The sequence below is a fragment of the Beta vulgaris genome, chromosome 4 (genome assembly GCF_026745355.1).
Source record: "Beta vulgaris subsp. vulgaris cultivar EL10 chromosome 4, EL10.2, whole genome shotgun sequence".
Classification (NCBI taxonomy): Eukaryota; Viridiplantae; Streptophyta; class Magnoliopsida; order Caryophyllales; family Amaranthaceae; genus Beta; species Beta vulgaris.
The window spans coordinates 26,276,198-26,348,286 of record NC_079205.1 but is presented as its reverse complement, the minus strand read 5'-3'; the positions used below and the strand labels follow the sequence as shown (position 1 = coordinate 26,348,286).

Here is a 72,089-nt window from a genome sequence, read left to right as displayed (position 1 = left end):
TGCCCTCCAATCAACCTAGCCATTCGGCCAACATAGAGTATTTTAGGAAAGATTTCTCCCTTGATTCTAGCCTAGAATCTAGCTAGAACTTAAGGAAACAAAAGCTTTAAGGAAAGATAGCAAATCTCCCTTAATTACATGGATCACACGCCTATTTCACACGCCTAACATTATTCTATGCTAAGGAACCTCTTTCCTAAAATACAACCATGATATTTAGACTAAGGAATCCGAAATTCTACTAGTATTTTCGGACTTATTGAAGATTTCACAACTCAACTACTTTAACTAACATTTTAACTAATAATGACACTAAGTTAAAATGCTAACTAATCTTCTTCTTCGAGCCAAGTAACACATGATACAAATGCATTGTTGTACTTCAAATTGAATCCCATGTGTTCCATAAGAAGTGAAATTGGCTCTACTTGACTTGATACCTTTGGAACCGCATCAGATCTTCTAGTTCTCGAGCTAACAACAAAGCCTATTCAATATAAAGATTCAATCTTTATGCCCTATTTCATATAAAGATCGAATCTTTCAACAATTCAATATAAAGATTCAATCTTTATGCCCTATTTCATATAAAGATTGATTCTTTCAACAAGTACAAGGAAATTTGGGTGTTTTGAGACTTGTTATTGATTTTACTATCCACGAACACATAATTTGCTTTATAATTCTTTTTTTAGTTGTTGAATGATATAGGGGTCCTATTATGTTTGTTAGTCTAATTTCCTCAAATTAGGTGTGTGTGTGTTTTAATTAACAATTTGAGTGCATTGCATTGAATTTACAAATTGAGGGTTGTGTGGATCCTAATAGAGGTTAATAAAAGATCCTCTAGTTCTCGAGCTAACAACAAAGCTTATTCAATATAAAGATTCAATCTTTATGCCCATTTCATATAAAGATCGAATCTTTCAACAAATACAAGGGAGATTCGGGTGTTTTGAGACTTGTTAATGATTTTACTATCCACAAACACATCATTTGCTTTATAATTTTTTTTTTTTGTTGAATGATATAGGGGTCCTATTATGTTTGTTAGTGTAATTCCCTCAAATCAGGTGTGTGTGTTTTAATTCAATAATTCGAGTGCATTGCATTGAATTTACAAATGGAGGGTTGTGTGGATCCTAATAGAGGTTAATAAAAGATCCTCTAGTTCTCGAGCTAACATCAAAGCCTATTCAATATAAATATTCAATCTTTATGCCCTATTTCATATAAAGATCGAATCTTTCAACAATTCAATATAAAGATTCAATCTTTATGCACTAATTCATATAAAGATCGAATCTTTCAACAAGTACAAGGGAATTTGGGTGTTTTGAGACTTGTTATTGATTTTACTATCCACGAACACATCACTTGCTTTATAATTCATTTTTTAGTTGTTGAATGATATAGGGTACCTATTATGTTTGTGAGTCTAATTTCCTCAAATTAGGTGTGTGTGTGTTTTAATTTAACAATTCGAGTGCATTGCATTGAATTTACAAATTGAGGGTTGTGTGGATCCTAATAGAGGTTAATAAAAGATCCTCTAGTTCTCGAGCTAACAACAAAGCCTATTCAATATAAAGGTTCAATCTTTATGCCCTATTTCATATAAAGATCGAATCTTTCAACAATTCAATATAAAGATTCAATCTTTATGCCCTATTTCATATAAAGATCGATTCTTTCAACAAGTACAAGGCAATTTGGGTGTTTTGAGACTTGTTATTGATTTTACTATCCACGAACACATCATTTGCTTTATAATTCTTTTTTTAGTTGTTGAATGATATAGGGGTCCTATTATGTTTGTGAGTCTAATTCCCTCAAATCAGGTGTGTGTGTGTTTTAATTTAACAATTCGAGTGCATTGCATTGAATTTACAAATTGAGGGTTGTGTGGATCCTAATTGAGGTTAATAAAATATCCTCTAGTTCTCGAGCTACCTACAAAGCCTATTCAATTTAAATATTCAATCTTTATGCCCTATTTCATATAAAGATCGAATCTTTCAACAAGTACAAGGGGATTCGGGTGTTTTGAGACTTGTGATTGATTTTTATCCACGAATACATCATTTGCTTTATAATTCTTTTTTTAGTTGTTGAATGATATAGGGCTCCTATTATGTTTGTGAGTCTAATTTCCTCAAATTAGGTGTGTGTGTGTTTTAATTTAAAAATTCGAGTGCATTGCATTGAATTTACAAATTAAGGGTTGTATGGATCCTAATAGAGATTAATAAAAGATCCTCTAGTTCTCGAGCTAACAACAAAGCCTATTCAATATAAAGATTCAATCTTTATGCCCTATTCCATATAAAGATCTAATGTTTCAACAATTCAATATAAAGATTCAATCTTTATGCCCTATTTCATATAAAGATCGATTCTTTCAACAAGTACAAGGGAATTTGGGTCTTTTGAGACTTGTTATTGAATTCACTATCCACGAACACATCATTTGCTTTATAATTCTTTTTTTAGTTGTTGAATGATATTGGGGTCTTATTATGTTTTGAGTCTAATTTCCTCAAATTAGGTGTGTGTGTGTTTTAATTATACAATTCGAGTGCATTGCATTGAATTTACAAATTGAGGGTTGTGTGGATCCTAATAGAGGTTAATAAAAGATCCTCTAGTTCTCGAGCTAACAACAAAGCCTATTCAATATAAAGATTCAATCTTTATGCCCTATTTCATATAAAGATCGAATTGTTCAACAATTCAATATAAAGATTCAATCTTTATGCCCTATTTCATATAAAGATCGATTCTTTTAACAAGTACAAGGGAATTTGGGTCTTTTGAGACTTGTTATTGAATTTACTATCCACGAACACATCATTTGCTTTATAATTCTTTTTTTAGTTGTTGAATGATATAGGGGTCTTATTATGTTTGTGAGTCTAATTTCCTCAAATTAGGTGTGTGTGTTTTAATTTAACAATTCGAGTGCATTGCATTGAATTTACAAATTGAGGGTTGTGTGGATCCTAATAGAGGTTAATAAAAGATCCTCTAGTTTTCGAGCTAACAACAAAGCCTATTCAATATAAACATTCAATCTTTATGCCCTATTTCATATAAAGATCTAATCTTTCAACAAGTACAAGGGAGATTCGGGTGTTTTGAGACTTGTTATTGATTTTACTATCCACAAACACATCATTTGCTTTATAGTTCTTGATAAGGATGCAAAGGCACTTGTTAATCATGAGCCTATTAACTTGGTCATGGATACTTTAGGGTTTCAAATCAAGAACAAGAATCAAGTTTTAGCTTGTGTGCTAACATGGAACCTTGAAAGTGGCGTGGAAAGAAGTGAAGAGGAGTCCTACTCTGATTAGGATTACTCCTAGCTTGCTACATAGAATCCTAGTAGAATTAGGATTGCTATGTTTATCTTTATGTTTTATGTTTAAGTAGTTAAAAAGATAGAGTTGTTCAAAAGATAAACATGTGACTTGTACATGTTATCTTTAGGAGTCTAATTAGGAGTCCAAAGTAAAGTAGGAGTAGGATAAGTTTATGTTTTCCTAGTTGAATTAGCCTAGGTTATACCCCATATAAGGGGGACGAATTCTTCAATAAACTTATAGATTTTTAGAGTTATTTTCTTTCTTCTTGATTGTGTGCTTAGTTGCTTACAATTGAAACCATTAATTATTCTTCAGGAGTGTTGAATACTTAGTGTTAAACAACTTAATTTCAGGAGTGATTTTAAGGGTGTTTAAGAGTCTTTAATCAAGGTTCAGGAGTGTTCTTGATTAAATTCATATCTTGGTTCGAGTGTTACTTATTGTTTTCGAAAATCTTGGAGTTAACATCTTGATTATTAGACTTCATAGTTCAATAATCATATCAAGTGGTATCAGAGCTAGAAGACGAATTTTGACGTGAAATTTGGTGGACACAAAGTATACATATATGAGAGATTTGTGTTAAAATTTCATTGAATTTGGACGAGAGACGAAGCCGCAACATCCCTCGACATCAGACGTAAATTTCTGGCAGTTTCGCAAGAATTTAAGGTGATCTTTGAACGACTAGAACTCCCAGAATACTTCGAGTTTTTTGATGCTTTTTGATCCTAAACTGGACTACATCCTGTCTAGTTTAGTGTGTTAAACTTTCACAAAGTTTCAAGGAGATTTGATAAAGTTTCGAGACTCTTTAAACCAAAGAAAATTGAAACTTGAATAAGAAATATAAAACTAGAATAGATAGTAAGAGAAAGAAGAACTTTGAACTAAGAGAGTATGGATTCTTCAAAGTTTTTGTGTGAAAAAGATGGCTTAAGGTATGGGGTATTTATAGGAGTAGAATAGGTAGTACTTAATTTCAAAAATTAAATAGTTTGTAACCTTCACCATAAATTAGGAGATTAAACCAAGATTTGTAACCTCCATCATAAATTTGGAAGTTATAGGGAAACAAAACTCCCTCCAATCACCATAAATCCCGTAGGAATATATGGCCCGTAAAAAAAAAATTTTTTTTTTTTTGGTTTTCTGGAATTTTTTTACTAGGATTTAATACCAAAAGCTTAACTTTCCAAAAAGTCATAATCACTGGAAAAAAAAAAATTTGGTTTTGGTGCCATATTCCCGCCAAAATAATTAAAAATCACTGAAAATACTAAAATATCCTTTGCTTTAAATATTTAATTTAGAAAATAAATATAAAATAAATATTTAATTATTTAAATAAATACTAAAAATATGGGGTATTACAGTCTACCCCCCTCAAAAGAAGTTTCGACCTCGAAACTTAAGACAAAAAGTCATAATCACTTTCCAAAAACATATTAAAATTCAAAATCGTAGTTTCTAACTCAAATGCTCAGACAAAAAGTCCTAATCACTTTCCAAAAACAAATCAAAATTCAAAATCGTAGTTTCTGACTTAAATGCTCATGTCTAAAATGCATATAATGACTCAAAAATATGCTCAAATGCAATAACTATAGTACAAGCGCGAAACTCTATCGCATTCTCCCCCCTTGAAAGGAGTTACGACCCCGTAACTCGACAACTAACCTCGGAAAACAACGTCGGATATTTCTTGCGCATATCCACTTCAGCTTCCTATGTTGCTTCCTCATTCTTATGGTTTGACCATAATACTTTGACTCATCTTACATCCTAAGTCCGAGTACTTCTAACTTTACTATCAAGGATTTTTACAGGTTTTTCCTCGTAAGTCAAACTATCATCTAATTCAATGGTCTTCGGTTGCAGCACATAAGACACATCTGGAATATACTTCCTTAACTGAGATATATGGAAACTATCATGGACTCAACTTAAATCATTTGGCAAATCCAACTTATATGCCACTTTTTTGATCTTCTTTAACAGCTCATATGGCCCGATACTTTGGGCTTAACTTCCCCTTCTTCACAAATCGCATCACCCCTTTATTCATTAGAGAAATTTCCAACAATACCTTCTCCCAACCTGAAAATCATCATCCCTTCGCTTCAAATCAGCATAACTCTTTTGCCGATCTTGAGCTACTTTGATCTTTTCTTGAATCACTTTCACCTGCTTCATCGTCTCTTCGAGGAACTCGGGTCCAAGAACCACAGTTTCACTAATATCATTCCAGCATACTAGACTTCTACACTTCTGACCATACAAAGCCTCAAACAGATCCATGCCAATACTTGCATGATGACTGTTGTTGTAGGAAAATTTTGTCAAATCCAAGAAATCCTCCCACGAACCATGATACTCCATAACACAAGATCGCAACATATCTTCTAAATTCTGAATTGTTCGCTCTGTTTGCCCATCTATAGTCGGATGAAAAACTTTACTCAATAACAAATTAGTTCCCAAAGCCTTCTACAAACTCTACCAAAATTTGGACAAGAACCGTGAATCACGATCGGAAATAATGTCCTTAGGCACACAATGATATTTCACCACCCACTTCACATATGCTTTAGCCAATTGATCCATCGACCAACTATTCTTCATAGGTATGAAAGTTGCTGATTTAGTTAAACGATCTACCACTACCCAAATTGTATCATTCCCCGCCTTAGTTCTTGGTAATGCAGACACAAAATCCATTGATATAGAATCCCATTTCCAACTCGGAATATCCAGAGGTTGAACCTTCCCTTGCGGCCTCTTGTGCTCAAACTTGACCTTTTGGCATGTGAGACACTTAGCCACGAACTCTGCTACCTTTCGCTTCATGTTTGGCCACCAGAACATTTGCTGCATGCCCTTATACAACTTATCACCACCTGGGTGTACTAAATAAGGTGAGCTATGAGCTTCTTCCATTAATTTCTGATTCAACTCTTCTTTATTACTTGGTATACACCACCTCCCTTTGAACCGAATACTTCCATCATCGGCTATTTGGAAATCCAACACTTATCCTGGATCTTCTCTCGAATTTTTCTAACTTTTCATCTTTTGATTGACCCTCCCTAATCTCATCATAGATTGAGGGTTGAACTGACCCAACAATTCTTCAACACATCTTTCTTCTAGTACCTCCAATGATATTTCTGAAACTCGACATATAACTGACTTGGAAACTCTATCGTATTAACTGAATGACTCGACTTTCGACTCAATGCGTCAACAACAACATTAGCTTTCCCTTCATGATACTGGATCTCCATATCATAATCTTTGATCAATTCCAACCACCCCCTCTGCCTCATGTTCAACTCCTTCTAAGTGTTAATATACTTTAGGCTCTTATGATCTGTGTACAACTTCGACGTTTCCCCATACAAGTAGTGTCACCATATCTTCAAAGCAAACACTATTCCAGTTAGTTCAAGATCATGAGTTGGATAATTCACCTCGTATGATTTTAATTGCCTAGAAGCATAAGCAACGATCTTCCGAATATGCATCAATACACACCCTAACCCAAATTTCGAAGCATCACTATAAACATCATATTGTTGGCTTTCATCAGGTCGAGCCAAAATAGGTGTTGTAGTCAACCTTTCCTTCAACACCAAAAAAAAACAACTTCCTCACACTCTAGATTCCTAACAAACTTACATTCTTTCTTCATCAGGCTAGTCATTGGTCTCGAGATCTTCGAGAAATATTTTACAAATCTTCGATAGTAACCAGCTAACCCAAAGAAACTCCTTATATCATACACCGTCTTTGGTGTTGGCCACTCGCGCACCACTTGAATCTTAGCAGGATCCACTGAAACTCCTTCCTTTGAGATGACATGTCCTAAAACTGTAACTTCATCCAACCAAAACTCACACTTAGAGAGCTTGGCGTACAACTTATACTCTCTTAGAGTTCTCAAATGCAGAGTGCTACTTTCCTTAGAATATATCAAAATATCATCTATAAACACAACCACATATTTATCCAAGTATGGCCTGAAAATCCTATGCATCAAATCCATGAACACTGCAGGTGCGTTGGTCAGACAAACGGCATCACTGTGAACTCATAATGACCATAACGCGTCCTAAACGCAGTCTTCGGAATATCACCCTCAGCAATCCTCAATTGGTGATAACCTAACATCAAATCTATCTTCGAGAAAATCCCCACTCCTTTCAACTAATTAAATAAATCATCTATTCTCTGAAGTGGATACTTATTCTTGATCATCACATTGTTCAACTCTTAGTAATCAATGCAAAACCTCGAACTACCATCTTTCTTTTTCACGAACAGTACAAGTGCACCTCAAGCAGACGAACTAGGTCTTATATACCCTTTTTCCAATAACTCCTCCAATTGAACATTTAACTCTTTCATCTCACCTGGCCTGGAGCCAATCTATACGGAGCCTTTGAAATAGGTCCGGTTCTTGGCATTAAGTCTACAGTGAACTCAAGATCCCTAACCGGTGCCACACCCGGTATCTCTTCAGGAAACACATCAGGAAACTCAGATACGATCGGGATCTCCCTATTCTCATCTTCCTTTTTCAATCCTCTAAACTCTGCATAAGAATAACGGACACCCCTTCTTCACATAAGATTGAATTCTCATTGCAGACACTATCTTCATTCCCTTATCCTTCCTAAGCTTCCTACAAGTCACTCTTTCTTTCTTAGGACCGACTAAGGACACCTTCTGGGCCTTACAATTAATCTAAGCCTTGAATCTTCCCAACCAATCCATTCCCAAAACTACATCAAGGTCTGGTAAGCCAAACTCAACTAAGTCGGATTTAAAGTTCACCCCAACTATCACTAAAGGTACTTGACTATGCAACCTAGTACAATTTAACATCTCTCCTGATGGCAATGCAATTTCTAATGAAATAGACATTGGACTGCTTAACTTGAGCTTTTCTACTAAAGTGTGAGATGCTCTTGAATCAAATAACACTTTGACAGACAAGGAATTTATGAAAAAGGTTACCTCAGAAACATTCTGAGCCTCATGGCGGTTCATGACGAAAACTTTACCTTTAGACTAATTCCTCATCCATGGTCAGCTTTGACTGCAGGTTCTCCACCAGCTTTTCTAAAGCACTCATACTCCCAGTGTCCCAATTTCTGACAATAATGGCATGCCACCAAGTTGCCTTGACAATCTTTTCCAGGGTATTTCTTATCACACCTTTTGCAGAAAAAAGGTTCTCTTAGTTTTCTTCCCATTACCTTGATTCCCATCAGGCTTCCGACTAGGGTACCTATTGTCTTTCTCAGTTTGGTTAAATCCACCATTAGGCTTAAGCTTCTTATTTCCACTTTGTTGGTTCCCATTGTTGTTATACTTCCTCTTTTTCTGAGAGGAGGTCCCTTTAAGCTCTCTTCTTTTAATCCCATATAAGTGAGTAGTTCTATCATAACTTTTATCAAGAATCTCAAAAGTTACACATCTTGTTGTATAATATGAGCACTATAAGAGGGGGGTGAATTATAGTGAGAGAATAAGCTATACTTTTTGCGGAATTAAAAGTAAACTTGGGAACAAACAATGGGAACACGAGAGATTTACGAGGAAAAACTTCCTAGGCCTAGTAGGAAGAAACAACCTCGACCACAAGGGATTTTAAACAACTTTCCACTATAATAGGCCAAAACAACTCTGATTACAACCTATTACTTTTCTCTCGATTCTCAACTTAAGTCACTCAACTCAAGTTCCCAACGACAGTTCCCAACAACTGACGTTTTCTCTCAAACTTCACTCGAAGTTCCTTTCTCTTTCTCTTTCTCTTGCTTCACTCAAAGCTTTCTCACACTTACAAGAGTTCACTCAAACCCTTTTTCTCAAAAATACACTTTGTAAAAAATGGAAGAGTAATAAACTCGATTAATGTAAGTATGAATTCTCTTAAGGAAAGGCACTGACACTTTAGATAACTTAAGACAAATTAACTAAGTCAGACACATTTTCTCAAATGAATTAGGCGCCTATTTATAGACATTAAGACAAGACATGTTTCCACTAATTAACCATTATCACATTTCTCCATGATGTTTAATTAATTAATTAAATTAAATTAATTATTCCATGTCATGTAAAGCATCCACTACTTCACTTCATAGAAGCAGTAACAATTACGTGGTTTTGCAAACTTGGAGAATAATTAATCATTTTAATTAATTAAATACTTGGAGGATAATTAACTAAGCCACTAAATCCACTAACTACAAAACTAAGCATGTAGCAGTAGTTTAGGCGTGAATCTAGTTTTAGGAAATAAATAAATAAAATCTTTAGCTATTTTTAGGAAAAATATCTTTTTCAAAATTTTTAAAAAACCGGAAAAACAATTTTAAAAATCCGAAACATTTAAAAACGGAAATATTAAATTTTTCGAAAACTAAATCTTTTAAAAAAATATAAAAGATAAAAATAATATAAAAGATAAGATTTGAAAATCAGTTAATTTAAAATCAGAAAATCTTTTAAAATCTTTTCCTAACAAACTTAAACTAAATTCCTAAAATATGGATCTTAGTAAATATCCCTAAAAACTCTAACAACTATATTGGGCACAATTACTTAGGCGCACAATATTAGTCACTTAGGAGTTCCTAAATTAGTTTTAAGTCTTGTTCCCTAACCTTGTTCCTATAGTGTCAAGGATGTTCCTTTCAAGGGAACAGAACCAAGTTCCTTTAAGAATTCACCACGAACTTAATAAAGCTTTTACTCAACCTTAACGAAGATTAATAAATACCCTAATGTATTCTAATCTTCATTCCATGCTTGATTCTTCATCTCTCGAACATCTTTACTTCGATCTTGATTAATTCTCCGCTTTAATCTTCAATCAAGTATTCTCTTAGCTCGAGCATGAATTACCTTGCAACAACATAAATAAAATATACTATGTCTTTTGTGGTTAGGTCATCTTCAAAACTCAAGGGTCAACAATTTCCCCCTTTTTGAAGATGGCAACAAAAGGCATATATAATAAAATAATACAATAAGTCATATAAAAATAATTTTAACAAAGTATGTAACCAAGTTAAATTAATATTATAGACTCGTTATTTTATTTTGTAAAGAGAAATATGAGAACATAATCATGACAAAAAAAATTTACTCTGATTGCCACTCTGATTGCCTTTATCTTCCCCCCTTCGGCATCTTCAAAAAACATAGTCCACGATTTCAAAAGATGAATATTATTCACTAAACACATCACACCACCAAACTTGTAAGAAATAATTGGTTAGTATAAGCAAATAAAGCATTCAACTCTCAAAAACCGCAATCCAAGAATATTAGCCATTCATTTAGACGCACACATGCAAAAAGATCAAACTTAGAATTAGCAAATAAAAGTTCCATTGTAGCATGATTAAAGGAGAAGGATAGAAAAGACAAATATTAAACAAAGTTCATGTTCCCACACAAAAACAAACTAAACTAGAAAAGTTTATGTGTTTAGGAGAGGGAGGTTGTCACTTCTTCCACCACATCATGAAGCTTTGCCATCACTTCTTGATGATTTTCGGCCAATGTATCATTTCCCTTGAGCACAATTCTTCCAACTTCAACAACTCGAGTTCATGCTTGAATGGAGGAAGAAAGTTCACCAAGCCGAGCCATTATTCTTGTTGTCCTCCAAGGCTTTGTCAACTTGTTGCATAACCCCTTTTACCAACCCATTTAAATCCTTAGCTTCCGTAGCAAACTCCATCATTGCTTCCGAATGCCCATAACCAAGGAAACAAAGAATCCAACTTCTAGCATGAGCTAGAGTATATGTAGAACCAATGGTAGGATTTTGAGAAGAGCGAGGAGTTGAGAAGGATTGGGTGCGCTGTTTGTTCCTTAGGTTTGGGAACAGCAGGTTGTTCCTCTAGAATGGGAAACACTTTTCCTTAGCTTTAGGAACAGAACAGGAGGGTTTTGAGGTAGAGGGAGGGATAGGATCATTTTGTGGTGCTAGGGTAGAAGGTGAGGCAGATTTTTGTGGAGATGGAGGAAAAGGAGGATTGGTTTCCATGGGAACAGGAGTCGGTTCCCTAGAAGGAGGTAGGTTAGATTCATAATCTTCCCTATCAATCACCTTACTTCATCTTCCTCAAAACTTTCTCGCATCAAGCAAAGGAAAATTAAGCACTTTCATTTTGAACCCTTTGACTAGCTCTAGTGCTTTTCAATCCGGTTTCACCACCTCATCAACCACCTTCTTCCCTTTCTTTTAGTTCTTCTTTTTCTTTTTCTTTTCTTCTTTTCATTTTTCTTTTCTTTTTCTTTTTCTTTTCATTTTCTTCTCTTCAACTTCTTTTTCTTCTTCTTCTTCCACTTCATCATCACATCATCATCCTCATCATCATCAAGTTAGCCTCCCTTAATAACTTCTCCATTCACAACACAAACATTCAAGTTATTCAAGGCACGCACATTCAACATATTTCCCGTGGAACCCAATGTTACTGAGTTCCCGAAATTTTCACATTAAACTTAAGTAGAATTTCGGTTACTAAGCTCCATATCCAACAACAAAATCCATTTTCAATCAATGACTCAATGTGTTGAATCATTAAAGAGGGAAAGTTTATGTGTTATGGAAGCTAAACAATGAATGTATAATTAATCCAACATGCTAACTTGAGCACGTTTGAAAGACGAGGCAATAAAGCTTTCTTAGGATGTGAAAAAAAATTTTGTGATAAGGGGAAAGAAGATTATGATCAAGAAATGTTTTTCCCTTTTGACCACCATATTAACAATCAATTGATCAAAAGAATGTCCGAAAATGGATAGGACCACGTTGTTTCTTGAAATAAACATCTGTTCCTCTCACGGGAACACCAAGCAATTTACCCAAATTTTAGCATTAAAATCAATTTGAGTTCCTTTACCAAAGTGGAACAATTTCCTTCTTCATCCATGGAAAAGTTTTCACAAAATTCATCCATCAATTTAGGAATAAACTATTTCCATAACATTTCACAAAAAGATTTTCCACCCTTGAAACTTAATCATATTAAGCAATTGACGAAAATTTACTCGTTTGCACCATGAAACATCAATAAAAAGTCCATGCACATACCTAGTTGCAGTGGAATTTTTTCGACAACCGAGTTGTTCCTCTCTCGGGAACATCTGATTCCCCCTCACTATGTTGCATGATCTTCCAACCTCCATTTCAACCGTTCTCTCATTGTTCTTCCTTTTCCTTAGAATTTTGATGAAGTTGGAGAAATATCCATGGGTGTGGTGATTCAATTTTAAGGAGGAAGGAGAGGGTTTTTCGGCTTTGTGGGAAGAGAGAGTGAGAAGTGTTTTTGGTTCATATTTGTGGAGTATTTTCGGTTTTATGAGAAGGAAAGAAAAATTTGTTTTGTTTAAGAAGGAAAAAATAAATAAAACCGTGTATTACACGTTTTTGAAAAAAATCTATCTAATTAAAAAAATATCTTCAACTAACTTGAGAGATATAAGGAAAAATCAGATTTTTAGGAAAAAAATCTGAACAAATATTTTTGGTTTTTCGAATTTTGAAAAAAAAATCTAAATTAATACGCTGGGAAACAGCGTTTGGGAAATGAATGGAACAATGAAATTTTGCTACTTTGGAACACCATTAATTCTTTTAATCCTTTGTTATCACTTAAGGCATAGAATTGTCTATGAACAATAAGGGGAATATTATTGGACATTGGTGAGCAGTTTTCAGACATTTTTACTTATACATATGAAATAATCATATAAGATTGTGATGTATTTAAGCAAAAAAAACATCGAAAATGCACATCCAGACATAATGCCAAAGAATTAACACAAAGGGGAATATTGTAGCAATCATTTCAACTTGTTAAGCCAAGTTCAAGTCTCAATTTCTCAAACCTATCTCTATTTAAGGGTTTGTCAAATGTCTGCAATTTGACGTTCAGTCTCACAGAATTCCATTTTAATAAGACCCTTTTCAACATTATCTTTCAGAAAGTGATGCCTAATATGGATGTGTTTGACTCTTGAATGATGACGGGATCTTTAGAAATACTAATAGCACTAGTATTATCACAATAGATGGGAACACATTCAAAGTAGATTCCATAGTCACGTAGTTGTTGTTTTATCCATAGCATTTGGGAACAACATGCTGCTGCTGCAACATATTCAGCCTCTGCTGTAGATAAAGCAACTGTGTTTTGCTTCTTGGTGCTCCAAGAAACTAAACTATGACTAAGGAACTGAACCATACCTGATGTACTCTTTCTATTGACCAGATCTCCTGCATAGTCAGCATCCGCAAATCCTTTAATTCAAAGGTATCACTCTCGAATAGAATAGGCTTAAATCATCTGTTCCCTTGAGGTATCTTAGGATTCTCTTCACAGCTGTGAGATGAGATTCCTTTGGATTGGCTTGAAACCTTGCACATAACCTACACTGAAAGCAATATCAGGACGACTTGCAGTTAGATATAGTAATGAGCCAATCATACCTCGATATTTGGTTTGATCCACACTTGTTCCTATAGAATCTTCATCCAATCTGGTTGAAGTTCCCATAGGTGTATGATTACTTTGGATGCTTCCAAACCATACTTTTTCAATAGTTCCTTTATGTACTTTTGTTGATGGATGTAGATTCCTTCTTCTGTTTGCTTGATTTGCAACCCCAAGAAGAAGTTGAGCTCACCCATCATACTCATTTCAAATTCTTTACTCATGAGATTAGCAAAGTCCTTGCACAAAGATTCATTAGTGGCACCAAATATAATATCATCAACATATATTTGAACAACTAATAAATGTTTTCCTTTTGATTTTAAAAACAAGGTTCGATCCAATTTTCCTCTTTTAAACTCATTTTCAAGAAGGAACTTAGAAAGTCTTTCATACCATGCTCTTGGAGCTTGCTTTAACCCATAAAGAGCTTTGTCAAGCTTAAAGACATGATTAGGAAATTCTTTATTTCAAAACCTGGAGGTTGTTCTACAAATACCTCCTCATTAAGATAACCATTTAGAAAAGCGCATTTTACATCCATTTGATACAATTTAAAACCCATGAAGGCAGCAAAAGCTATGAAGATTCTAATTGCTTCCAATCTTGCAACTGGAGCAAAAGTTTCTTCATAATCAATGCCTTCCTGTTGATTGTATCCTTTCACAACTAACCTGGCCTTGTTTCTTATATAGTTCCGAACTCATCTAATTTGTTTCAAACACCCACTTTAAACCAATAACCTTGTTATGTTTAGGCTTAGGTTCAAGGTGCCAAACTTTGTTTCTTTCAAATTGATGAAGTTCATCCTGCATTGCTACGATCCAATCAGCATCAGTGAGAGCTTCTTCATGATTCCTAGGTTCCAACATAGAAAGAAAAGCATGAAAAGCACAAAAGTTTTTCAATTGAGATCTCGTTTGAGTTCCCTTTTTATGTCACTGATTATTAGTTCCACAGGATGGGAACGATGAGTTTTCCAAGGCTTTGGTTGGAAATCCTGGATGGAAACTTGGTTTCCTTGATCATCTTCATTTCCTGTACTTGGGAACCAGGTTCAACAATAGTGGATTCATTCACTAGTGATCATCACTAGTTCTCTTCTTCCTCATTGGGAACAGGAACAGGATGTTGTTCCCTTGGCTTTGTTCCCATGACTTCGTCTTCCAAAGTCTCATCAATAAGACTTGATCTTTTTCAATCCTATTTCGAAGTCATCTTCAACCTGTGTGCTTGCATCAAATTTATCTGTTTCATCAAAAATAACATGCACACTTTCTTCTACACACATAGACCTTTTATTATACACTCTATAAGCCTTGCTACTAGAAGAATATCCTAAGAATACAGCTTCTTCACTTCTAGCATCAAATTTTCCAATATTTTGTTTCCCATTATTATGAACAAAACATTTACATCCAAATGTTCTGAAATATGTAATATTGGGCTTTTTACCAAAATACAGCTCATAGGGTTTTATTTAATAAAGGTCTTACCATGGCTCGATTTATAATATGACAAGCAGTATTCACAGCTTCTGCCCAAAATTTTAGGAAGCCACTAGCTATCAACATAGTCCTAGCCATTCTTCTAGTGTTCTATTCTTCCTTTCAACAACACCATTTTGTTGAGGTGTTCTAGGGGTGAGAAATTGTGATCTAATCCATTGTCTCTGCTAAAGTCATCGAACTTAAATTTTCAAACTCTTTCCATGGTCGGATCTAAGGTGTAGAATTTTGACCACTCAAATTTTGTACTTTCTTTGCAAAGACAAGGAACTCATCATAAGTCTCGTCCTTGCTAGAAAGAAAAATAACCCAAGTAAATCTAGAGAAGTCATCTACAATTACAACACATATTTCTTTCCACTCCTACTTTGTATCCTCATAGGTCCACATAAATCCATATGATTAACTCTAAAGGTCTTGTGGTACTACCACATTCTTGGACTTGAAAGAGGACCTAACATGCTTCCTTTTGCGCATGCATCACAACATGATCTAAATGAAACTTAGTAGAGGTAAACCTAAAACTAGTTCTTTAGAACGCAGTTTGTCAAGCAAGGAAAAGCTAGCATGACCTAGACGCTTGTGCCATAAGAATCATCATCATAATAACACTAAGGCATGTGAATTGTTTTTGGGAACAAGGTTGAGATCCACAACATATGTGTTCCCTTTCCTTGTTCCTTCCAAAATGATATCCTTTGTGCTATTGTTGACAATAAACATTTTTCACTATTAAACTTCACACAGTTCCCTCTATCACAGAATTGGGAAATATCTTAACAAGTTATGCTTTAATCCATCAACTAGAAAACATTTTCTATGGAATGTGACGATGACTTACCAACTTTGCCCATGGCAACTATGTTACCTTTCTTGTTGTCACCAAAAGTCACACTTCCACCATTATAGGCTGAGAGTGAGAGAAATCTTGATTTATCTCCAGTCATATGCTTAGAACAACCACTGTCTAGGTACCATGTGTTGTTCCCCCTCACTCCAACCTGCAAGAAAACTAATTGTTAGAGTTAGGAACCCAATCTTTCTTGGGTTCCTTTCCTTCAGGAACAATAGATTTCTTTTTCCAAATTACTTTACTTGTTTCCAAGTTCTCATTTTCGACCAAGTCTTTTAGGACAAGAGTTCCTAAAATGACCAGTGTTCCCACAAAACATACAAACTTTATCACTTGGTAAATCAACTCTCTTTTTAGGTTTTTCAAATTTCTTTTTGTGATTAAAACCAAGACCTTCAGTTCGTTTTGTTTGAGGGTTCTTAATCCAGTTTGGAATAGGTAGCATTTTCTTTTCATTTCTCATTGTGCAGTTCCCCTCAAGTTCCTTTTTTTATTTCCAAAAATGAAACATGATTTTTCAATTCGTTTATTTCAGATTTGAAACTTTGCAAGGGAACTGACTTAATGTCAAATGAACTTACTTCAGGAACAAACTCTTTTATTGTGATAACTCAAGCTTAACAAGTAGTTCTCATTTTTAAGATTTTCGAAATCCTCTTTTAATTTAAGATTTTTGTCAAACAATTCGAAAAATCTTTTCTCAATATCAATTCGAACACTTTTAAGCCAAGAGGTATGTTCCTTTGCTACACTTAAAGCATGTTGACATTGTTTTAGTTTAATGGTCTCATCTTTGCAATCATTTACAGCGTCAACAATAAACTCAAATAATTTTCTTTACTTAAAGAATTAAGACGAGTTTTGATGGTGTCTAGACTTGCCTCAAGAGATTCAATCTCTTCATCAGATTCGGAATTGTCAAGAGCCATAAGACAGAAGTTTGCAGTCTCCTCATTTGGTTGAGGTTCATCTTCTTCTTCGAGTCAGAGTCTCCCCATGCAGCAACCATAGCTTTCTTCATGTCAGATCGAGTATAGGATTTTTGTATTCTTGTTCCTATCTCTGTTCGTTCCCTTCCTTTGCCTTTTTCTTGTTCCCATTGGGGACAATCCTTGATGAAGTGCTCAGAACTGCCACACTTATGACAAACAAGTTTGTTAGAATATTTCTTATTCTTACCTTTGTAATCTCCATTCTTCATGTTCCTAAACATTCTTTTGAATTTTCGGACCATGAGAGCGATTCTTCTTCATCGTTTCTGACCTTCATTTCATCAGCTTTTAAGGCAATCGATTTTGCTTGGACATGTTCTCCATTCTCATTGTCCAATTGCAACTCATGAGTCATAGGGAACCAGCAAGTTGTTCCAAATTGAACTTAGTAAAGTCCTTAGTTTCCTGTAAGGCAGTTACCTTAGCCATCCAACGATCCCTAGGAAGGCTCCTTAGGACCTTTCGTACCTGTTCCTCAGATGTAATCACTTTACCAAGAGATGTTAGCTCATTAATATATTAGTAAAGCGTGTAAACATGTCTTGGATAGACTCTTTTGATTTCATTTGAAAAAGTTCATATTGGTTCATCAAAAGATCTATTTTTGATCTCTTAACTTCACTCGTACCTTCATGAGTGACTTCAAGAAGATCCCAAATTTGTTTTGCGGTTTTACATCCCATGACACGATTGTGTTCATGAGGCCAAGACCACAATGAAGCATTTTATAGCAAGAGCATTAATTTCCATCTTTTCGAAATCAGCTTTATCAAAATCAGATATAGATTTAGGAATTACCTCATTCTTGTCATTAGTGGTAGTGACTTCAAAATCACCTACCTTTATGACTCTCCATACCTGATAAAGATCTCCATTCTGTTCTTCCAGTAAGTGTAAAACTTACCATTGAACATTGGTGGCCTCTGCGTAGAGTACCCTTCTTCCAGTTTCTCTCTAGTATTCATATTTTTCAAGATCTTGAACTCAACAGGGTTTCCTGAATATTAGAGTTCCCGCTCTGATACCAATTGTTGTATAATATGAGCACTATAAGAGGGGGGTGAATTATAGTGAGAGAATAAGCATACTTTTTGCGGAATTAAAAGTAAACTTGGGAACAAACAATGGGAACACGAGAGATTTTACGAGGAAAAACTTCCTAGGCCTAGTAGGAAGAAACAACCTCGACCACAAGGGATTTTAAACAACTTTCCACTATAATAGGCCAAAACAACTCTGATTACAACCTATTACTTTTCTCTCGATTCTCAACTTAAGTCACTCAACTCAAGTTCCCAACGACAGTTCCCAACAACTGACGTTTTCTCTCAAACTTCACTCGAAGTTCCTTTCTCTTTCTCTTTCTCTTGCTTCACTCAAAGCTTTCTCACACTTACAAGAGTTCACTCAAACCCTTTTTCTCAAAAATACACTTTGTAAAACAATGGAAGAGTAATAAACTCGATTAATGTAAGTATGAATTCTCTTAAGGAAAAGGCACTGACACTTTAGATAACTTAAGACAAATTAACTAAGTCAGACACTTTTTGCTCAAATGAATTAGGCGCCTATTTATAGACATTAAGACAAGACATGTTTCCACTAATTAAACCATTATCACATGATCTCCATGATGTTTAATTAATTAATTAAATTAAATTAATTATTCCATGTCATGTAAAGCATCCACTAATCCACCACTTCACTTCATAAAAGAAACAGTAACACATTACGTGGTTTTTACAAAACTTGAAGAATAATTAAACTCATTTTAATTAAATAAATACTTGGAGGATAATTAACTAATCCACTAAATCCACTAACTACAAAAAATGTGTAGCAGTAGGTTAGACGTGCAATCTAGTTTTTAGGAAATAAATAAATTAAAATCTTTTAGCTAATTTTTAGGAAAAATATCTTTTTCAAAATATATTTTACAAAACCGGAAATAACAGTTTTAATCCGAAACATTTAAAAACCGGAAATATTAAATTTTCGAAAATCAAATCTTTTAAATAAAATATAAAAGATAAAAGATAAAGTATAAAAGGATAAGATTTGAAAATCAGTTAGATTAAAATCAGAAAATCTTTTAAAATCTTTTCCTAACAAACTTAAACTAAATTTCTAAAATAGTGGATCTTAGTCAAAATATCCCTAAAAACTCTAACAACTATATTGGGCACAAATTTCACTTAGGCGCACAATATTAGAGTCACTTAGGAGTTCCTAAATTAGTTTTAAGTCTTGTTCTCTAACCTTGTTCCTATAGTGCCAGGGTTGTTCCTTTTCAAGGGAACAGAACCAAGTTCCTTTGAGAATTCACCACGAACTTAATAAAGCTTTTACTCAACCTTAACATGAAGATTAATAAATACCCTAATGTATTCTAATCTTCATTCCATGCTTGATTCTTCATCTCTCGAACATCTTTACTTCGATCTTGATTAATTCTCCGCTTCAATCTTCAATCAAGTATTCTCTTAGCTCGAGCATGAATTACCTTGCAACAACATAAATAAAATATACTATGTCTTTTGTGGTTAGGTCATCTTCAAAACTCAAGGGTCAACACATCTCAACTTACTTTGGACAGTTAAGGTTAACCCTTGCTCAAACCTTTGGGAGTTGAAAGTCTCATATGGTACTATCTCAGGTGCGAACCTCATTAACTCCAGAAATTTGCTATAGTACTCACTAACAGACATACTCCCCATCCTCAGATTGGTAAACTCCATAGCCTTTTGCTTCCTTTTATACGAAGGATAAAACTTAGTCCTCAAGGCCTCTTTAAACTCGTTCTACCTAAAGTTCGGATCCTCTAAAAGATCACTTTTTCTTTGTTTCCACCATAGGTCTGCCTCATCTCTCAAATAATAAACAACATTATTAACCCTAAGGTTTTTCAGGGTACACTATAGCATCAAAAAGCTTATCAAATTCTCGGATTCAGTTTTCTAAACCAATTGGGTCTTCTTTCCCATGATAATTCGGATGTCTGATTGTTGTTACCCTCTTAAATACCTCACGAAAACTTTTCACTCTACTTGATTTCTTGATTATCTATCACCTGAATGATGTTTTCAGCTATCTTTGCTAGCCTACTAACCATAGAACTCATACTCCTTCTTTATGTCATTCTGCTAGATATAAGGGTGTTTGAGGATAAATTTCAACTAACATTCATAGAATAGTTGTGTAACTACCAAACAATTCAATAAGCATGTAAGTATAACTAGTTCAAAACATAGCAATCACATACTTCATATATCATGGCCAAATATTATGCCTTATACATAACAACTACTAGAATATTTGAGTGTATCAAAATATTCTTAAGACAATTAGGTCGCTTCATGGCCAAAACTATTTATGTCTAGGTTACTGAAGACTTCAATTTTGGTACGTAGTTTGTCTTTGTAATATTCTCCAGCTCATCAATGGCCATATAATCAGACTAGCCTGAGTATTTTCGAGAGGTTAAAAAAATACACATAGTACTACTATTTGCTCGTCAATGTAGCATGACTCCTTGCTTATCCCATACATAGGGAATAACATAAACTTTTCCCACAACTTCCAACAATAATCATATAAAAGCAAAAAGAATTGAAATATTATAATAACATCATAAAAGTAATACTAATATATGTTAACTAAAAAAATTATATGGTCCAAGATTTGTACTAAATGCACCACTATGGCTTAAAATATTTATTTCAAAATCTTTAAAGTGTACTTGATTTCAAAAAATACAATAGTCAAGGTGATTATAGCTCCCAGGTAATAAAGTTACCCACAACATCGGGGAGAGCCTTCCTAATCCTAGACAGGGCTTATCACCCCAACATATCTACACCCTTCATCTTTCCAAATTATATATATATATAATATATATATATATATATATATATATATATATATATATATATATATATATATATATATATATATTATATATATATATATATATATATATATATATATATATATATATATATATATATACCTTTTTGTGGCACTAGTAAGATGCATCTATACAAATCGTTAAAAGAAAACAATAAAACTTAACAAAAACAATTTAGAATGCAAATGGGAAACTCTATGTACCCATCTTATGTCTACGTACCCATCAATTCCAATGTTTAACTTTTATCTTTTCAAGACCTGAAAATCTGATACCACTTTGTAACACCCCTAAATTACTCACTTTTAAATAAATAATTTAGTAAATAATATTTGAGTAATTTAGGAGTATTACCGCCACGTGACTAACACGCTTTCTGCAACCAACTACTAACTAACCAAAATAACTTGCAGCGGAAGACTTTAACCAAAAATAATAATACTTCTTTATTAATAAAAGTAATATTGTCTCAATACTCAAAATAAATGAAACACTCTAATCTAGGTGAAGATCCCCTTCCTAGTATGCTCCCATGCACATCCAAAATCACCTGCAAAACTGCTTACCAAAAAGGTAAACAGGGCAAAGCCAAATAGGAAAAAGGAAATATGCGTCAGTATAAAATTGAGTATGAAATGTACTAGATAAGTAACACATTTGTTAGTTCGTAATAATTTTTCGTTTCGAAAACTCCATCACCAATAATTCAAGAATAACTCTTTAAGAATTCACTAATTTCAAACACTTAATAATAATTTAAGAATAACCTTTTAAGAACAAACTCTTTCCAAACACTTGAATAATAATTCAAGAATAACCTCTTTAAGAACAAGCTCTTTCCAAACGCTTGAATAATAATTCAAGAATAACCTTTTAAGAACAAACTATTTCCAAACACTTGAATAATAATTCAAGAATAACCTTTTAAGAACAAACTCTTTCCAAAAAACTTGGATTAAAAAAAATCCTGAAAACAATTCCTCTTCTTATCTCCCCTTCTATTTTGCTAAGTGTGCACACCCCCCAAGCTAGTCATCCCATCACGGAGCTATATCAAGGGGTAACTATAATTGCCGACAAGTGGACTTTGAATCTCTTGATATTAATCAAGCGGAAATAATAATAATATGACTTGTAAGTCATGAATAAACCTCCTTTCCTCACAAACAACTTTTTGAACATTCAAAGTTCATAAAAAACAATCAACCTTTCATTGTAAAAATAATCTAATTTTCCAAAAAGGATAACAAAACTTCTATATAAAAATGATTGATAAAATCATCCTTCTTTTCACTTCCAAGAGTGAATAATAAAATATTGTAACCATTTTAAACCAAATTTCTAAACCAATCCAACCATTAAATAATAAATAACTTTATCACATAAAACCATATTTCAAAAGATCTAGCTACATAATGTACCTTGATCTTGCACAAAAGTATACTAGTATCTTCACTTATTTTTATACTTGAGCTTTCTCATAACCAACCACTAAGCAATTTACCACATGAACTTAATCATGAATTTAAACATGAATGACCTATCATGAGCATAATATTTTTGAGTAAGACATATGAAAACATTTTTCTTAAACCAAAGAAAATTGAAACTTGAATAAGAAATATAAAACTAGAATAGATAGGAAGAGAAAGAAGAACTTTGAAGTAAGAGAGTATGGATTCTTCAAAGTTTTTGTGAAAAATGGCTTAAGGTATGGATATTTATAAGAGTAGAATAGGTAGTACTTAATTTCAAAAATTAAATAGTTTGTAACCTTCACCATAAATTAGGAGATTAAACCAAGATTTGTAACCTCCATCATAAATTTGGAAGTTATAGGAAATCAAAACTCCCTCCAATCACCATAAATCCCGTAGGAATATATGGCCTCTAAAAATAATTTTTTTTTTTTTTTTGGTCTTCTGAAATTTTTGACTAGGATTTAATACCAAAAGCTTAACAAATTCAATTTTGGTGCCTTATGCAAATCAGAATAGAAGGGAGATGGAATTTGAGGTTGGGGAGAAGGCTTTGCTATAAGTGTCACCAACAAAAGGGGTCATGAGATTTGGTAGGAAAGGAAAGTTGAGTCCGCGTTATATTGGACCATATGAGATCTTGGAGCGAATTGGGGAAGTAGCTTATAGATTAGCCTTACCAATGGAGTTAGCTAATGTCCATAACGTCTTTCATGTGTTTCAACTTCGAAAATATGTCCATGATCCTACACATCTCATTCAACCTGAAACCATTGCACTAGATGATACCTTATCTTTTGAGCAACGCCCAGTTAGGATCCTTGATACCAAAACGAGAAGTACCTGGAACAAGGCGGTAAAATTAGTCAAGGTGTTATGATCAAGTCAAACTTCTGAAGAGGCTACATGGAAAGTCGAAGATGATATGAAAAACCGATATCTCGAACTTTTTCAGCAGGTACACTTGAGTTTCGGGGACGAAACTCTTTAAAGGGGATAGAATGTGATACTAACTTTTTGTTTACATATTAGTGGCGAGCGATAACAATAGAGTTCGAGGACGAACTTTCTTTTAAGGGGGAGAAGATGTAATATCCCAAGTTTTTATAACTATTTTTATAAAATTTATTTTGTTATAATAAGATTTTATAAATATAAAATTCTGAAAAATAAAGTAAAATCATTATAAATCAGATTTTTATGAAACTGTTTTTTATTTATTAAATCAGATTTTTATCTTTTAAAAAAATAATTTTCGAAATCAGAATTTTTTTTTAAAATCAGATTTTTCGTTCAAAAAGAAAGATAGAGAGAAAAGATTCTAAAATTATAACTTCAGCTGGTTTTGGAAAAGGATTAATTTTTCTTTAAATACTTATCTTTTAGTGAAACCCTAAATTCATACATATATATATACCCTAAACACCCAAAAATCTCCACGTAATACACTCTCTTCATCTTTTTGGTAAGTTCTAAATTTCAGATCTAGAATCACCATTGTTGTGTTTAGAAGGTTTCTGTAATACCCCGAATATTCAGAAGTTATTTTATTATTTAAGGTCTAATATTATTTTCACTCAAAACTTATTTTATGATAAGCGATTTTATTTGATAACTATGTTTATTAAAATAATGATCTTACTTCATTTCGATTTATTTAAGAAAGTTTAAAAATAAATCATTTACTTGTTTATTATTCATTTTACTATTTCTAATTAAATAAATATTCCTTTTATAGTTGTTATGAGCACCCTTATTCTAATTGTCCATCCATCCAAAGCCCCAATTCAAGTCCAAGTCCATAGTCCATATCCTTGTAGCCAAAAAGAAAAGAATAAAACATAAAAAAAAAGAGAAAAAGAAAGAAGATGAGCGTGACTCATCTTCATCATCTCCTTCTTCCTTCGTCCGGTTCTGGGCTCAAGAACCAAAATTTTCAGCACCTCCTTCCTCCTCTTTCGTCCAGTTCAAGCTCACAAACCAAGAAAATCTTCACCTCCCTCCTCTCCCTTCTCCTTCATCTAATACAAAGCACTCAAACCAAGAAATTTTGCAAAGGCTACACCTCACCATCCACCATTGGATGCTAACCGAAAATTTCCTCTTATAAATACTGACTTCATTCTCATTTGATTTCCCAAGCAAAACAACTCAAAAGGTTGCTTCAATTTCCTTTCTCTTCTTCCTTAAATTTCTGATTTTTATCTTGAAAATTAAAATAAAAATTTCAATTCACATCTCCTCAGTTTTTTCTTCCTCCGCCGGAAAAACTCCGACCACCCCAACCATCTGAATCCCGTCGCCTGAAACCGCCTAATCCACCGTTTCGCAGACCACCACAGTACCACCAACCGGCAGCCTTCCTTTCCTTCGCGCATCTGCTGCGTCCCCTGCAGCACGTCGCCACCCGCCAGCCACCACTCTCGAACCACCTCCTTCTTTTTCGCGGTGCCTGAGCCTCGCCGGCGAACCGAACCACCAGCACCGATTTCCTTCTCTCCCCTGTTTCGCTCCTCTGCCTTCTCCCTCCTCCTATTTCGCCTCTTGTGTTTCTCAGTTTGAGAAAATGATTTTCCTCTTTTAAAACTCCTTTCCTTTTCCTTTTGTTTAATTAGTTTTATTTGTTTACCTTTATTTATTTTTATTTTTTTTGAAACTAAAACTCATAATTTCCTAAACTAGCTACATTAATTAAGTTAGTATATTTTGTTAATCTTTTATAAACTTGATAAAAGTTTTCTAATTTTCCTAAAATGAAATAACGAGTGATATAAAGTAAGTTTTTCATGTTTAAAATAACTGGTTAAAGTTAATAAAATTAAGTTGAAGTAATCTTTAAGTACTTAAAACGATTTCTAAAATAATTTGAAAACCGTAAACTTTGATTCATAAACTCGCTTAAAATAATGAAGAATTTCTTTAAGTTATTCGGATTATTTAAATCGTATATTTTATAAAAACGGGGTTATTTAAGAACTAACTTAGATCTGGTTAATATTGTAGACTCCGATTTCTTAGACGAGGAATACCAGGAGCGCTAATACGTTCGTGAACTTAACTTTTGGGCACGCGTCACGAGGTAATCTCCGATGTTCATCTAAACATAGATCCCGTTAGCTTAAAACGAATTCATTTCGTGATTATGTGCTTATAAAATTTATAATTATGAATTATCGACTTAATGCGGATTATGAGTACAAATAACAAAATAGACAACGACTCTGGATTCTGATTATGATTTATGAATTATGACGATGGACGATGTACGATAGGACAACAATGTTTATTATAATATTATTAAAATCACTTAATGTCATTTAATAATGTTATGATTATATTATTATGATTATTATTATTATTACTATTATTATTATGATTATTATTGTTATTATTACTTTATTCATGAATATTATTATTGTTATTAATATCGAGATTTTATGAAAGTTGGATTTGATAAAAACTTGTGATAATGAAATGATTATGAATCTGAAGTGATGGTTGTGAATATGAAATGAGTTATTGAAATCTCTATATGTTCACGCTGGATTGAACAAGATGACGTAAATGTGTACGTGATTTATGAGATGACGTAAATGTGTACGTGATTTATGTGATGAATTGACGTGAATTAAAAGATGTTAATCACGTAAAGTGAAATATCGGAGGGAAATGATGAACAGGTTGCCCTGTATGAGTGGTTCAGCGACCCCTTACAGGTTCTCTGGTTACTATGCTGATTATTCTGTTATTGTCTTCCTTCTATCTTGTTGCGATCCAAGTAGAAGGGGTGTGCACACTAGGGACTCTGTTATTATGGCCATTATGATATTCGTAGGTGGTTACAGGGGTTCGCCCCGGCCTACGAGTAGTGGTTACAGGGGTTCGCCCGGCCTACTATGTTGAAGTAGGTGGTTACAGGGGTTCGCCCCGGCCAACTATGTTGAAGTAAGTGGTTACAGGGGTTCGCCCCGGCTTACTGGCGTTCTCTTTCCTCTCCTTGAATAACTGGATAAATTGAATTAATGATATGATTATTCAGTTTATATGTGTATATGTGCTATGACTTCCAAAACTATTAATCTACTATTTTACAAAGTATTTTCAACTTAAGTATTTTACGGGATGGAGTTGGAATTACTCATTTTTTCTGATTTTTGGGAGCTTGTCTCTCTTGTCTCTTTTCAATCTATTTGTGCAGGTGGGTGATCGAGCGGGGGAACAAAAGGGAGATCATTTAGAGTTGTCATCCACTTAGCATATGATTATCTTCCACTAGAACTCTGAACACTTAATTAATTAGTAATGTTTAATGAAGAATTTACTTAGTTGTAATGATTAATGAATTTGAGTTGGTGTGTTGTAACTTAGCCTTGCATTTATTTCCAAGGAGATAATTGCGGCGGTAGCACCACCCATCGAGTCGAACCCTCGTGGATTTATTTTCCCCCAAAACCCGAGTTTTATTGAATAAGGAAGGGTTTGGGTCGACGAGGGTGTTACATAGTGGTATTAGAGCAGAGTTTAGATTAATTAGGGAAAGATTGAAATTATCAAAATGTAGAAATTAAGGAAAATGAATCTAATAGGTTAAACTTAAAATTTGTTTAGGAGGTCAAGATAATAAAATACTTAGGAGAAACGAAATTAGGATTAAAATATGACTTAAGGATCTAGTATGGGTACAAATGGTTATGTGTGCATGTGTGAAAGTACTCGTTAAAGGTACTTATTAATTGTTTATATTTTATTAGATGGCCAGGACACGTATGACAGCCAGGCAATGCACCAGAACAGCACGTCAAGGACCTTACCTTCTAAGGATGAGGGCAGGAGAGTCGATTTCAACTTACATTTATAAGTTATGTTTAATCATGAAGTGTTATCACCTTAATGAAGGTCACGGGTATTCGGATCACCTCACGCCACCTAAGCAAGCCAATGTCTTAATTCACACTCTCCCTAACAACGACCCTTATGCCGAAATCAAGAACGAATACTCTGACATTCTAAAAAATGGAAGGCCAAACTATGAGCGCTACACATGGAAAGGGAAGTGGTATCTCACGTTGAGTTACCTGGAGAAAAGAATGCTCGATGCCAGAGCTAAGTGGCTTAATGACTACGGAACCTCCGATGACGATGAACCCGACTACAGTAACAATGAAAAAATAGAAAGAAGCCCCGTCTCACTAGTTGAAAACCCTGGAGAAAATGAAAACAAAGATGAGGAAGAAGACCCGTCCGAGGATGAAGAGTAAAACCTTCGACCTTTGCTAGCCTTAACCACTCGGAATCTAAACCCGTAGTAGATTTATTAACGTTAGTGTTAACTTATTTGCTTTGTGATGCTAGTATTTCTTAGTTATGAAACCTAAGATGACTCTTATGTGATGAATGCAATGTGCATGATACTCTTGGAGTGAATGAAATGATGAAATTTTGGTATATGACCTGAATATACTGTGTGCAAAAGTGAATGAATCAAATGAGCTTTGATTATGCATTTATGTGAATTAAGCCTTATTTAAGGATCAATGTGAATGGTGGGAACACCAATGGGAATAATACAGATAGCTTATGCAATACTTTTATACACGATCTAGAGTAAGGAGACAAGAAAACCAAATGGCCGAAACTCCTGAACAAGTTGCAACACGACTTAGGACTCTCGAGCAACTAGCTCAAAACTTTGGCTTAGTTTTTCAAAACCAGCTCAACAACCACTATGGAGATGATCCGCAAGCTGCAATGGCGAAAAAGATTTTCACCTTGAAACCACTAACCTTTGTTGGTAGAGAAAATCCATTACTTCTCGAAAATTGGATAAGAGACTTCGAAAAGATTTTCACGGCCACGAGTACGCCTGAGGCCTAGAAAGTAGACCAAGCGACCTTTTACTTGCACGAGGACGCTGATACTTGGTGGGAAAGTGCACCGGAGCCCAAATTCAAGTCCAAGTCCATAGTCCATATGCTCTGTAGCCAAAAAGAAAAAAATTAAAACAAAAAAAAAGAGAAAGAAAGAAGATGAGCGTGACTCATCTTCATCATCTCCTTCTTCCTTCGTCCGGTTCTGGGCTCAAGAACCAAAATTTTCAGCACCTCCTTCCTCCTCTTTCGTCCAATTCAAGTTCACAAACCAAGAAAATCTTAACCTCCCTCCTCTCCCTTCTCATTCATCTAATACAAAGCACACAAACCAAGAAATTTTGCAAAGGCTACACCTCACCATCCACCATTGGATGCTAACCGAAAATTTCCTCCTATAAATACTGACTTCATTCTCATTTGATTTCCCAAGCAAAACAACTCAAAAGGTTGCTTCAATTCCCTTTATCTTCTTCCTTAAATTTCTTAATTTTATCTTGAAAGTTAAAAATAAAAATTTCAATTCACATCTCCTCTGTTTTTCTTCCTCCGCCGGAAAAACTCCGACCACCCCAACCATCTGAATCCCGTCCCCTGAAACCGCCTAATCCACCGTTTCGCAGACCACCACAGTACCACCAACCGCCAGCCTTCCTTTCCTTCGCGCATCTGCTGCGTCCCCTGCAGCACGTCGCCACCCGCCAGCCACCACTCTAGAACCACCTCCTTCTTTTTCGCGGCGCCTGAGCCTCGCCGGCGAACCGAACCACCAGCACCGATTTCCTTCTCTCCCCTGTTTCGCTCCTCTGCCTTCTCTCTCCTCCTATTTCGCCTCTTGTGTTTCTCAGTTTGAGAAACTGAATTTTCTCTTTTGAAACTCCTTTCCTTTTCCTTTTGTTTAATTGGTTTTATTTGTTTACCTTTATTTTATTTTATTTTGAAACTAAAACTCATAATTTCTTAAACTAGCTACATTAATTAAGTTAGTGTATTTTGTTAATCTTTTATAAACTTGATAAAAGTTTTCTAATTTTCCTAAAATGAAATAACGAGTGAAATAAAGTAAGTTTTTCATGTTTAAAATAAATTGGTTAAAGTTAATAAAATTAAGTTGAAGTAATCTTTAAGTACTTAAAATGATTTCTAAAATAATTTGAAAACCGTAAACTTTGATTCATAAACTCGCTTAAAATAATAAAGAATTTCTTTAAGTTATTCGAATTATTTAAATTGTATATTTTATAAAAACGGAGTTATTTAGGAACTAACTTAGATCTGGTTAATATTGTAGACTCCGATTTCGTAGACGAGGAATACAAGGAGCGCTAATACGTTCGTGAACTTAACTTTTGGGAACGCGTCACGAGGTAATCTCCGATGTCCATCTAAACATAGACCCCGTTAGCGTAAAACGAATTGATTACGTGATTATGTGCTTATAAAATTTATAATTATGAATTATCGACTTAATGTAGATTATGAGTATGAATAACAAAAGGGACAACGACTCTGGATTCTGATTATGATTTATGAATTATGACGATGGACGATGTACGATAGGACAACGATGTTTATTATAATATTATTAAAATTGCTTAATGTCATTTAATAATGTTATGATTATATTATTATGATTATTATTATTATGATTATTATTGTTACTATTACTTTATTCATGAATAATATTATTGTTATTAATATCGAGATTTATGAAAGTTGGATTTGATAAGAACTTGTGATAATGAAATGATTATGAATCTGAAGTGATGGTTGTGAATATGAAATGAGTTATTGAAATCTCTATGAATGGATTGAGATTATGATGGATTGAATATGTTCACGCTGGATTGAACAAGACGACGTAAATGTGTACATGATTTATGAGATGACGTAAATGTGTACGTGATTTATGTGATGAATTGACGTGAATTAAAAGATGTTAATCACGTAAAGTGAAATGTCGGAGGGAAATGATGAACAGGTTGCCCTGTATGAGTGGTTCAGCGGCCCCTTACAGGTTCTCTGGTTACTATGCTGATTATTCTATTACTGTCTTTCTTCTATCTTGTTGTGATCCAAGTAGAAGGGGTGCGCACACTAGGGACTCTTTTATTATAGCCATTATGTTATTCGTAGGTGGTTACAGGCGTTTGCCCCGGCCTAGAAGTAGGTGGTTACAGGGGTTCGTCCGGCCTACTATGTTGAAGTAGGTGGTTACAGGGGTTCGTCCCGGCCTACTATGTTGAAGTAATTGGTTATAGGCGTTCGCCCCGGCTTATTGGCATTCTCTTTCCTCTCCTTGAATAACTGGATAAATTGAATTAATGATATGATTATTCAGTGTATATGTGTATATGTGCTATGACTTCCAAAACTATTAATCTACTATTTTACAAAGTATTTTCAACTTAAGTATTTTACGGGATGGAGTTGGAATTACTCAATTTTTCTAATTTTTGGGAGCTCGTCTTTCTTGTCTCTTTTCAATGTATTTGTGCAGGTGGGTGATCGAGCGGGGGAACAAAAGGGAGATCATTTAGAGTTGTCATTCACTTAGCATATGATTAGCTTCCGCTGGAACTCTAAACACTTAATTAATTAGTGATGTTTAATGAATAATTTACTTAGTTGTAATGGTTAATGAATTTTAGTTGGTGTGTTGTAACTTAGCCTTGCATTTATTTCCAAGGAGATAATTGCGGCGGTAGCACCACCCGCCGAGTCGAACCCTCGTGGATTTATTTTCCCGCAAAACCCAAGTTTTATCGAATAAGGAAGGGTTCGGGTCGGCGGGGGTGTTACAGTTTCAACCAGAAAAAAAATATTTTTAAAACCCGACACCGCGACTCCGATGACTTGGCCGGAGTCCGGCGCCGGTCTTCTTCTTCTTTCTTCTATCTCTTTCTTCTTCTTTCTCTTTCTTCTTTCCTCTCTTTCTTCTGGTTCTCGTTTGTGCAGGTTGCAAAAGGAGCTTTGCTCCTTAAATTGGTACACTTTTTGATATTTTTTTAAAACAAAAAAAAGGAAAAGTTGTACATACATGTGCAGCAAGTTCACGTGGGTTTGTGACTTGCTGTCACATGAAATTTTTTCACAATTTTTTTTCTTTCAATATGTGAGTGTCACGTTTTTTTTTGTTTCAAGTAAAAGTTTTTTTATTTCTTTTCAACCTTGGTTATTTAGCTTTGTTAGTTACTACTAATTTTGTAACCTTGGTTAATTATTTTCGGGATATTATATTAAGTGACTAACTTTAGGTAATATTATTTGTTGTAGACGAAAATTTCGTAGAAGGCGACGTTTAGTTGATATTGCTATACTTGGGACGCGTTCGAGGTAATTCACAATGTCCATCAACAACTACAATCCCGTTAGGAATTGTATGTGTTATGTGTAATACATGTGGTTTACGTGATTTTATGTTTATGTTAGATGTATATTATGGGACATAAATAGTATTAGTACTTGTTATGACTAAAATTATTATTATCAATAAATTTTAGTACTACTGTCCCTGCGTATAATACATATGTATCTACTAGTATTTTGTTATTACCTTCGAATTTATAATATACATATGTAACCATCATGCTAAAAATTATACTAATTTTGATAATGTAACTTAATGGGTAAAACTAGTGAGTTAATGATGTTACGAACGATATTATAAGTTGATATTGTGACTCTATGAGGCGCTAATGAGGCGCTAATGAGGCTCTAATGAGGGATGTATTGTTACTATGAATTATGGACGTTGATTATTATAATTAAGTTGTTAAGTTGTGAAAAATATTTATTGAACTGAAGATGTTCTTGTTAATGTTAATGTGATACTTGATGTGTCATTACTATTAAAATATATTAATCACATAAAGTGGAAATATTATTGAGGGAATTATCCTGTGGACTTGGATCCTCCATAGGTGATGAACAGTACTTGAATTTATTCCACCTAATACTATTGGTGCGCATTGCGGATACCCATTAGATTAGTGAGGAGTGTGCACACTAGGGACGTTCTGCAAAACGATATTGGCCATTATTCTTAATTTATCTGGGTGACGACCCGTGTTGAAGTAGGTGGTTAACGGGATTAGTCCCGGCCTACTGACGTTCAATTCCCTTCTAATAATTAAATTTGTTGTTGTATGACTCATATAAACTTGAAATAATTGAAATGGTTAAATATATTGTATACTTGTCTGTATTATGTTATACTTGTCTGTATTACGTTATACTTGTCTGTATTATGCTATAAAAATTATTTTCAAAATACAACTATTATTATTATTATTATTATTATTATTTTACGGGATGGAGTTGTAATTACTTAGCTTTCGCTAATTTTTGTGTTTTTGTTTTTCTTTGCACTTTTCCTATTTATATTGTGCAGGTTGGTGAAAGGGACTACGTTGCAGGAATGAGTGGATTTTGTAGTTTTTAAGTTCACCTAGTTTAATAAATATTATAGTACTGTTATTTGAGATTGTTTAGTTTTGGTTTGGTTTAAATTAGACAACTTAGTTTGGTTTATTTTTGATTATCTGGTTTGTAAGTTGAATTTTTATTTTTAATAACTAGCCTTGCATTTATTTTTCACAATAGATGCGGCAGTAATACCCTAAGAGTTTGGTCAGATGTTTTAATGAACAGTGAATTTTTATAAGTTTTGAAACCAAAGTTTTGTGGTGTTACAGTCTTACACATCCTTCCAGTTTTTCAATCACCCGTGATTATTCATACGCTCATAATTTTGCGCTCAGACCTCCGTTTTCAGTGATCTTTTTTTCAAACTAAATAATTTATCGAGATCTACGTTGTTGTTGCTCGCCCTCTAGAAAAATCGACTTCAAATACGAAAAAAATGAATTCTGCAGAAAACGGATGCAACACGAGGACTTCCTAGGAGGTCACCCATCCTAGTACTATTCTCACCCAAGCACACTTAACTATTGAGTTCTGATGGGCTCCGATGCATTAGTGATGGTATGATCGAACCTGTTAACTCACTGTTCGAATTTATTTATATGGCCTTACCCATGCTTCCAGTTCTTCACACCTCACTCACCCTTGATTATTCAAACGCTCATAACTTTGCTCTCGGACCTCCGTTTTCAATGAACTTTTTTTTTTTCAAACCAATTATCTTTTCGAGATCTACATCGTTGTCTCCCGTCCTCTAGAAAAATTGGCTTCAAAATGGATAAAAAAATGAATTTTTCAAGAAAACGGGTGTAACACGAGGACTTCCCAGGAGGTCACCCATCCTAGTACTACTCTAGTTCAAGCACGCTTAATTACTGAGTTCTGATGGGATCCGGTGCATTAGTGATGGTATGATCGCACCCGTTAGCTCAATGTTCGAACTTTTTTATATGGCCTTACCCATCCTTCTAGTTCTTTACACCTCACTCACTCCTAATTATTCGAACGCTCATAACTTCGCGCTCAGACCTCCATTTTCAGTGATCTTTTTTTTAAAACCAATTATCTTTTTGAGATCTACGTCGTTGTCTCCCGCCCTCTAGAAAAATCGGCTCCAAACGGGGAAAAAATGAATTGTGCAGAAAAAGGGGTGCAACACAAGGACTTCCTAGGAGGTCACCCATCCTAGTACTACTCTAATACTAGCACGCTTAACTGTGGAGTTCTGACGGGATCCGGTGCATTAGTGCTGGTATGATCGCACCCGTTAACTCACTGTTCGAATTTGTTTATATGGCCTTACCCATCCTTCCAACTATTCACACCCCACCTCACTCAGTCCTGATTATTCGAACGCTCATAACTTCGCGCTTGGACCTCCGTTTTCAGTGATCTTTTTTTAAACCAATTATCTTTTCGAGATCTTCGTCGTTGTCTCTCGCCCTCTAGAAAAATTGGCTTCAAACGGGAAAAAATTAATTTTGCAGAAAAAGGGGTGCAACACGAGGACTTCCTAGGAGGTCACCCATCCTAGTACTACTCTCGCCCAAGCACGCTTAACTGCGGAGTTCTGATGGGATCCGGTGCATTAGTGCTGGTATGATCGCACCCGTCAACTCAGTGTTCGAATTTGTTTATATGGCCTTACCCATCCTTCCAGTTCTTCACACCTTACCTCACTCAACACTGATTATTCGAACGCTCATAACTTCGCGCTCGGACCTCCGTTTTAAGTGATCTTTTTTTTGAAACCAATTGTCTTTTCGAGATCTACGTCGTTGTCTCCCGCTCTCTAGAAAAATCGGCTTCAAACGGGAAAAAAAATGAATTTTGCTGAAAAAAGGGGTGCAACACGAGGACTTCCCAGGAGGTCACCCATCCTACTAGTTTGTTTATATGGTCTTACCCATCCTTCTAGTTTTTCACACCTCACTCACCCCTGATTATTCGAACGCTCATAACTTCGCGCTCGGACCTCCGTTTTCAATGATCTTTTTTTTCAAACCAATTATCTTTTCGAGATCTACGTCGTTGTCTCCCGCCCTCTAGAAAAATTGGCTCCAAACGGGAAAAAAAAGAATTGTGCAGAAAAAGGGATGCAACACGAGGACTTCCCCGTAGGTCACCCATCCTAGTACAACGAACTCTCGCCCAAGCACGTTTAACTGCGGAGTTCTGATGGGATCCGGTGCATTAATCCAAGTTATGCCAGGGATTTCAGACCAATTGCTTGTTGCACTTTGGTGTACAAGCTTGTTTCTAAGATCATTACTGCCAGAATGGCTGTGGCTATTAGCGAGGTTATAAATGAGGCTCAAGCTGGGTTCATTCCTGGAAAACGTATGTGACCAAGTCGTCAGTATGCACCCCTATATAGCAGTTCTTCTTTCAACCTTCATTCTGTTAACTGCCCCTTATTAAATTCAGGTTAAAATCTGCTCATATCTTTCAACCTACTCGGCATACTGGGCTGCATTGCATAGTAGCCAGCAAGCTAGAAACTTGAAAGTGGCCCATAGAACATAATATCCCAGCAAGCTTCTTAGGGAAACCCTTCCGAACTTATCACCAGATTGAATTCCTAAAAATCTGACATCTACTTCATGTGCCGAGCCTGCTTTCACGTTGATTTTTTTTTTTTTTTAAAAAAAAAATGAGATTTATTATCAATATGAAAACAAAAGAAAAATTAAAATATGAAAAAAGAAGAACCCAAAACACAATACAAAAACTTAAAACCAAAAAAATTAGTGTGCACCCCTATATAGCAGTTCTTCTTTCAACCTTCATTCTGTTAACTGCCCCTTATTAAATTCAGGTTAAAATCTGCTCATATCTTTCAACCTACTCGGCATACTGGGCTGCACTGCATAGCAACCAGCAAGCTAGAAACTGGAAAGTGGCCCATAGAACATAACATCTCAGCCAGCTTCTTAGGGAAACCCTTCCGAACTTATCACCAGATTGAATTGCTGAAAATCTGACATCTACTTCATGTGCCGAGCCTGCTTTCACGTTGATTTAGTTTTTTTTTTATTTAAAAAATGAGATTTATTATCAATATGAAAACAAAAGAAAAATTAAAATATGAAAAAAGAAGAACCCAAAACACAATACAAAAACTTAAAACCAAAAAAATTAGTGCAAAGCATGATAAAACAAAGCTCGAACCTTTGACTTATACATCCTTGTGTGCCATGCCATCACAGGCCAAACCACTGAAGTAGAAATATCTTCTTAGTATAATATTGCATCCATAGTTATACATTATATTTGGTTTACCTACCGCATAATACACCCGGGGTATTTATTGTATAAAAATTGCAAACAGGCTGCACAAGCAGGAGGCTAATATTCCGGTGGGCTCGCATCACTCAGGCGACCTAAAGCCCCAACCTTTCACTCTCCATTTCCTTGATTCTGTTCCCCCAATTTTCAGATCTTATCCTTCTTCAGCGCCGATTATTCATCTTAATCCTCGATACTTTACCAATATTCCGGTGGTCTCGAAGTAACATAGTCGTATATACCAGTCAATTATTTGGTGAGCAATGCCTTGCACAAGCTCTTAGAGTTGCGCGAAAAAATGCTTCAAGATTTTAGTCCGATTTTCCTGCTCATGTTCATTTTTATGCTGTCTGGGAGTGAAAAGCATACAAGCATGGCATTATAAGAAAGGACTAATGGAGGTGCTGGAGAAAAAATACCCCGTTGATGCAAAGGACTACAAGTTGTATGAGGAAGTTGGGGAAGGTGTGAGTGCTACTGTGTACAGGGCTCTGTGTATTCCATTAAATGAGGTAGTTGCAATCAAAGTTCTTGATCTTGAGAGGTGCAATAATGATCTGGTATGTGCTTACCTTCTTCGACTCCTGCATTTTTCAGATATGATTCCGAATGGTTTCATTTTAATTTTGATCCAATTGTTGTAACCATTGCAATTTAATTGTTGTGCACTTTTTTGGTCCTTGATGCGCTTCTTTTCAAGTATTTTCTCACTAGAGCGTGTGTTTTCTATTTTTTAAGGGTAAGAAAAAAAGGGGAAGAATTAGGATACCCTCTTCATGAGGGAACTCCTAATATATCGTTTACAAGGAATTAACTAAATGAAAGAATAAGAATTAACTAAATGCTGGACATCGGCAACGCTGCAGCTTTATTTGCTTCTCTATAGATGTGTCGGAGTGTGATTTCTCTAAAAGTATCCTGTGTTCAAATGATTCAGTTGCTTGTATTTAGAACCGGATGTAAACATGAAGAGAGTTACAATAGTAGTTTAGCTAGGTAGCTCACCTCATGGAGTCTAAAGATTAAAGGCTTCTAGTTCTGTGGTACTATTATTCAGTTTAATGGCAGCCTTGTATATCACTGAGTGAAGGAAAAGATAGATTGAGTATCACCATTTAATGCTTTTTTGGAAGAAGATAACCAGGATCTGTACAGCCATGACGCTATTTCTAGTACTCTCATCTTCATTGCGAGTCATAGTTTGAAAACGTGGTTTTGGTCATGATCGTGGTAAGAGTCACCGTGATGCGGGGATGATGCGGTTGTTGTACTGCCAAATATCGCCTCATACGATGAGATATCCCTTGAACTCAATGCGGTTTTTTTAACACCTTTACGATGCGGGTAGTATTGGTTCAATAGATTTGAAAACCTCTACGATACCCACGATACAATATGATCCGACCTTGTTTTGACACCATGGCTAGAGCGAAGTGGTTGGGTTTGTGGAGCAATGGCAACTCTTACGGTCACGGAGTTGGTTTCTAGAAGGTTATGTTATCAAACTGGAGCATATGTATTCTTTGGTGGGATTGAGGGATAAGGAAAATACTCTTTTTCTTATGCTTGGGGTGGTGAGTGATATGAGAAGCTTGTTCATCTCTCCCAGACATGACGGTGTTATGGAATATAACTCGAATGTGTTGGAACTGGCCTTTCTCTAGACCTCTTAATTTGCAATTTTAGACTTCTAATTTGGTTATTTTTCTTGTTTTGGTTCGAATTCTTCAAGTCTTTGATTGGAACATCTTCTCATATCATCATCCTTATTTTTGGAAGGTGCTTTTGCTCTTATACCATAAGATGCAAGTCTAATAACATCTTGAAAAGATAAGAATGATAGTATTAAGCCCAGAAAAGATGTCCTAATCAAAACCCAAAACAAACTCAAAGCTTTGGGATTCACTGAAAGTTGTAAAGGGGATCTACTTAGAATTGAAACACACTTAAAGCAAGCATAGAATACCTCACGGGTTCTTTTATCAATATCACCAATCTGATTTCTTTCTTCTTATTCCTCCATATTTATAGACAGCTTACATGAGATCGGAAAGCAAGAGATGGCTAAACAAAGCCACAAAACCAACTAAAAACCAAAAATCACAAGGGTGGTGAAAAGGCACCTTTTCATCGTCCTCATAATGGGAGCAATTTAGAGGCGAATTATGAGACCTTTCATGCTCCATACTACATGGCCATATTAAGCAACTAAGGGCTTTAAGCGTTACACACTCTTCAGCCTTATTACAAGTTGAATAAAATAAACAAAATAAAAGCATAAAATAAACAAGGTAACCAGCCCAAAGGAAAACTAGGCAACACTTTGTTAAGATTGCTGCACGCCTCCACCTCTTGCTTTTGGGGCTTAAGTGAACTCCAAATATCGATCGAAAGTAAGACAAGTAACAAATTTGGACTTGTACAACCTTGAAGTGTAAGATGATCCAAATCCAGATATTGAAAAGATCATCTAAATTAAATATAGCGAGTCGCCTAGCCGTAGATGTATTAGTCGGACCGTTAAAACCCAAATGGAGTTGATTGTATGGTAGGGTTATATTAAGGGCTTGTTTGGTTCACTGATGTGGAATGGAATGGTATGGATGTTCATAACAGGATGGTATGGATCCAGAACCCCATACCAATTTCAAACTGTTTGGTTCAATCCTGTAATAGATTCAATGTCCATTTCTACTGTTTGGTTCACTTTTGGAATGGATTCTGCATCCAGTTTTTATTTTAATATAATTGTACCAGCTATATGTATATATAATATAGTTATAGAACTTTACAACTTGCATCCAAGTAGCCATATCCATATAATGTCCAAAATCCCCAAATCATGCTCAAATTCAATACACCAAAGCTCTACAAGAGCATTTAAAGCATCAATATAAAGTGTCCAAACCAAGATAAAAACACCACAAAACATAATAGTCCAACATAGTTGTAAAAATCCAACATGAAATCTAAACAAGGGTTAAACCAAGCATCCTTGTGTCTTCATGTTCTCAAGTTAGGATGAATGAGGATGACAATAAAATCTTTTCTCCCGTCATCATTGGGCATTGGTAGAAGAGGGATAGTTCACTTGAATTAGTGGCTAATCTTTTGGAAGCTTCCATTACTTTAAATCTTGTCAACCCTGGAATGCTAAGCAATTAATTTATCAAATTACTCTTTTGATTTTCTTCGACTTGTTCACGAGCCATGATGGCTTGCTGATGTTGTTGTGTAGTGGAGAAGGCACTTGCAATAGTCGACATGTGCATGTTCATTTGATTCATATAACCTGAAAAGCTAGAAGACATATTGTTAAAAGAAGAAGTCAAGTCCACAACCTCAGGAGTCTTTCTCTTCCTTCCTTGTCCCTTTAGAGTCTTTTCTTTCTTTCGTTTTTTTTGAAGAAGGTTCACTTGGAGCTGATTGCTTTGATTGATTTACGGACTCATTATCATCAGCTTCATCATCTTCATCACTACCATCTTTATCTAGTTCAAGAGTCTCTTTTACCTGATTGTCAATAGCTTCGACAAAAGTCTCAAGATTGTAGTCCTGTAGCTCGATCAACACCGAAAACAATCGCCAACTATTTAAAGAATGGAAAAGGAACATTCCACAATCCTTGAGCATTTTTGTGTTGCTGAAACAAGAACAAGAAATTATTAATATTGGATGAAATTAAAACTACACATATTGAAGTAATTAGGATATAATAGTACTCAGCAGAAATCTTCATATGATTGTCTCTCACAAACAATCATATTCTTCTCATTATCCTAAGAAACACCAGAAGTACGAAACATTTCAGTGAGCACATTGTACTTATCCTTAAACCATTTGATTTCCGATTCAATATAAGGAACGGCTTTCAACCCACATCCAGGGAATTTTTCATTCATTTTCTCTTCCAGCTTGTTTCTGAAACCACTCTTGAAACTCCCATCTGCTTTCCATGATGGGTCGACACTCATTTCTACCAATCCATTGATTAAACATTCTTCCTCGGGTTTAGTCCATGATCGCTTATTTTTTCCCTTTCCACTTTGAATAATTTGACCAACATCCATCATATTCAATAATGTCATATATGAACAAACAAGATAAATATAAAAATAAGCTACAAAAAATAGAAAAAGTATTTGCATACTAATGAAAGGAACAAATATTGTCATACTCGTAAAAGATACTGAAATAATTCTTTTACAACATAAGGAAAAAATTACACCATAAAAATAGAACCGAATCGATGCTAAACTAAAGTAGGAAAATAAACAAACAACTTATGCTTGATTACTACGCCTAACTCTCCAATTATTAAACAAATTTTGTGCTAAGTTGTTCCTAGAAGTAGTCCAAGCATCTAAAGTTACTATATGAGTAATATACTCAACTTCACCATCAAGATCATCCTCATCGCCACTTTCTTCATCACTATCAGAATCAAAATATATAGTGTAATCTGTTGGCATATGCTTTCGAATAAGATTGTGTAGCAAGGCACATGCTTGAACTATACGCCCATGAGTACGTAAATACCTTGTGACACTTTAAAACCATTAGGCCTACTAATAGCATCTCAAAGGACACATCCATCATGAGCAGATCCTTCCCAACCACGTTGCACATATATGAATTCCAAATTAGGATTACATACACTTAAAACATTCATAGTAATAGAACCTTTCCTCGTTTGATGCTTTGGTCTATACTCACTTGGCACTTAAACACTAATGTGAGTTCCATCTAAAGCTCCTAAACAAATCTACATAACAACAAATTAAGAGGAATAAGTTCACAATTAACAACACGATGGATTTTTTAAAGAATGATAAAAAAAAAGTAATTTTATTACCTCGAAACATTTCCATCTATTCTCTTCGCATTCTTGTGTTATAGGTGTCGGTTTTTTAAGCAAGTGTGTATGTAGCTTCAGAATAGCCAGAAGACATCGATGAAAGTTTCTACTCACAAGAAAAAATGACTTCCAATTTCCTCTAAAGACATATTTTGAGTACCGTTTAAACCTTCAATATCTCTAACCATTTCACAGAGGACATAAAAGGTTTTTCTATTGACACGAAGTTCACTTTTACAAGCTATATCACTATGCTTGATTAGTGTATTCAAATGCTCTTGTCTTAAAAATTTCTTCTCACTCTTACTATATCTTGGTCGCTCAATTTGATCGATAACTACACCCATCATACACATCACCAAATACATTATTGTGTTAATATTGTTAACTACCATGAAAAGTAATAACAATTTTATTTGTTTTTTCTTCAATCTCGTTACTATGGTCAATTGAGATGGAGCCATTTCTGCAGACAATAATATACAATTTATATTAATACAACTATACTTGAACTCATACTAATTATTATATAAATATATAAAAATATAACAATTCACATGAAATTGCTATATAAAACTATAAAAGTAATTTATGATAGAGTTCTATATATACATATACTATACTCCCATCCACTATTAACTATTCAAAGCATATCACAACAATGGAATGAATGTATATCTCATATTCGAACAGTAAAAGTGATGCGTATGAGAGCATCAAGTTCGAAAACGTAGGTCACTGTTGGCCAGACAGTGCCAACCACTGTGCGAGACTGTGCCAGAGTCCTAGTTCTGTTAGGATTCTATGTAAAATTAGGAGTCTTATTTCAGTTTTATGTTAATTAGGTGTTTAAGTTGATAAAGGAATCCTATTATACGTAGGAGTCTAATTCCTTATCAAAGTCTAATTAGGAGTCATAATAGGCGTGTGATTAGGAGTGATTATTTATCTTAATCCTTAAGATAAAGATATATAAGATTAGATTTATCTTTTAAGCTTTACTAGTCCTAGTAGGTTTAGGAAATCTTGTAGTATAAATAGGCTATTTCGGCCATCATAATAAAGGAGTGTTGTTTTTTTGTTTAAAGATTAAACGTAAGTTTATGATTGATTTTGGACGTACTTAATTCCAAGATTTTATTGTTTTTAGAGAGTGAATCTAAATACAAGAACCTTAGATTTAGGCGAGTGAAACCTAAAACTAAGCGAGATTTGCGTGAGTTAGTGAGTGAAGCTAATAAACCAATCTCAAATCCTTTCCTAATTCAAGTTTAAGGTGAGTGAAGCCCTAAAAGTGAATTAGAACCCTTAGTGGAGATTAACTGAGTGAAGGTTATTCGAAGCTAAGCAGATTCCGTTCGCGGAATCATATCAAAAAGTGATATATATCACGCCACTATTCAAAGCAATAGAGGTAATCAAAGTCTTCACGCATGTTTCATTTATGATTGGGTGATCATGAACATTGAAATCCATATTATAAGTGGTCAGAGTTCATAACTTATGCACAAATATTCTACCACTTTGGTGTAAACACCCGTCGATAAACCAGATGCAAAAAGATGAAAAAGATGAAAATTCATAGAATATCAACACCTAAGATGAAAGAGAAAAGAAAGATGATAAAAAATATAGCAATTTGTTATTGTAATTACCAAGAAATCTTTACGAAATTGAACAACAACAATTCGAAAATGTAGTTGACAAAACATTGGGGACGAAAAGAGGACATACCTTCTGCAAATAAGGTGCTCGTCGGTCGGTGGTGGTCGAAAAAGGGTGGTCGGCGACGGTGGTGGTCGGAAATGGGTGGTTGGCGACGACTGGCTTCTCTTGTCTAGGGTTTAACCTCTCTCTCCCTTCCACATAAATTAGGGTTTGAAACTTGAGGGGAATGGATTTAGAAACTTAGGGGGGGAGGGGAGATTGGGATTCTAGGGGATGGGGTGGAGACAGATACCCTTGGGTATGAGACTCTACCCTAAATATGCCCAACCAAATAATGGAATGGATGTCATTCCATTCCATTCCATTAAAAATACCCCAACCAAACACCCCCTAAGTATTAGGCTTTTTATTTTTTTTATTTTTTTTTATGAATAGTTATGCAACGCGGTTAAAGGAATGGATTATTTTGACTAACTTTTTGAGGCCATGTGGATGTCCATGGCTTCTCCTTAAGCATCTTTCTTTGTACTGGAAGCTAGAAGAGTGAAGATTTGAACAGAAGATGAACTTAATTAGAGTATTATGGCTTTCCAAGTGTTTGCAATCTCGGTGAAGAGTTACTTAACTATGGACCTTTTTGTCTTTTAATTCTCTTGTTATAATTGTTGTACTTGGTCTTATCTTTATTTGGATTTAGCTAGATTCAACCTGTTGAAGTGAATATTTTGTTATCTCGAAAGGATTAGTGGATTGTAAATGCGGAAGCCAATTTCTTTGACTATTTGTTAGTATACGTGGAAGTAGAGGATTATATGGGTTTCTTTTAAGGAAAAAGTCTAAACAATTAAATTCTGTATACTTTATCTTGGTACAGAGTACTTGTAAGTGTCCTGGAGGGCTTGATATTCTATTCACCCTTTCCCCTCATCTGGTTGACACACTCTTGGCACTGCAATGGTTTGATATTGGGGGGGGGGGTACTTTAGGCCTTATTCTTCTCAGTTACTCTATCAGTAGAGCTAATTAGGATAGGAAAGGCATGTTATATATTGTGAAGGGAATTACTCTAAGTCCCTAACTAACTTCCTATCTTGTTCCTCAAGATAACTACTATGGATAAGGCCTAAAGTACCCTCCCCCCAAAATATCAGTTCAATGCAGGCGCCCTTTAACAAACAATAATAATAGATCTGCAGTCCAGAAGGATGTGGTTGGCTACACTGTACCAAGATGTTGTTCCCTTGATTCGCTTATGTAAATCCTTCTCAACTCATTGAATATAATCCTCAAGACCAAGCTTCCTTTGCTGCTATAGCAGTGGATTTTTGAGAAACTATGGTATGTCCCATTTTATTTGTAGTATTCACAAAATGCTGTTTGATTCAATTCTCCATTGAAGGTCTACCTCTACTGGCAGTTTTAGGTGTTTACGTGGTTGGAGGATCACTCTTGCTCTCCATTTCTAAGTTCAGAGCTTTCGCGGTAACTTACTCAATGTTACCTACCAAATAAAAGGCCTGTTCAAGAAAGACCATCTAATATTTCGGAAAAGATCAGGGGCCATCCTTGAGAACTTCCCATTAATATTTTACTTTGAGATTTGTCTTCATGATTACACATTCTGTTTTCACCTTTGGCAATGGAAATGGGTTGTTGAATTCTAAATGGCCTTCTGCAAAACATCTACAATACTATGATAATTAATCTAGGACAAAGGCATTAATATGCTCTTTCTTTAAGTGAAAACGTGATTTGCTAAGTATTGTGTTTTTATTATTCTGAACTATCATATTTATATGGACTTCTAATTGAATTATTACTGTCAAATAAAGAAATTAAATAAAGCTTAATAGTAAATAATCTCCTCCTCTTAATCGATAGAGGATTGAAATTGGCTAAGGGTAGTTTGTTATTTATAGAACTAGAGTTCTGTGGTGGCAGGAAGAGGGCCTTATCACAATTGAAATGGATCGTTGTTGCAGTCATGATCGTAGCTATGGTCGTGCATATTGGAAAGATTGAGAATGCACTATTGTGGTGTCGTGTAAAAATGGTGGTTTAGAGACATATGGATTCTATATCTGTCTCATTGGTGTGTTGGTCAATCTCGGTGTTGTTTGCACAAGCAATGGCCTTGTATATTATATTGGCTGTTTTTGGTTGTTCGTTCATACTTGACAACCCTTGACAACTAGAAATTCCCTCATGACATGAAAGGTCTACTCAACTAGACGTAGAGAAAATTTGGGCCTTAATCATCGTTGTTGTCTTCCATATTTAGTGTTATACAACAAGATAGATGTTATTGTTTTTGTTGTTCCTTGATATTTTGATTCCAAGTTGTGACATATTAAGTTACTTGGACTTGGGTCTGAGTGTCGGACACTGCTATGTCTCCAAGTATCGGACACGTCAATTTTTTGAAAAATTAGTCAATTTTACGCCCAAAATGAAGAGTCCAAGTGTCATACCAATGTCTGAGTGTCGGACATTGGTATGTGTCCAAGACTTCAAGTATCCGACACGTCAATTTTACGCCCAAAATGAAGTGTTTAAGTGTCATACCGATGTCTGAGTGTCGAGGATCGGGCACGGGTACGTGAATTAAAGTGAAGAGTCCGAGTAGACTAGATTGAACATTATGGATGTTTGTGACTTATTGTTGCATCAAAGAATATCTGTATATAAGTACTGTGCCCATATAGGCAGGTTAGAGCTGTTTTGACTTACGAGGTTATGCGTTGACCAGCTCTCGTTTGGCAAAAGTAATATTACTCTAGTCTCTTTAGTCAGAAATAATTGAACATGTTTCTTTATGTGTCTTAGCCCGACTCAAAAAAAAAAGATGCAGATTTTACTTTTCTACTTGATGTGAAATGACATCTCTTTGCTACTGAATGCATGTGCTCTAACTTATGCAGGATGGAATTCGTCGTGAGGTGCATACAATGAGTTTGATTGATCATTCACATGTGTTGCGTGCTCTTTGCTCTTTTACTGCAGGCCACAGCCTTTGGGTTGTGATGCCTTATATGGCTGGAGGATCGTGTCTTCACATCATGAAGTCCACCTATCCAGAAGGCTTTGAGGAGCCTATTATTGCTACATTACTTCGTGAAACTCTTAAAGCACTTGTTTATCTTCATGCTCATGGCCATATCCATAGAGATGTGAAGGTAATATAATCATTCTCCTTTTGTCCTTGTAAAGTTGGTTTCTGTTTTCTTCACTAGACATTGTTATGATGCCTTTTCACATTGGAGTTTTATGAGATGTTTAGCATCATTGTTAACTGTTAAGCAGGATTGATTTGTAGTACTGAGGCATTAGAAGTAGTCGTGGTAGTTTAGGCTTAGTAAGCTGTAGAGCAAAAACAAAATTGGAGTAAAGATCATTATTGAGACTTATCTAGGGAAAAATAACGTAAAGTGGGATTTTCTTAAATGAGCGTTATCCAGAGAAAAAATTTCCACCTATGTGCTAGTGCCTGATATTTTGTGACGAGCTCTTATAGGTAACTGTTGTTAGGTGAATTGGCCAGCCATTCATGCCATGTTTCAATTTAAAATGTAGTATTCTAATTTAGTGACTCAGTTTTGTTCATTGATTCTTCTTTGATAAAAAAGTTCGCTCCCGGTTTTCATAGTTACTAATGGTTTTATGAGGAGAGAAATTTTTTGATCTGTGGTGGGTGTCATCAATGAATGTCCGAATTTGGGGTGATTTTCTACTTTCTACGAGAGTTTTCTTCACCATACAGATGATAATTTCTTTTAAGGTGTTTACTTTTGTGAGTTAAGTAAGCAGATAGGACCTGGAGAGTGAAGTAACATAAAGAATTTCATGACCTAAGATCTAAGGGTGAATTTATGGGCATAGCGAAATTTGATTTCTTTTTCAGAATACTAATAAGATTTCAGAAACTATAAGAAAGTGGTTTTCAGTTTTTCTTTAGTCAAATCCCATGTTAAATTTGACTTGTATATGTATAACTAGCTCTAATATCATTTTGTAACTTATCATGATGAACTAGCTTAACAGGAGGGGGTAGTGTAGGAAAGTGCAATGTTAATAGCCGCAACTTGTGGAGAAAGGATGATAGCTAGTTAGAGGGAGAGAAAGAGATTATGGTTCTATATAAAAGCAGTAGATCATAAAGAGAGGCATGCTGAGTATTGTGAGGAATTACTGTAGCTTAGTTTGAGAGCGAATAATCCTCTCGAATGCTTATGTTATCATTTATCTCTCAGATTCTGTGATCATGTGACCTAAGGGAGAGGGGTACTATTGGTAGTGCACACTTATCCAGTTAGTTTGAGCAATAAGATTAGAGCAGGGTTCGAAAATACAATTTCCGTTGCGGTCGTGGAAACAGTAATGGATTCGCTGGAACGGAACAAAAATGCGTTATTTGCGGACCTCACCGTGGTTGTCGTGGATGACTTTGATATTATAATACTTTTTAGGCTATTTTATTTTTTTAATGGTTGTGCACCAATATTTATTAAAATCTTTAATCTGATTTAAAAATTCAAAAATATGGAGTTGAATAAAGTGTTAATAAGTTGATAGAATAATGAAATTAAAAAACCTCAATCATGAAGTAAGTCCATGCGACTTTTGATAAATACATTCAGCAATGGAAATTTGTGAGAAAGAAAGACTTGTAAAAAGGAGTTGTATACAACTGTACTACATTATAAAAAAGCTGTATATAGCTGTACAATATTATGTGGGTTTCCTTCCTACCTCAATGCTAAGAATTCACTCAGCTTAGTGACCAAAACAAAGATATTATGGACTAAAAATGAGAGGTTAAGGAAGAACAAGAATAATAAGAACACAGGTAATGACTGAATGATGCTAATCCAGGTGATTTATCACCAATTACAGCCTTGCCAATCTTTGGAGAACAATGACACTCTCCCAAGCTAAGACCACTAATTTTTCTCCGTAATTTTCAATATGATTTCTCTTTCACTGATTTGCCTTATTTATAGAGCTTCTACTCTAACAAACTACTGTCTTCTTCAACAAGCTACTAGCAACTTAACTATAAGACTGCTTACTAAAGTTCCCTTACCCCTCCTATCTTAGTTTTAAAAAGCGCGCTTTGTGCTAGGTGAGTAGAGGCGTTCAGAGAATTGCCTCCTCAATCACGCCCGGTGAGGAGAGGCGCGCACTTCCTGCTGTTTTTGAGGTAGGCACGAGGCGCAGTGCGTGGTTGCTTTTAGTAAAAGGCACGGGAGAGAGGGGAGGGTAGATCTGAGTTGAGAAGTTACAAAGATAACAAACATTTCTTCAAATTCAAACTTACTTGGCTTTAATTTACCAATTTCGAGCAAAAGCCCTTTGTTAATTTTGTATTAAATTTTATCAAATTGAACCTTAATTAAGAATCCCTAGTTTAGGAGAAAACCCTAATTTATGATTTTGTGGCAATTGCGCGCCGGAGGGGACAGAGGAAGCTGGTGGGCCATCTGCCATCAATTGCGGCACTATATCTCCCGTCTCCGGTGCCGGCACAACCCATCTTCTCTTTCTAGCTGTTCTTTACTTTTCTTGAAGGAACTCTATTTTTCTTTTCGATCTTCTTTTCTACAGCTGTAGAAGGGACCTACTCCACTCTTCTTTTTTTTTCAAATAATGACAGAAAGTCACGTGCTCTGTTTTTTTTTTCCTTTCTGTTTTTTTTTTTTTTTTTTTTTTTTTTTTTTTTCCTTCTATTTCTCAGTTTCTTTTTTCTTTTTCTTTTTCCTGCTTTCCTCTTCCTCTTTTGTTCTTCTTGATAAGGCTCCTCTCTCAGTTCCTTTAAGAAAAGGCCTCTCATCAGATTGTTTTGTTTTTCAAAAAATTAAATTTATGCAGTTTCTTTTACTGAATTATAGTAGCTGACAAGTAGCTTATAATTTTTGATTACAACAGTTTTTATATTTTAAAAATTATTATGCTGATTTGAGCATAAAATATGTTGTATAATTGATTTTAAAGGCTTTTGGCACCAAAAGTGTGCCTAGCCTATAGGACGCGTGCACCTTTGCCTTGCCCTTCAGTGCGCCTCATATTGAGTGACAACACTCAAATAATTTCTTTTTAGAAGACAAGTAAACTACTACAATTACCACAATCTCTCTTCATCTTTAATTTTCATTCTCTCTCCTCTTTGCCAAAGAAATGGGCGGCGACTTTTACTTTGAAGAAATTTATACCTTTGCAACAACTCACCTTCCAAGCAAAAGCCGCAATGTCTCTAGTAAAGAAATCACATATTCAATTAGCACCTCTAGGGTTTGTTTCTTTTGAAAATAGAAAAATTTGAAAATGACATCTTGGAGCAGAAAATGCATGCAATTATTCGTTGTCTCGGTTGGAAACTTGGAATAGGCGAAATCTTGGTGAATTGTAAAATAACGGTATGAAGTGTTCGAATTCGATTCATCAAAGTTGGAAATCGTTACAACTCGGGCAAACCGAATTGATACAACCGTTTTTGAACACCATGGATTAGAGACCTAGTGAGGAATTAAAGTCTATATATATAGGATATTAGGAAGAAAGAAATTATGCTGAATATCTGGGAGGTTCTTCTTTACTTTTAGTTAGCTCTATTGGGAGAGAACCAAGCCTTTTAGATTTTTGAAAATCTACCTTAAGTGTGCAATTTTCACTTTATCGATTAAAGATTAATTTGTCTCTTAATCATCATTTATATCCAGAATTAGCTATGGAGTTCATTACAAATGATTAAATCGGCTCTTTGGAGGTCTAGCTACTACCTAAAGTTTGAGCTTTGCCGTTCTACGGTTCGGCATATTGTGCTTGAAGAAAACAAAACAGGGAGGAGATCGCTTAGTTAAAGAATTTCATAGAAGACGAGAATTTTGGGAGGGAGATTTCGTCAAACGAAAAGGAGCAGTTTGCTCTAACTACAACCAAGTTGGTTGCTAGTTGAAGGGGAAGCTAATTTAGTTTTACCACGACTTGGCGAGATCTAACCAACATATACTTAAATTTAAATACCCATGGGTAGTGGAGGAAGTAATGGTGTGGGATGATGGAAGGAAATGCCAAAGATCGAAGACCATATGAAGAAAGGTAGATGGGGTGGTTTTAGTGGAGGAGACAATTTCAGACATAGAGAGTTTGATAATTGCATATCTATTATAATGCTTGGTGAATTTGTAGACGTACCCAAAAGGTGACAGTGGACCGTATGGTGGTTATAAAAGGAAAAAAAAAGGAGGCACAAAAGACAAAGGAAATTTCGTGAGTTGCGGATCTGACGGTGATCTTTGTTGTTTCACGTAAGTGAGAACTTCAATGGTGTTTTTGTTAGTGGGGGGAGAGGAATTCGTTAAATGTAATTTCGATGCGCGATCTCATGGGTGGTGACACTTGCCGTTACTACGCCCATCAAAATGGAGCATTGTGTCTCGATGGAAATTTCCCTTTAGGTTGAGTAAGTAGCTATATGTCCATAGGTTGTGCATGAAGGTAGGAACTAGGAACATTAAAAGTGGAGGTTTCACGAGGATATTTTCTTGGTGGTGCTTTTATTTTGCAGGCAATGACTATGGGGGTAGTGTTTCCATGGTGGTTACACGGGGAATTCCGGTAGACACTTTGATGAGACTTAGAGGAATGAGATAATTTATCATCAATCTCTTGTTAGCTTCGAAAAGCACTAAGGGTAGTTTGGTTAAAGGACTTAAGGATGAGATCATGAATAATGGCCTGCCACCACGTACAACTAAAAGAGGGGAAAAGAATGATGTCAAACTCGCTAGTGGGCCTTCCTGAGGCCAATTTTTCATTTAATGATGAAAGTGCTGTATATGGGCTCACATACGCTAAATCAAACTATTTTCTTTTCCAATACTAAGTCTATACTACTTTGATTTTAGTTTTACTAGGCCTATGTCCAAACCCAACCCCTTTGCACCATAGTACACTTTTGAAACCTACCCTTTGCTATTTTCCAAAACTAGTTTGGACCTCATATAGACTCTTATATTCTTAAGCCCAATTTATAACGCTCATTTTTCCAACCCTTAAACTCACTATTCCTCCCACCCAACTTTTACTCACCCCATCAAAGCCTTCACACCACATTCTCTTTTGATTCCCTTGAACTTAGACACTTCCTGTCGCAATTCCATTTCTACCACTTGAATCACGACCATACGTTGTTCCTTAATAAGCTCGCTGAAGCTTATTTGAAGTGAACACTAGAAACAAAGGATCATAAATGGCAATACGGAAAGTGCTTTGAAGATGGTAGTAACAATTGAGAATCGAGTGTGGCGGGTGCCAATGTGATGAACTCGCCTAAGGGATAAAGGTACCATTGTTGTGCTTAATACAAGAGATTAGGGAGAAAGATATTATGCTAAATAGGTGTGAGGTTCTTCTTTAGTTTTAGTTGGCTTTTTTGGGAGAATATCTAGCCTCTCAGAGTCTTAAGTGTATGTTGAGTTATCAATTAAAGATCAGTCTTATTACTTACTCATCATTATAATCCTGAATTAGCTATGATATTTCATTACAAAATCCAGTTTTTATAAATCAAATTCACTTCTACTTCTTCATTTTATTCCCAAAACATGAGCTCATAACAAATGGTTATAGAGTAGGTTATTATGGAGATTTAATCGCTTGACAAAATTTGTGTATTGATCCAAAAACAAATATAATGATTTGATGGAGTATGCCAAGTCTTTGTTTCTATTGTCGTCATTTGATCAGGAAATACAAGAGATAACCAGGGGATGATCAGACGATCTTGAAATGAGAGTCAATGAATAATCAATGGAGCTTTCTCTCCAACCATAATACCACACTAGAATTGAAGCATATTTTGGTGGAGCTTGAGGAGAAGGACAACCAAGTACATGAGGTATGGAAGTGGGAAAGGGAAAATTAGTAAATCCGACGGACATCAAAACAAACGGTGGGACCAAAGGGAGGAGGACATGTCGCTTCAAGCTGTGCTCAGGCGACTCACGCTTTGTTCGTACTAGCGGTTACATCGTTCTTGTTATTAGAAGTGAGGCTGGTGGCATGGTTCAAAAAAAATGTGGTTGAATTAGGTTTGTCAAAGGTTGAAAATTGGGGCAAACTGATTTCATATGGCCAGTTCTAACACCATGGTTGGTGGACTTGGATTTTCTAAGAGGCGTGGTGCCAATGATAGTGGGTCTAATGGTGGTCCAAGCTTCTTTGCTGGTGGTAATTATGGTGTTAGTTCCAGAATAGTCTCTTACTAGATGACCTAAGGGGCAACAAATCTTAGGGTAATCTAGGCGATTACAAGCAATGTTACCTTGAACGAATACGATATGATTCGGGGAAATGGGATGGGAATGCGGAATGCTACCCATGGTGAATTGGGTTGAGATTGTGTAGTGAATAATGATAGTAATTAAAGGCATAACTTAATGGGGGTGAAGAGTGGGTAGTTGGTAGGTCATATTCAAGAAAAGGGTAAAAGAAGAAAAAAGCTGGGTAAAGGTAGAAACTTAAATAGGTACTCACTTTTCTCTCTTCTCCCTCTCTCCTGTTTTGTTTTCTACTTTTTTTTTGCTTTCTCCTCTTCCTCTCTAGTCTAGTCTATGCTAGTCTATGACTGGTTCTCTTTTTTTTTCCCTTCTCTTTCTAGTTTCTATTGATTATTATTTTCTCTCTTTCTATTAATTATCTCATTTACCATACTCTGAATTCTTTTTCTTTCTCCTCTAGCATTATGTGAATTCTTTTTCTCTATCCCCTCCCTCACTTTTCTTATGCCGGTGAACAAGCAAAAGCAAAAGCCTGCTTACAGATGTGAAGGAAGAAGGATCGTCGACATCAATGAACCGGAGTGTGACTGCTGGCTATTTGGGATTGCGTTTTCTCGTGATCCGAGACGACGAATTTTGGCTGCGCTTCGGTGGTCCATTATGCGATCCGAGAACAATGATTACAAGTGAAGCACTAATGGTGACGGTGCTGGTGAGAAATTGATAATCACTAGAGAATAAACGGTTAGGGTAAAGGCAAATGGGTGGTGGAGAACTTAGTGGATTGCGGCTCTAGTGGTGGGCCACACAAGATTGTTAGTGAAGTACTCGAGATGGCTCAAGAAGTAGATTTGGGGCCAGTTTAGGTGTTGTCATGGGTGGTTACATCTTAGGTGTTGAATAACACTTGATGTAATTGTATGTTAGAAATTCTTATATTATAGAATTCTTTTCTAGGAGTATATATTTACGCAACACATTATTTCAAACTTTTATTAGATTAAAAAATTATGTAAATTCTACAAGTTTGGTGAATATAACATATTTTAAAAATAAATATTTAATGTGTTTCTAAATACATGTAACATTTACCGCCTACATCCTATTTAATGCACTTGTTTATTTCTTAACATCTTTGATTATGTACAAGTAAAAATTATGAAAAGCTGATATTATGAAAGTATGCATTAAGACGAATCAAATAAGACCACACTTGACCATATTTTTTCTTATAAATTTGTGTGAGAATATGGGATAATTAGTAGATGAATAGTGGTTACTATGCAAATGTTGCATGTATTTAAAAACAGTGGAAGTATGACATAAGAATTGGAGTTATTAGTAATTTTTGTTTCATTCTGTAATACAAGTACCTAGTTAAACAGTGTCCCAATACCCCCGAAGAATCCCTCCCCAAAAAAACATACGTCATGCATAAAAAAGAAAAGACCTTTGAGTTATTATAATGAGAAATGAATATATAATTTAGAAATCACCCACCCGATCACCAATGAAGTTTTATTCTTTATCTTAACATAGATGATATTTCCCATCTAAGCTCCCTTCCACCTTTGATTTTAATCTCTATATGCATATCCTTTAGATACTCACCCCGATTATGTTTATCCATGTATCCTTTGATTATTTCCATCCGCATCTCCTATGATCATATATTTTGATGGAATTTTACACAAAGTAAAACATTGAGGTAGATGGAGCAATTTTTTTTTTATATTGAATGTCAAAATTTAAATTTATCCATGCATCAATTGTAGTGTATTTTTTCTAGAGCTATTTGCTCATAACTTCTACTGGAAACGACGGATGTTCATTATCATTTATAATTGTTTATTTTATTCTATGTTTTCTACATGATATTAGGAAATTCTCAATGGTAACCCTGAACTATGTCTTTTTCTCTTTGGTAGTCAAACTTAATTTTAATTCTCAATGGTAACTCTGTTTTTATGGTTATACTTGAGAAGGTGGTATTAATAGCCATTTGTTGTTATAAAGAGTTGGTGAAAAGGATGTTTTTAACTAATTAAGGTTCTTTAAACTTGAATAACATAAGTTCCTTTAGAGAAAACTGATTTTCTATTTTCTGTCACTGAAAACCTATTTAATTCCTGTATTTAGAAAGAAATGAATGTGAATGTGGTTTTTAAAGGAAAGGACATCTACACTATAAAATACTTAGTTTGAAAACAACACTTCTAGCAACTGTATATAACGAAAAATTGTTAATCCCACTTTTTCAAATATAATCATAAACACGGGGTTACCATTGAAAATTGAAATTAGGTTTGGCTACCAAAGAGAGAAAACCAGAACTCAAGGTTACCATTGAGAATTTCTAGATTAGATTTGTGGCCCTATGTATTGAAATTTGTCATTTTTTTACTGTCAATTGTGGTTGCTGCCTTTTTTAGTATTGTTTCTTGTATTTCTTATTTATCTTTATTTTTTACTTTTGTTGCTAATTTTCATTACTCGAAACATTGGCCTTTTTTTATCATTGTAGATTGTAGCTTTGATACATGGGCACATAGAACTATGTTGTGGATCCAGATCTTCTAATCGCAAAAGCTGGGTTTAGGAGTTCTCAAATCCAATGACATCAGATTAAACCACTTGTTCAAACTTCTGCTTATAAAACGGCTGGATTAGCTGATTGTTGTTGTCAAATCCTCTTATCTATGATATATCCACTCTTTTTATGCCGAAAAACACTCATAACCTAACGGGGCCGTTTTTTTTCTTTATTATTGGCGAATTGCTAGCTAGTTTTTGTACTTTGTATGAGTTCTTTTTCTGATGTATGAATTTTATTTATTTTCACTTGGCAAAACAATTTTGTTTTTATTTAAAAAAAAAAAAATTTTATTCTGACTTTTAAGGTGCCACAAAGCAGAGTGTGAAAGAGGTTTCTTTGTAGCTTTTGGCAGATAGTCGGAGCCTGTAGAGGAGGGCTAGGGGGAACTCACCAAGCTAAGAGAATATTAGTATATAAACCCCTGCCAGGTATAAAACTATCAGGCCTGTTTCCAGTGGCATTTTGCATATGGCTCACTCTAGGTCATTTGGGATATGTAAGCTTAGTTGAACCGTAATGTGGAGTGTGTTTCACGTGGAATCTAGCAACTGGTTAACCTGCTATCATGATAGGTATTGGATACATTTGGATTAATGGCTCATTTGATAGATTTTAGTAAATGGTGAAAATTGTAATGAATCTCTCTGTGATTTTGCAAGGAAGTGTAATGCCAATTGCCAATGTCCATGGTAATAAAATGATATCCCCAAATCTTGCTTTTTCTTTGTGATTTTCGTTACCGCTCAATACCATCAAGGATAACAATGGAAACATATGATGTAAAAGAGAGATTGACGGGTTGACAACCATGATTCCGGATATTGACATGAGATTCTCTTAACAAAATCAAATATGAATTCATCATAATAATGGAAATTAGCTTTACGAGTAGCTGCATTAGATATTTCTTTAGCGATTCACCTGTAAGATTCTTTCATAATGTAGTTTGAACGCATGCTGTCTTATTGTGGTCAAACAGAATGTAAGAAGGATATAGCTTGAAATTGACCAAGAAAAAGAAACCAATTTGAAATTCAAATGTAGAACAAAGTATTGATTATTTCTCTTGAACGGTATGTATTGACATTTAACTGGCTTTCCTAAGTCTGACTCATAATATTGTTTTCAAATCTCTCCTTGTAGGCTGGAAATATTTTACTTGACTCCAATGGCACAGTGAAGCTGGCAGATTTTGGGGTGTCAGCTTGTATGTTTGACAATGGTGATAGGCAAAGGTCTAGAAATACCTTTGTTGGCACTCCATGCTGGTACTCAACAATGATTTTATCCATTTTATTTCTGTAAGATTTAATACATCACATTTCTCAAAGATTGATACTGAAAATCTATTGCAGGATGGCCCCTGAAGTTATGCAACAGCTGCATGGATATGATTTTAAGTACGTGCATGGCCTTTCTAACACTGTCCTTCGCTTTAGCTGAAAATTCTCTTGTCCTTCTCAATCATTGATTTGTGAATCTGACTTGGTCATAATCAACGTCTTTTAGACTCTTTATTTCAAGTATCTACGTTAAATACTGAACATTCCATCATACTATGGACACTTGACACTTTTTTTTGGACGAAACACATGCAAAAATTTGATAAAATGGTTTAGTCTGACACTTAGAAACGTGGTGGTGTTTGCCACTAATACTCGGGTTTGAGACTTTGAGTAACATGGGCCATTGCTGTTCTGCAAACTGGCTTCAATGATTGACGGTTTAGTTTTTTTTTGTGTGTATATTTGTTCTGTTTATTTGCCAGTTGAAGTGTATCTCTGTTGTGCAACACCACAACTGCTGACGTTTGGTTATCTATATATCTCTGTTCTTTATGTCAGTGCTTCTCTTAACCAAGAGTTCCTTGTTTACTGACTTATTGATACTTTTAATTTTGTTTTTGCACGTAAACAGAGCTGATATATGGTCTTTTGGGATAACAGCTCTTGAACTTGCTCATGGTCATGCTCCTTTTTCTAAGTACCCTCCAATGAAGGTGGTTTAATTTTACCAATTTATGTCAAACACTGATGTGTATAAGGATCACTATTTCATTCTTACATGTGGAATCTTGTAGGTTCTGTTGATGACTTTGCAAAATGCACCACCAGGTCTTGATTATGAAAGAGATAAGCGATTCTCAAAGGTGATGGTTCTTCTAGTATTATTTGTTCTCTATTTTTTCCCCCTTTCCCGGTGTGTGTGTGTGTGTGGAGGGGTGTTGCAATTTAGAGATTTTATACATATCGCATCATTTTGTAACCTTTTCCCAATGCTGCAGTCTTTTAAAGAGATGGTGGCTGCATGCTTGGTGAAGGATCCAAAGAAACGTCCCACTTCCGAGAAACTTTTTAAGCATCCCTTTTTCAAACATGCAAAATCATATGAGTTTTTAGCTCGTACTATACTTGATGGCCTGCCTCCACTTGGTGAACGCTTTAGGATGCTCAAGGTTTGCTGCTTTTCTGATGCCATTGCTGGCAGTTTCAATTCCAATCACTTTGTATATGTGGTTGCCAACCTGCTAATTATGCTATATATAGTTGAAAAAGGGGTTTGTTGTTATATATTAAGTTTTTGGTTATTAATGTAGGCAAAAGAAGCAGATCTTCTTGTCCAGAATAAAGCATTGTATGGGGACAAGGAGCAGTTGTCCCAGGTAACAACCTATATTGCCTTTTCATTTTACACCTCTATTCTTTAGCAATTGCCTTTTCATAGTTAAGTTTTACGTAGGAACCCTCAACTGATATTTTATACTACCTCTGTTTTGCCATACATGCAATACAGGAAAGTGGCGCATGAACCAAGGAAGAGGAAAGAGAGTAGTTGTGTTTGTTGTCCATGTGATAAAGAAGAATAAAGTAGGGCACATGGGGGTAGATGGGTGGGGATAAGTGAGGGCACAATTGCCTCTTTGCATTAAAATGTTTACGAAAGAAAGAAATGTTGCAAGTATTATTGAACATTTCAGGAAGAAACATGTCGCATGTAGTGTGAAACTGACGTAGAGATTGATCTTATGATGAGACAAGTATATGAAAAAAGAAAATATTTAGTCAGGTGATCGGATAATAAGCAATGGGAGTGTTTTTGACTAACTTATAATAAGAAAAGTTTTATGTGTGCTGGTTGAGCCTAAGTACAAATTTGAAAAAAAACCTTTAAGCAGCGCGGGGTTGAGGGGGTGGGGGGGTTCCACTTGCTTCCTAGTAAGCTAACAATAAAACAAAAAGAATGAAAATAGAATAAACGAGCCGACATTATAAAACCTTACTATATTGGTCGGAGAAGAAATATAATGAGCAAGAATTTATCTCAAAAGATGGGTTGGTTAGTTGCGTGAACCAAGAATTTATTTTCTGTGGTAATCGACAAAGATCCTCACTCGCTTTCTTATAGAAATCCTCGTCACTTATCTCCTTGTAGCTATTTTTTCATCATCTTTCGAGTCTAATATGTCGTATACATCCATATATACCTTTGCTCTGATGTCGAACAAGCCTTAACTTTATTATCCTTGTATATCGCAATACTCTACATTTTCCTAGAGGCCAAGTAACGCTCTCTTTTCATCTCAAATGCTACTTTTAAGTCCTCATTACAACATTTTGTATCCCCATGCTCATTGCACTTGTGGTTTTTCCTTTGATTCTCCTAGAACCTCATTAGATAACTTTTGAATGTACCATTCTTCATATTTATCCTTCCCTTAATATCATCTTACAGTTAAGATAATTTTTCGTACTCGTATTCCTTACTAAAAGGAAGTCGATATGAGTTGGTCTACATTGACATGTTACCAAACATTTCTGAAGTCATGTGTTAGAGAGAATTAAGTTATATGATTGCGTAAAATGGTCCCTCCATTCCTCCTTTCTTCCATATCCAAATTTTCCACAAAGAGTGTCAAAACCGTTATGGGTTGACCTCACATGTACATGGAAAGACTGCACCTCTGTGATGGGGGTAAAATCTGGCAATCAGATGTTGCTTTTCCTTTGATGGATCAACTGATATTCGTTTTGGGTATTCAAGTAACCATTTTTTCGTGGAAAAGAAATTTCAACACCTTTTTTTCTGAATAACTTTTGTTTCCTTAATGCATCAATATACAAATCCTCATTCAGGCAAAAATGGCAGTTCATTGTGTGTGATTTGTATTCAGGTCATGACATGAGTAAACTGTTATTTTACTAAACTAGCCGCTACGATCCGTTTCCAAAACGTTTAAGAATATAGTATTGTACTCAAATTTTAGCTACTTTCAATGTTTAGCATCTATTATCTCTGTACAAAATAAGAAGAGAAGGTTTAAAAGGTTTTTATTTCAGCCAAATTTATAGGATATTTCTTGAATTACTTGAATTTCAAATTTATAATTATGAAATGAATCTTTTCCAATTTGTTAATATAAGTTGTGATGGTGGCAAAATATGGTACAACGCATGTGAGATGTCGCTTCTTTGACACGTCAACCTTTACCCAAATTGTTTTTTTTGGAGTTATTATGTTGAATTTTGTCCTTGATAAACCCCATTATGTCCTCCAAACGCACGTCATAAGAGATGACCAATGAACGACCTTTAACGCTCAGCTCATTAGTCTCATGAAATGCTAGCCCAAATGGAAGGACTAAACACCTCATAAAGATCACGCTTCATCTTGAAGGGGAGAATTCCACTCATTTCCTCCCTAATTTGAATCTGGTGGTTATCACACATTCACACCGTAAAATCTATCTTTGAGATCATATAACCACTCAATTAAATATGCATCAAGTGGTAAATCTGATGATAATTCATTGCATTTTTACTATAAGTCCACAGACCACATCCTCCATGCCCCGGGGCCCATACTCTTATCCTTTGTTGGAGCAAGTAGAGCGGGAACAACGCAATGACTTATACTTTATTTCACATTAGCCATTTCCATCAACACATTAGCCATTTCCATCAACTCATAAATCTTCCCATTGGCCCCTTCTTTTGCCATTAAACTCCTCTCTTCTCTCAACTTATTCGATTGTTGTTTGGTCGTCGACGATCTCTTCCTCCGCCAATCTCGTGTCGCCATTGATAATAAAATAATTCTCTTTGTGGACAAGATTTGTAATCATGCTATAATAAAAAAATGATGAGTTGATTGAATCAGTAGTATAATAGAGATGGTGGTGGAGATTCAGAGGAAAGAAGGTTGTGGAGGCTGAGACAATAAATCTACATTAAGGTAGTGGGGGCTTTGGATGGAGGGCAAAATATGCAGATTGATCATGAAAGTTTTGTTTTCCTTTCCTGTTTTTAATAAACTGAGCACTATTACGTCAAATTAGAATCCATTTGTCAATTTAATAACTAAACAAAAATATTGAGTTCCATTGATGGTTTTGCTTTCCTATGGCTTCTGTTCCCTTTCTATTATGTGAACCAAAGGCACCCTAAAAGTATATTGGAGGGAGTATAATGTACGTTACTGGCAGTGTAACATAATTCGCTATATAAGTCGCTTTTTCAGCTCACGGTTCACCCAAAATGGGACAAAAATGGGGGAAAACCGACCATAAATTCGCTTTTTTTCGGATCACAGTTCGTGGGGAGATTAGGGAATTATGTTACGCTGGTTACTGCTATTTACTTGGTTTGGAAGTGATTTTACGCAACTATATGTGATGAATTCAATTCACGCTTACCTTGCACACAGAACAAACACAGCAATAAAGTAACAATGGGGGAGTGAGAATGTGAATTAAAACAGAAATAAGAAGAAGATAAGTGAGAGGAAGTGGTATTGAATATTGATGATAAAAATGTCCACAGATTTAGAGCTTCCGAGGGGTCCCACTCTACCAATTCCAATTCCCTTACAATATTCTCATACCCTTCTCCACTACCTTCACTCCCTTTTTATTCTAGAAACTAAAATCTCCTGTACAAGCAACTCAGCAAATAACTAACTCTTGCCAAGTAATTTTCTTTTTGCTCTCATTCGTCAAAATTGCTGATCTGCCCTTCTATTTCCCCGCCTCTTGTATGTGAGTAAGTTAGGCTTGTTTAGTTAGTGCATCACAGTATAACATATCTTTTTGTTAAATCATCTGTGACCATAACATAGTACTTGTATAGAGAACTACTATGATTCTGGTTTTAGTGGTTGATCTTTGTTTACATCTTTCCTTTTTCAAATAGTTGTTTTCTATTTCCTCCATCTTTAGTTGAAGCCTCAAGTCTGTTACCTTTCTGTATATTTTGTGTGGGCTTCTTATTTGTTGCGGAAAATTCCATCCCACTAGTTGTAAAAGCTTCTAGTTGTTTGCTTTAGCAGCTACTCTCCATGTCCAATTTCTCCTTAGTCTATAACTTGTAGAGTAGATGTTCGAGAATGTTTCATGCGCGTATTTCATCATTAATTCGGGATTCCAGATGATATTTATTTTTGTTTTTTGTGCAGCAAGAATACATTCGAGGCATCAGTGCCTGGAACTTTAACTTGGAAGATTTGAAGAGTCAGGCAGCCCTTGTAAGCTCTTTTTCTTTTGCATTTACGCCCACCTCTTTGTCATGCAAGGCTGTCTATATACAAGTTTAGCTGCGGAACATGCACCAATCTTGTGTCTGTATTCAGCTATGTCCTTTAGTGAAAGTCGTGTGAATTGTCATTTAAATACTGAGGTTTTGCTGCAGATTCAAGATGACGATAATAGTACAATTGCTGAAAACCCTGATTTGGGGCTGAAACGAAAGGACAAAATCGATGATCATTCTTTTCCTACAGATAAACCATCTTCTGAAGGGACGAATCTTTCCAACACTTCAGATAGTCATGACGTAAGAGCTGTCTTTAGTTCCTCTTCTTATGGTTGGAGGTTTTATTCAATGTTTCCTTCATGATCGACTAGCACACATCTTGTTTCAGGATGGGTTTGATGATCTTGAAAGCTTGGAGGGTTCACTGGCCTCATTTCCTATTCAACCTCTGCAGGCACTCAAGTATGTTTACTCTTCATCTCATATATGTTGCTCTACTGGAGGCTTCAGCCAGAAGCTTTTTGTCTTCCTCTCCATTCAGGATTGATGATGCCGTTTCAATAAATTTAATGGATCCATCATTTATATTAGGTTTTTCCTTTCCTCAAGGTAGAAGTATAGTTGAAAAAGCAGTTTCGTCGTGATCGCGGTAATGGTCATGGTGATGCGGGAACGGGGATGATGCGGTTGTCGTACCGCCATATATCGGCTCACACCAGGAGATATCCCTTGAACTCACTTGAAACGCAGTTTTTTTTACACCTTTATGATGCGGGTAGTATTGATTCGATAGATTTGAAAAGCTTTAGAACACGAGCGATAGGATACGATGCGGCCTTGTTTTGACACCATGGGGGAAGGGGTAAATCTTTTTAGAAAGTCATGCGAAAAGGAGAGAGATAGAGATAGACATAAGTGGGACCCATCTGAGAGAGATAAGATACCTCCCTTGTTATATATTGGAGAGGTGGGGGACACCAAAAAATAGAAAAAGGAAAAAGAAAAGGGGTAACTAACTACTTTAATTAGACAAAAAAAAAAAGAATAAAAAAAAACTTAGCATCAGAACTGTATAATTTAGAATGAAGTTAGTAACTTTCCAACCAAATCACACTTAAACGCTCTAAAATTCTTTAGAGTTCTTCATCATCTCCTCTCCATTATGTGCAAACAAAAGCACATTACTGTTAACTAGAGTTCCACTTTTCAAAGACCAAGGCGGGTAATCCATTATTATGCTTCTTTCTTCGCTTTAAATTCAGCGTATAATCGAACCAAACTAAGAGGAGCAAAAAAAAAAAAACCAAGAGGACAGAATGGTTTGAGAATATAAGAAGTCAAGTGCCCTGTAAAAAAATACTTTTATTTGAGAATATAGGACCAAGAGGACGGAATGGTTACCAAATAAGGGAACATTGCAATTAGGGTGAAAATTCCAAGTAAGGAAAATGTTGCAATTAAAAAAGAATGAAGTATTGTACTTCCTCCATTTCACAAGCATAGTTACACTTTGTATTTTGGCACTAGTCACATTCACTACTTGACCATCGTTTCTGCTTTATACGCTAGGAAAAGTATTCTCATGTTGTATCGTGTTTGATTCTTCTTAGTATGTATTTTCAAAAACATCAACTTTCACAATTATTACAAATACATATTAGAGTTGTTAATGCTCAAAGTTTTACATAGGCAAGCATGAAAAAGTGTGATTATTGTGTTAAACGGAAGGAGTATAAAACATTCAGAAAAAAGGTAAAACGAAGAAGACTTTGATAATTAGATGGAAATTCCAAAGGTAAATGTGGAGGGTAAAATTGTTTGAATAAGTTGTTTACCGTAGTCTCCCTTGAGAGATTGTAGCCCTAACTTTCTTTGTATCCTCAAAGAAAATTATTTACCTTACTAATAGTGATATGACATCTTACATGTTGGGGTTTAGCTCATGTAGGTGTGCAAACGTGGGAGTTATTTGAAAAGAAACACCTAAAACACAGGGTTATGGTATAAAATTCCTTAACTTTATATACTGATCTAAATGCATGTGTTAATTTTTAAAAAGAACCACTTACTGTTACTGAGGCCATTTTGTTCACCTTTGAAGAACAGTAACAATCTGCAGCTTGTATTTTTGTGCTACAAACATTTCAGAAAAATCCAGAAACAGGTAGGGATTCCATCAAAATAAGCCACCCTGGATGTTGAACCATTTTCAGGTTCAAGAATGTCAGATCTCCTGGTGATGAAACATGTAGACATACTTGATCTACAACAGTTAAACAGCTCATTTCCTTCTTATAACATACTGAAACAGTCACCTAATACATGGAACAAAAAAGTGTACATGGAATGAATTAAAAATCGGCCGTTCTATTACATGACGGTCGTTATATCACAGATTTTAAACTTGACATTCCGTGAAATAAGTGATGTACTGTCACAATAAAAATCATGTCCTTCGCACCAAGTTTTCGTTACTTAACGGTTACTGCCCATGTCAAAATGGTCTTTTGCCGTTGTTCCATTCCTTGTGAAAATTAACCAATTAAAGAAAGAGGGAAAACATAAATTGCAACTAGTATATAATATGCACACAAAGAAGGGAGAAGACCTTGACATGGTCTTTAATGTTGGGAAATGTGTATGAGTTGAGCCTTGAACGACTTGCCGGGACTTCTTATTGCACTATTACAGATACAATAAATGGGGAAATTTGGATTTGATTGTCAACTGCTCCTTGACATGTTTGAAGACATTATCCATTCACCAAATATATAACCCCATCATATGATAGGTTTGGTCATATTGTGTAGAAAGATAACTTCTCAAACTAGAAAAATGCAAATTTGAAGTTAAAAATCCATTCTTGTCATTATTTTTTCAAAGTTCATGTCACATTAGCTGGTATATGTTCTATTCATCTGTTATAAGCCACTTATGCGACATCACAAGCATTATGGGAACTGCATTTGCTTTCCTTGACGATGATGCGATTCACTACTTAGTTTTGTCAAATTGGCCCTACTGGGATGTACCAATTCACCTTTTTCTGATTGGGTTTTAGTGAATTGGCCAATTAGGTAACACTGTACTGAAAAGGAAAAAAGAAGAAAAATAGAAATAATAAATGACCTACTTTATCTGGTACTCTAGGAGCTAGAAGTGAAGACCTCAGATGCATTTCTTTCTATCTACTCTTAACATTCTATGTCTCTAGTCTTCTACTTTGTCGCTCTCTTTCTGTCTCTTGTTCACTGTTGCGCACTAGCTTTTTGAGTAAGAAGCTTCTCCAGACCTGTCAGCCATCCTCGCTGGACCCAGACTGAGCCACAGGCCACTATCTCTCTTTTATTAGCCTTTATCGCTGTCAGTCTTTCTTTTTTATGTGTGAATAAAGATTTGTATAATTCGAACATCAAAATCGATAACTTTTCCATATTGCTTATCTTTTCACAACTGATGCTCCCCCCTTGTCGTTTTCAGTTACTTTTTCATATCAATGCTACATTGTGGCTTACCATATCTACCCTTTTATTCCTTCAGAGGCTATTTTGATATTGGTGAAGATGACATGAAGACTAATGGTTCTAAAAATGAGTCTCTGACATGTGCTGAAATACAATTGCACAAAAGTGAAAATGAGCAATCAGGAAGAACTGATGGTGACAACTTGATGCGGAGTAGCTCTTTGCCACAATTTGTTATTACTGGGCAGAAAAAGGTTCTTAGTGGTCCTCTCCTATATGATAATGTGAGCTCGTCAAGGAAGCAAATTGGTGACGGGGACAGGTAATTCTCTCTTGCCCTTCTTTTAGGGGTTTGCTTGATTATCAGTTCACTGAATGGTTTGGAACTATTTATAGTAATTGTAATTGTAGTTTATTGTTGATTAATATGACGAATGTATCTGTTTCATAGAGACAGCTTTCATCCAAGGCATCCTGCTGATAGAAATTACAGCGGTCCGATTTCATATCGTCAAAGGAGAGATACAATTAACAATACGTCAGGTTTGTAATTCCTCCAAAATTGCTACATCTCTGAGTATTTTGATTTTTCTCTTCAGATTTTTTTTCTTTCCTTTGTTAATGCAGTGGAGGATTCTTCTGAAGGGTCTCTTTTTCAGCGGAAAGGTCGTTTTCAAGTTACATCAGCTGATGTCAGTACAAAGGTATACTTTTCTCCCCCCCCCCCAAAACCTCCCATGTGATTCAGTACTGTGTTGTGTGAACTTATGTTGAATTTTCTAAGCTTAGGTCTGTGTGAACCGTAATCGAACAGGAAACTGATTTTCTTTTTGTTTATTTTGGATTTTACATTCTGCAAACATGTTGAGACTCCCTCTATCTGTTAAGAAGAGACATGCACCATTTCCATATTAAACTTTTGCTTCCCCTTCCCTCGCCCCCCCCCCCTTAAATCAAACCCAACTAGTATCTGGGCTCGGGAGTTGCTCCGAGTTGGTACTGTTTTACAAATTTGATACGCATTTTTTCCATACCCATTAAACTATATTAAGAAAAATTCAACATTTAAAAGGTACAGATATATTAATGTGGACACTTAAATTATGATTAAAAGTTGGTTGAGATGGTAACTGTGTCATATATAATTACAAGAGGGCACGGGTTCAAATCTTGTTGCAAGCTAATTTTACTTTTGTTAATTGACATGACTTGTCACTTATGTACACATTGCGTGGAGGTGCCACTTGACGTGTATATATTGTCACGCACGCCTTTTAATATATTTGTATAGATATATAGTAGTTTTCTGCAGCTATGCATCTCCTCTCTGTCATAGTGAGTGACGTCCTTAAATGCTTCAGTTTTTTAGTGTACCATTATTGTCTTTTTCCCCTCTTATTGAATCATCTAGATGTTATAGCATTCTCTTAGCTGATTAACTTTTCAAGACAAAGTACTTGAGCAAGTTCAGCTTACAAGTTTATGAAAATTAACCCAATATATAGTAATTTTCAACAGATATGCGTCTCCTCTCTGTCATAGTAAGTGACGACCTTAAATGCTTCGCTTTTTTAGTGTACCATTATTGTCTTTTCCCCTCTTACTGAATCATCTAGATGTTATAGCATTCTCTCAGTGATTAACTTTTCAAGACAAAGTACCTAAGCAAGTTCAGCGTACAAGTTTGTGAAGATTATCTCCTTGTTTGAGTACAACATGCTCATGTTTGGAGCGAGAACTCTGAAATCTTTTGACTGATAACTTGGTTTTTTCTTTAGTTTGTAAAGATTATCTCCTTGTTTGGCGTACAACATGCTCATGTTCCTCCATGCATCTTCTTAAATCTACAGTATCAAGCGTAGTACTTTTACCTTTAGTATAACCATTGCCATGATACTCTCTGTAGGACTCAACTTGCCTAAGTTCTGTTCTTGGATGCACAGCTGGGCTCATGCCATCGCACCTTTCTGCAAGTGCAGTCCTTCCAGCCTTGCAGTACATTTTGCAGCAAAACAATCTGCAAAAGGTATGCATTTTTAGGATGTGAAAAGGTAGCAAATCTTGATGGATTCATTGTGCTTAAAATATGTTTTTTTCTACATTTTCAGGATGAAATTATTAAATTGATAAAGCATTTGGAGCTAGGTAATACACTAATTTTGTTTACTGTGAAAATCAGATTCTTTTGCATCTTTTTTGTTGTTGACCTTACATCTTTTTGAGCTATGCAGGCAATCTCTGTGAGTCAGCTGATGCAACTAGTAATGGCATTTCGCAGGTACAACCACTTGTATTAGAATGTGCCGTGATATGTATCTGAATCCGTGATAGTCTTGGAAGCACAAAAGACAAATGCTCCACCCACTTCTGACATTTTCCCGCTTTATTTCTTGCCCTTTGTGCCCATTATTGTGGTAAAACAAAAGAAATACAAGGAACTAGAGAAGTTGAAATTATAGAGAATTTACATATTTTATTTTTTGACAAATTTGCATAATTTGTTTCTCAAACTCTACAATCCTAGAAGATTCATCAATTTCTTAGTACTTAATGTATGCATAAATGTTGCAGGGGGTAAAATTATGATGTTATAATTTCAGAGTAAATGTTTATCACAAAATGGTTCCTAAAACTACATCAATGATTCCCCTTTATTTAAAGCGTATTAATTAAGCCCAATGATCTCTACACATAACTTATCGAAATTCGGAATGAAATTAAAATCAAATAAATTTAGGTTTTACTAAACTCTACTGTAGATAACCCCAAAATTCTAGAACAAATAGATTATGAAAAATTCTTCATGTGTCCTTCTTAAATGAAGTAATTCTTGTATCATATTGACAAGTCTACCTCATTTTCCCTCTTTTTTTTAGTGGGTATGGCATTGTCTTCTTTCAAAAAAAGATTAATGTGGTATGGGACAGGAAGGAGTATATCAGGCTATCGAAGTGGGAATAGAAGTAATATGGGTCATAAATGCGGACAATTAAAGTACTTGGCCAAAATAATAGAAAGGAGAATACTTCTCTGTTGTTGATAGCAAGGTCATGTCACCCTTTTGATGTAGTTCTTATGTTCCCTAAGTGATTGCTTATGAGGTCACTTGACGAAACTTGGAAGGAAGCTGTGGGTTCGAGCCCCGTCAGTCCTAATTATTTTGATTCCATCAGGGACTTCCCTGAAAATAATATACGATATGGGAAGTGAAGTTTTGACAGTATTCCTTTTGGCATTAATTTAAGATTTTCACAATTCTTATATCCTTTTCTGATACTAAAAGAGTCTATACGTGTTTCTTTTGGCAGACTTTGCCGGTATCTGCTAGGGAGGGCGAACTTTTGGCTCAGGTTGTGCAATTGCAACAGAGGTATGATGTGAGATCTATATATAGAGCACTTGTGGTCCTGTTGTGGACATCTAATCTTTTATTGGTAATGTTTAGTTGGTAATAGTATTTCTAATTTAATTGGCTACATGGCAGAATTGGGAGCTTGGTAGACGAGTTGCAAAGACAAAAGCTAAAAAATGCTCAGGTGAGTGGGATTCTTGATAATCATATTCAAGCAGGTAATAGACATACCAAAAGACTTAAAGATTGTGCATACTGATATTTACATTGTTGCCAAATTTGCTCCTGGTATAATTAACATCCATCATTGTCACCACTCACCAGTGCCAACCATGTTGGAAGGGACTGAGTTTTCACTTCCACCAAATGACCCCCAGCTTAACAACATGCTTTGCATAGTGCAAAATTATGATATTTGGTAATTGAGATGCTACAAGTGATTAGCCTAACTGTTCTAAACATTCCAAGCCAAGCTCATCGTACAGGGGTTAAGCTATTAGCTCTCCTAATACGCGTCGTCCTCCCAAGTTTAAAGGACCTGGCTGCTATTTGCTTGTCTTTCTGTTGCCCTACCCCTTGTGGATATTGCTTTCAATTAGTAAAATGCAGAAGTGCATGTGATTTATCTCTGTTTCTGGTTCCTATTTTCATCATATCCGGCTGAGCATGTAATTAGGAGTTCTGGTTTCCTCTTGTATTTAAGACCTATTATCCCTTCAAATTTTATTTTTTTTGGGGAAGGGGGGAGGAGGGGTGTTCCGCACTTGTCGTAGTCTGAGCGTCTAATATTTGTGCAGCTGGAAAGGCAATTGAATGCTTTTGCCGAGGGAGCTGAAAAGGCAAAAGATTGATCATCAACAGTCTTAAGGGCCCTTGTGAGAATGGTGGTGGCGTGGATGAATATAATTCTCTGTTATCGAGTGCCCTTATGAAGATGGTCGTGGTGTGGATGAATGTATTGCCTGTTATCAGCTCTACCAATGACCCTATGACGGGGATGGTGGCAGCAGGGACAATGCATTAGATGACGAGTTTCTCTATATTGGGGAAAGACCTTTATAGCTTCCACGGTGTACGCTGCAATTTTAGTTGCATCGTAATTTTGTTGTATTATATGTGGGAAACATAGAAATTTTTGCGATTTAATTATTTTTTCTTATAATATAAGTCTTCTGTCTTGTCTCTTTGTAAATCTTAATCTTATTATCTATTATCTAGTATCTATTACTATATAAAGAGAATACACTATTCATCTTTTCCCCCAAAAAACTATCCTAGAAGACATGTTATGGTTAATCTATGGAAAAATTCACAAGAGAGTCCAACTATTACCCATTTTCTGTTCTAAGTCTCAATTATAGATTATTCTCTGCAGGTCCTAAGTTTACTATCTTGTGATTTTCATAGGTCCTAAGTTACTTATCACTGGTTTAGAAGGTAAATTTTTTAAATATTTACCATCTTCAAACACTTTCAGTAAGTGACAAAGATTTATAAAATGGGGACAATGTTTAAAAATATTACCTTTTAAACCGTTTATAAGTAATTCAAGACTTATAAAACTCAAAACATGGTAAATTTGGGACCTGCAGGGAATAATCCATAATTGAGACTTATAAAAGAAAATGGGTAATAGTTGGGCCCACTCTTGTGAATTTCTCCTTAATCTATTCCCGCCTAAGTATACTCATGATGTCATTTAAAAAAAAAATGAACTTGCTTCTTCCTTTGAAAAAGAAGTCAAACTTATTTGTTTCCAATAAAAATCAGTTATGACTATCCCTTTTTCGATTCAGTTCCTTCATCTTCCTCGCACATTTCTCTATCCTTTTTCATTCTCTATTACTCAAAACTTGAAATCCCAAAAAGATGTTGTAATGGGTCTTCTTTAATTAAACTCTTCATTAAATATAATCTTATGTTCCCCTCAAAAAAAGAAAAAAAATTTAATCTTATGTTACTCCTTATTCATCTTAGATGCTGATAGTATCGAGATCTGTTGCCAAATTCAAACGGGTAAAAATGACGAAGATAAGGTTGAAGCTCAGGTAATTGTTTTATTATTTGTTTTGATTGCACATGTTGTTAGATCTCTAATTTCTTATGTTTTGTTTATTCTCTCTTAATATACATTCAATTTGTGTAGAAAATATTGTTAATTTATCATAATAAGCAGAGTAAACTTTTAGTTTTTCTTAGCAATCATATGTTGCAATTATTCTTTTGGCTAGTTTTGTCATTAAGGTCAACTTTTGATATTCCCATTGAAATAATTGATTTTGTAAGCTTACGATTTTCAAGGTTTAGTTTTTCCCAAATAAAGTAAGAAGCTTATTATGAGGGTGGAGAGAGAAGATGGAAAGACAATGTGTAACACCCCCAAAATCCATACGCGTCTACTACTACGTCGCATCGACTTTGGGAGTGTTACCGTCGCGATGAAACGCAAGGCATAAATAGAAAAAAACGTTAACTCAAATCATTGCATCGAAAACTAAAATGCAGCGAAATTAAAAATGTAACTACAACTCGGGAATCGTCGACGCCCCTTTCATTCAAACCACAAACCACTTATCTAAGTCCTAGAAAATCCAATAGTACTTAATTCAAAATGCTTTAAATTCAATACTAAAGACTATCCCCCATATGCTCGATATCATGCAGCAGCACCAGCACACCTAGTCTGCTCCCCAGTGTAGCATCAATGGTTCATCACAGGTCAACAAACACATAATAACACCCAATCAGCTATGTTGAGTACGTAATGAACCATTGAATGCATATGAACATAAACAACGCAACATTGAACAATCCTAAGCATGATACTACCATACGTTACATCCTTTAATCTTTATTTATTTGGCATCGAACGGGCACCATCATCTTACTAGAATCATGCGGGCAACTGAATCCTTAATAGACAACTTGGTCTATTAGATGAAATGCAAATACGGTTTCATTCCGTCTCCAACCTATCACCTTAGTATGCATACCCCCAAGATCGTACGGAACCTTCCGCCTACTTGAGTTATCAAAATTATAAGGACACTATTGTCGTCACAGTAGGCCTGCGTAGGAGTGCAGAACAAGTCCCATACTCCCCCCATTGTTCATCACTTGTAGGGAGTCCAGCTACAAGTTATTGCCATAATTCACTTTTTAATATTGTCCATTCATTTCATAACCACATAGAGTCATTTACATGTTTACTTAGTCACATTACTCAAATCGTATCTCTTGTAACACTCTTGTTACACCATGGATCAGATTAATATGAATACAATGCTCATGTTCATAATACGATAGAATTACGCATTCCAATGCAACATATCGACTTCAAATTACAAACATATTACCAAACAATCTCAAGAATCAAACGTTCTCTATCATGCTTCTAGGTTCCAATAGAATAAATTGCAACCTAATCATGATACTAGTACTTGGAATTAAACTAGTACGCGTACATACCTTGTAACGGAGAATTTTCGCTGTTTTTAATCGAACGTTCCGCTTATGAAATCGGGACCTAAACAGTAAAATAAATACTTTAGTGCTACGTCCTTGATAACATTACCAACTAATACGTAACTAAAACTATAACGATCTAGTAATTCGAAATAAACGATAGCTAAACTCATTGTTCATGAACTTCCGTTTCTTTTCTATTCTAATGAGTTTAGCGTCTTTTAGGTGTCAAAGTTGGTGAGCAAACTGATCTTAGTTACTGTAATTAGTCCAATACATTTACCAAACCAATCAAGTCATGTGTCCATCCAAGTCTTATGTCCAAAAGTCTTATGTCCAATCCAGTCTTATGTCCAATCCAGTCTTATGTCCAACCAAGTCTTATGGCCAAAAGTCAGTCCAAAAGTTAGGTCCGCATAATAAGATTGTACCTCCAACTAATAACAATAATATAATATTTTCTACTACCCATCTTACTTAATTACAATCCTAAACCAGATTCACAACTAAAATCAGTATGATGAATTAAACTAATTATACAGCCTAATTAGTTACTAATTAACTTGAATTACAAATTAATCAATAACAACTTAACATAATTATAAAAATAGAAAAAAATAAACTAATCTAATATAATATTATGTACATATTAGGTTTTATACCACT

At 35.3% G+C, this 72,089-nt stretch overlaps 1 protein-coding gene, 1 long non-coding RNA gene, 2 other non-coding genes and 2 pseudogenes across 10 annotated transcripts; 2 read left to right on the top strand and 4 right to left on the bottom strand.

Moving 5' to 3' along the window:
* The first annotated feature begins 24,413 nt into the window (after nt 1–24,413).
* On the top strand, nt 24,414–33,035 carry LOC104884093 (uncharacterized). Of its 2 annotated transcripts, XR_007270591.2 has the most exons (6): nt 24,414–24,793; nt 25,639–25,714; nt 27,387–28,951; nt 29,794–29,869; nt 31,003–31,838; nt 32,896–33,035. It is a non-coding gene; the product is annotated as an uncharacterized LOC104884093 (long non-coding RNA). The 2 variants fall into 2 exon arrangements; XR_008968998.1 differs by lacking the exon at nt 27,387–28,951.
* A 348-nt stretch (nt 33,036–33,383) lies between these two features.
* Nucleotides 33,384–33,502, bottom strand: LOC125494245 (5S ribosomal RNA; annotated as a pseudogene).
* Nucleotides 33,503–33,731: 229 nt separating this feature from the next.
* Nucleotides 33,732–33,850, bottom strand: LOC125494285 (5S ribosomal RNA; annotated as a pseudogene).
* A 224-nt stretch (nt 33,851–34,074) lies between these two features.
* LOC125494274 (5S ribosomal RNA) lies at nt 34,075–34,193 on the bottom strand. Its single transcript, XR_007270622.2, has one exon. It is a non-coding gene; the product is annotated as a 5S ribosomal RNA (ribosomal RNA).
* Nucleotides 34,194–34,419: 226 nt separating this feature from the next.
* On the bottom strand, nt 34,420–34,538 carry LOC125494263 (5S ribosomal RNA). The gene has a single exon (XR_007270611.2). It is a non-coding gene; the product is annotated as a 5S ribosomal RNA (ribosomal RNA).
* A 1,674-nt stretch (nt 34,539–36,212) lies between these two features.
* On the top strand, nt 36,213–70,160 carry LOC104884094 (serine/threonine-protein kinase BLUS1). Of its 6 annotated transcripts, none has more exons than XM_048637871.2 (20): nt 36,213–36,775; nt 45,663–45,917; nt 55,759–55,883; nt 55,971–56,015; nt 56,533–56,614; nt 56,696–56,764; nt 56,900–57,070; nt 57,212–57,277; nt 61,066–61,134; nt 61,299–61,442; nt 61,531–61,604; nt 64,683–64,928; nt 65,064–65,149; nt 65,234–65,310; nt 66,513–66,632; nt 66,715–66,751; nt 66,838–66,884; nt 67,915–67,976; nt 68,091–68,142; nt 69,936–70,160. In XM_048637871.2, the coding sequence occupies exons 1-20, from the start codon at nt 36,611–36,613 to the stop codon at nt 70,008–70,010; spliced, it is 2,067 nt and encodes a 688-aa protein (XP_048493828.1). In that variant the 5' UTR covers nt 36,213–36,610; the 3' UTR covers nt 70,011–70,160. The 6 variants fall into 6 exon arrangements, with proteins under 6 accessions (XP_048493828.1, XP_048493826.1, XP_048493827.1 ...); XM_048637869.2 differs by having other exon boundaries at nt 36,214–36,775; nt 65,058–65,149; XM_048637870.2 differs by lacking the exon at nt 69,936–70,160 and adding an exon at nt 68,756–69,136 and having other exon boundaries at nt 36,214–36,775; nt 65,058–65,149; nt 68,091–68,176.
* Nucleotides 70,161–72,089: the final 1,929 nt, after the last annotated feature.

What these genes read in the sequence shown, in the direction of transcription:
- LOC104884094 (XM_048637869.2), top strand. Translation starts at nt 36,611, where the DNA reads ATGGAGGTGCTGGAGAAAAAATACCCCGTTGATGCAAAGGACTACAAG. An exon ending in CAACCTCTGCAGGCACTCAA is followed by an intron (nt 61,605 to 64,682) that starts GTATGTTTACTC and finishes TTATTCCTTCAG; the next exon opens with AGGCTATTTTGATATTGGTG. An exon ending in CAGCTGATGTCAGTACAAAG is followed by an intron (nt 65,311 to 66,512) that starts GTATACTTTTCT and finishes TACTCTCTGTAG; the next exon opens with GACTCAACTTGCCTAAGTTC.